At 42.2% G+C, this 72,089-nt stretch overlaps 1 protein-coding gene across 1 annotated transcript; it reads right to left on the bottom strand.

Annotated features, from left to right (window-relative positions):
- Window positions 1–28,293: 28,293 nt before the first annotated feature.
- On the bottom strand, window positions 28,294–68,983 carry EOGT (EGF domain specific O-linked N-acetylglucosamine transferase). Its single transcript, XM_004091775.3, has 18 exons — window positions 68,042–68,983; window positions 67,015–67,298; window positions 66,436–66,491; window positions 64,180–64,403; window positions 62,973–63,073; window positions 62,255–62,363; window positions 59,677–59,771; window positions 58,920–59,024; window positions 53,831–53,937; window positions 49,954–50,057; window positions 40,858–40,950; window positions 40,434–40,505; window positions 40,220–40,306; window positions 39,376–39,444; window positions 34,392–34,453; window positions 30,636–30,755; window positions 29,339–29,441; window positions 28,294–28,767 (listed from the first exon to the last, which is right to left on the bottom strand). Exons 4-18 carry the CDS (start codon window positions 64,387–64,389, stop codon window positions 28,621–28,623), a joined length of 1,584 nt encoding a protein of 527 aa, XP_004091823.2. The 5' UTR covers window positions 64,390–64,403; window positions 66,436–66,491; window positions 67,015–67,298; window positions 68,042–68,983; the 3' UTR covers window positions 28,294–28,620.
- Between the last annotated feature and the right edge of the window lie 3,106 nt (window positions 68,984–72,089).

Genomic DNA, 72,089 nt, shown 5'->3' with positions numbered 1-72,089 from the left:
CCATGTTGGCCAGGATGGTCTCAATTTCTTGAGCTCATGATCCACCCACCTCAGCCTCCCAAAGTGCTGGGATTACAGGTGTGAGCCATTGCACCAGGCCTTATTAGTTTTTGTAATGAGAGACTTTCTATAGCAATGTCTATACAAGTTTAACAACATACCTATGAATTCTATCACTTTTCTTCCTTATTTAGCTAATGAATATATATTTGTGTACATATATACAATATACATAAATATATATATATGTATTAGTCCATTCTCACACCGCTATAAAGAACTGCCTGAGACTGGGTAATTCATGAAGAAAAAGGGTTTAATTAACTCACAGTTCTGCAAGCTGTACAGGAAGCATGGCTGGAAGGCCTCAGGAAACTTAAAATCATGGTGGAAGATGAAGGTGAAGCAATTACCTCTTACCATGGCAGAGGAGGAAAGGGAGAGTGTGTGAAGGGGGAGGTGCTATACACTTTTAAACCAGATCTCTTGAGAACTCACTCACCATCATGAGAACAGCAAGGGGTAAATCTGCCCTCATGATTTAGACACCTCCCATCAGATCCCTCCCCCAACACTGGGAGGTACAAGAGGACATGAGATTTGGGTGAGGACATAGAGCCAAGCCATATCAATATACATATCTATATCTATATGTTATCTCTTTTATTAGAATTGTCTTGGTTGCAAATAACAGAAATTCAATGTTACTGGCTTAGAGACTCTCCCAAAAATAAGAGAATATTTACTGATTCACATATATGAAAACCCAGGGCAGTTTAGTTTCAAGCACAGCTATATCCTGTTACCCAAATAATACCATCACAAACTGGTCTCTCTTCAGGTTTTAATCTTTTTTTTTCTATGTGGTTAAAATGAGTTAACATACATAACATGCTTAGAATACTGCTTAACTCATAATAAGCACTATATAAATATTTGCTGCTATTATTTCATTTAATCCTCCTCACCATCCTATGAAGCATGTACTGTTATTATTCTATTTTTACAGATACAGAAACGGAGGTGATACAGTGATTCAATAATGAGCTGAGTCAGGCAGTCTGATTCAGAAGGCTTTTCTTGACCAGGCTGTTCTCCAACCGTCTCCTCCTTGGGCTAGAAAGGAAGGTTGAGCCTTGATTGGAAAGGGCTAGGAAACACAACCCCAAAAGGACAGATTCTTTAAAAAGAAAGCATTCGAGCAAGAAAGCCTGGGCCCTTTGCCCCCTGTAGGGTAGGTACCATCCTCTCAAATCTGTTTTTTTCTTTTTGAAAGTGAAAATAAGTTTCTACTTTTATAATTCATGCATGAATCCTATTAATCCTTCACAAAGGCAGTTTTACCCCCTCAAAAATTCCAGAGACAGGGCGGGGCATGGTGGCTCACACCTGTAATCCTTTGGGAGCCAAGGTGGGTGGATCACCTGAGGTCAAGAGTTCCAGACCAGACTGGCCAACATGGTGAAACCTCATCTCTACTAAAAATACAAAAATTAGCTGGGTGTGGTGGCAGGCACCTGTAATCCCAGCTACTCAGGAGGCTGAGGCAGGAGAATCACTTGAACCCAGGAGGCAGAGGTTGTAGTGAGCTGAGATTGTGCCATTGCACTCCAGCCTGGGTGACAGAGCAAAAACTCCGTCTCAAGGAAAAAAAAAAAAAAATCCAGAGACCGGAAGTAATTGGAATATGGGTCCTTGAACTGGTTATTCTTTGTTGACAACTCCATCTCCCAACTCTAATCTATTTTCTGCTCTTGCCTATGCTTCTGCTTGCCTCTGTGTCCCCTGGAACTGATGGACTGAACCTCTAGATTCCCTCACCTCTGGTTTCTAACTGGGTTTGGTCAATGAGGTGTCTTCTTTTGTGGCTTCAGGCCCACAGGTGGTGATAGTTTCCCATGAGTTCTAACCCCTGAGGGCTTCACAGCCCCTTCCTGTTTTTCTTCACTCAAGCCATGACTTTGCAAAGAGCCCCTTTGCATCATTCTCTTCCGCTAAAATCTTAGAGTTTGCCATCAGTTTCCAGGCCTACATCATGGCTGTTATGGGCCCTTGGTACTCCTACTTACATGACCTCCTTCCCCTACAAAAAAGCTATTGAAAATAAAAAATAAAAAAAAGGACTTTTTAAAGCTATTGAAAATTATATTTTATGATTGTGTTGATATAAAGACATGTCATCCAGACTGGATTATAATCTTTTTTTCCAATTTCAAAAGAAATTGAAATATTCCATGGGCCCTAGGCACCATGCCTACTGTGCCTAATGGAAAAGTTCGCTCCAGTTATTTTCTACAGGAGGCCACTCTAATGGATGCATCCTCTTCAACCCACAGGCCTAACTGACAGAAAATAAACAGGAGCTCCCTGGAAGGTGGGCTACTATCAAGTTAAAATCATGATCCTTGGATCAAATTTCCCAAACAGCCTGTTTCCATTACAGTGAGCTCAGCATCCTTGTCCCTAAGTAGATCCTATTTCCAAGTCACAGCTATGATGACAAGATAACAGAAAAAAATGGTGTATCTACTGTTGAATTAATGCCTAATTCATTTACTACTCACCACATTCCAGTGATGGGAGGCACAACAATCACACGGTTCATTAATAATTCTCCATTTCCTCTATGTAAATATATCACTCTATACCTGGGAAGGAGAGAACATTTTCCATATGTTCTCTGCTCAGAAAGGTCCTTTTTTTTTTTTTTTAAGAAAGATCACATTTTTGCTCCCAGTTGAAATTTGTTTTGTTTTTAAATGAGATCTGAGAAGTTTTTGAATGACGAATACTGCCTTTAATTGGCAATTTGTTAAGTATCGATGATACTGAAGGTTATATTTAAGATTCTATTTGTTCACCCGGCCCTCAGTCTGTGGCCATCTCATAGACTACGCAGAAAGTAATGGAAAATGTGAAATTACACTGGAAAGAAGACAAAGCTAGACAGAAGAAGTACTTTTAAATCTATAATCAGCAGTTATTGATTTTCTGTTGGAGGTAAACATCTCATACTCTATCCAAATGTGGGACTGATGCTACTTCAGATTGTTTCTTTGCCTTTTTAAAAACTTCATTTCTAATTGCAAGTTAATGCTGAATTTAAATCTCTAAGCCCCTGGATTTTTCTGCACTTCTTCCCAGTTGGTTCTCTGATTGACTGGAGGAATGAGGAGGTTCTGCAAAGGACAAGGGAAGCTGAGAGTTTGCCCCTCAGCACCCTAAATATCAACCATAAAACTAATGAACTGTGGCAACTGAATTGTCTAAGTTCATTCCAAATTATGTCTTAGTAAAGTTCATCTTTGTTTTCATTATCATCCTGAATCATAAATGTCGAATCCAGGGTGCAGCTTCTTAGCTCTTTGAGTCTTGTTTGCATTCTTCTTACTGTTAAGCCTATGCAGTGGGTATGTTGTGGCCCACTGCACTGGATACCCAAGGCAATGGGTACAAGTCCTCTTCTTCAAAATATCAACTTCTTTTTAAAGGAACAAATCTCAAACAGTCTCTGAAAAATATTGCCGTGATTCAATGAATCTGCATTTTTGACATGTCGCTAAGGATTGTGTTTTTAAGTATATCCTCTTTAACTATTCATAACCCAGTTATAAATCTTCTTTTCTTCATTCTCTTATGACTACATAACATTTACCCTCACAAGTTTATAAAGAATATTGAGGTTGATACTTGCTGGCCTTAGTAGAAATTAATCAAAATCCATCTGTTCCCTTCTCAGCCTGGACATGTTCATTACAACTAAACCAGGGATTAGAAGATTCTTACATCTTCTCTTTTTTCCCTACACAGTTCAGTTGATTTAGAAACAATGATTAAAGCTGCTTACTTTAAGGAAGATTGTTTCCAATCTTCCCTTCTTGCAAGGCAGAGAAAGATGAAAGCGTCTCGATCCTGAAATATTTATATCTAAGACTGGAAATCTGTATCAGAGGCATGACGAATGATTGCAACCAAAGACTTTTTTATTTTCAAGTCATATTTCTTATCTTTACACTTTCACTTTCCTTACAAGTTTGGGGAAATAAACGCCAAATTCATTCACTGCCCCCCACCTCAAGTAGATAGATTTTCTACCTTTATGTAATTCTAAGTCAAGTGTGACATAATAAAGAGACATGCAGAGAAAGATTACCTTTCTGACACTAACTATTTATAGGGATAAATATCAGTTATCCTTACGTGGCCTTAGAATGACTGCTTCCAAAGGAATGGAGAACACAAATTAGGGGGAATGAATGTAAGCCTCCCACAAGGGGATACCTTGATCTGGGATCGAAGAAATCTTAAGAATTAGAAGTGATTACTAGAGAGTAATTCTAGGTTTACCCAGCCAGAGACAGGTGCTCTAATTAACTATTCTCATTCTTCTTCTTTTTTTCTATCTAGTTTTCATGCTTTTTTCCCCTCTCATGCCCTTATAATTGAGGTAAAATGCTCGGATGAGCATTGACAAATGTATACACCCATGCAACAACACCCCAGTCAGGATCTAGAACATTCCGTACTCAATTCTGGGGGAGCTGTTTTTTAAAATGAGTATTATTACAGTCCTTGCTAGGAGGAACGAACTCCTCTCTAAATGCCGGAAAAAAAATAAAATAAAACCGAAGGACTGTGAGTTGGTCCCCTACGGAGCCAAATGCTGTTTGAAACCAGTCTGTGTCGTGGGCCTTTTAACAACATAACAAAAAGAGGAACTGATCTTGACCAGCAGGCAAAGGGGTTGGCGTCATGGCCCAAACATCAGATTAGAAACACAATGATTCCCTGGGACTGGACGCTAAATCCTGGCAGACAACGCAGCCTTTTATCTTCTGAAAATGGATAAATTGAATGAAGCAAGGCTAATTCTGGGCCAAGCTGTTGGATGAGATTTTTTTTAAAGTTCCTAACTGTTCTACATAGACATAAAAACGTCCATGACAGCAGACCTAGAAATTTGTCCTTCTGTCCTTGACATTTCCTCCTTCCTCACTGGTTCCTTTGTAACAGGAAGCCAGCTATTTGCCTTAGTTCCTAGCTCTCTGTTCACTGCACCTCAGGGGTGCTTCCTTTTACGGCAGGATCCCCCTAGATAAAAGGAAAATTATAAACACTCATCCTTAGAAATTTGGAAGGGAATATATATACAGCCTAAGGAGTGCAAAAGTCTCTGCACTTCATTCAGCTATCACTGTTCAGGGACTCTAAGTACAAAAATAAAGATGAACTGGCTGGAAAGTATAATAAAGGGAGCTGAATTACAGGGAGTTGTTTTTGTTTTTTAGCAAGAGTTCTGTACTGGAAAGTTTTATTGTCACCGTATTGTGATACCACAGTGGAGTGAAGGATCTCTGAAGCCAGGCTATTTGGGTTGAAGTCCTGACCCTGCCACACCTCTGATACATGACTTGGAACAAACTATTTATTTTTCTGTGCTTTTATTTTCACTTCTGTAATGTGGACAGTAATAATACCTAGCTCAAGGGTCAATGAACTTTTTCTGTAAAAGGCCAGACACGAAATACCTTAGGCTTTGTAGGCCATGGGCTCAGCGGCAACTGCTCAGCTCCATCTCATAGCATGAAGCAGCCACAGGCAATATGTAAGTCAATGGGTGTGGACATGTCCCAATCCAACTTGCCGAATAGACTCTGACATTTGAATCTCATATCATATTCACTTGTCAAGAAATATCCTTGTTTTGATCTTTTTTTCAACCACTTAAAAATGTAAACAACATTCTTAGCTCGCAGGCTGTACAAAAACAAGTAGTAGCCACATTTGGCCATTGGGCCATATCAAGCTGGTCAACTCCTGATGTACTCTGCAAGTTTGAGTATAACACATGTAAGGCTCTTAGATAAGTGCCTGATACAACACAAGCACTGCTTCCATGTTGTTACTTATTATTATTATCTAGTGGACCATATGAATGCTATGAATGCTACACTCTCCAGAGATCTGGTATCAGTATTATTTCCCAGAAAGTCAACCTTACGGGCTTCTAGTTTTGAGAAAAAGAGATGGAGGTCCTAAGACAGAAAATGATCTTAGTGTCTTCCTCCAATATCTAAGAAAGATATAGTGAACACTCTCCCCAGATACGGATCCAACATACAGAGTGTGCCATTGTATAGATCTCATTTGGGGAATGATTTTTTAAAGCCACTGCTGTCCATTTTTGCACGTTAAATCCCACAAAGAGATTTATTTACAACATTAAATCATTTCTTTGTGCTGCCTGGCTACATTTTTAACTATTAAAATATTCATCACACACTCTAAGAACCTAAGGCCAAGTGTTTTATGACCTTTTAAAGGATGGCTTCTTTAAAAAATCACCTTCAAACGTGGATGTCAGTTTCCAAGTGGGGCTAAGGAAGAGCAGCCTATTGTCAAATATCAAGGGGATAAACAAGAGATCATTGCCCATAAAAATACCACCAGAGATGGGCCGATCAAACAGAAATGTACGTAATGTGTAAAGCTGTGGATTAAAGAGGTAGGGATGGGAAGTGAGGAAGAGTTTGGGGCAAAATTTGTTTGCTCTTTAGAATGAGAAACACACTCGACAGTCCACAGCAATGGTTCTCAATAGAGGGCAATTTGGGGCCCTAGGAGATATTTGGCAATGTCTGTAGACATTTTTGATTGTCAGGGGTTACTGCTGGCATCTAGTGGGTAGAGGTCAGAGATGCTGCTAAACATCTTGCAATGCACAGCACAGCCTCCACAAGAGGGAATTGTCTGGCCCAAAATGGTCAATAGTGCCAAAGAAGAAAAATCTTACAGACTCAGGAACTACCGCGGCTGACCCCTGCCTCACACCTGACTTTATTTTGCTGTTACTTTGAATTTGCTATTACAGGCATGTGTCACACAACTAAAGATAAACACTAGAAAGCATCCCTGGCTATGTTCCTCTGAAGGATCACGATTCAATTTGAACTCTCCATCCACCCACTTTTTCAAAGGCATCGTGACGGAAAAATTGCAAGATTGGTGTTCATTTAAACTACACAAATTAATTCAATTACCCTGAAGAAAACTGGTACCAGATCACCAGATTGCTGAGCAACTGATGCTAATTTTGTAACTCAATTTACTAATGAGGTAATGTGAGAAATGTTTAAAAGCTAGTCATCTGTAGCTAGAACTAAGTCATCCAAGGAAGTTCGTACATGCTGTGTATTTGGATACAAATCCCCTTGTTCTTGACCAAAATGAATCTGTTCAATTTCCTTCAGTAAATAAAGCTCTTTAGATCAACACAAGGTGAAAGAAGAGGTGAAAATGAACTTCCATTCTTTTGCAAAGAATCAAAATACTAAATAAGCAGAAAAAACTAATGAAAAGCTTCTGAATCAATTTATGGAGAGTTAAAATAATTCTGATTAATCTCAACTTAAAATTATAAGTACTCTAATTAACATTGTATATTTAACACCGTTTTAAAACTTCGTCAGTTTAAAACTTTCGTTTTACAATGAAATTCTATTTATTCTATTTAAATTAAACTTAAATATTTAAACTTAAAATGTAGAGTGCTTTACAATTCTATTTAAATTCATCTATATTTGTAGAGTGCTTTATAATTTATGAAGTGCATTCACATATATTATCTCACTTGAGCCCTAAAATAATTCTGAGAAGCAGGGATGACACGTATTATTATCCTTGATTTACAGATGGAAACACGGGTTTGAATACATCATATAGGTCTTTTTGGCTTAACAGAGGGCCCTACTGATGCTATATTGTTTTACAAAATTGGATTACGAGGGAATATGGTACAAACAACTTTTCTCTTCTCTATTGCTGAGTAAACAACCCGACACTCAGTGATTTAAAACAACAAACATTTTGTTGTATTTCGCAACTTACTGGGGCATGAATTCAGGCAGACCTCCGATGAGCAATTCTTGTGCTCCATATGGCGACTGTTGACTGGGACCACAGGAATTGCTCTGTGGTGTTCAGCTGGTAGCTGGTTTGGAGGGTCAAGACAGCTTTACTCACACATCTGGTGCCCTAGTGAGACAGCTGGAAGGCTAGGCTCAGTTAGGGCTCTCTCTACATGGGTCCAAGGGCCACAAAGTCTCTCCAGCAGGGTAGTCAGATTTCTCAATGGTGTCTCGGGCACCAAGAGCAAATACTCCAAACAACAGGAATGGGAAGCTGCCAGTCTTTTGATGCCTGAGCCTGGGTACTGGCCCAGGGCCACTTCTGCCATATTGAATTGGTGAAAGCATCCATGGAACCCTACAAGAATTAAGAGGTGGGAGGGCAAGAAATACACTCCACCTGCAGATGGAAAGAATGTCAAGAAATCTATGGCTATCTTTAATCTGCCACTTGACCTTAAGAATCTCTTCCAACTCAAATATCGAATGATAGCTCGATGACACTGGTTTGTTCCCTGACCTTGGGAGTGATTCTTCTAAAAAAAAAAAAAAAAACTTATACCAGGGGAAACTCCAAACCAGAGAGGGCTGATATAAGCAGTGCTCAGCACCTGTGTGTTCACCTGTATTCTTTGTTAATTTACTGCTGTCTTTGATCCTATCCATTCCTGCAGCTTCAGCTACCATTTCTAGGCCCATGACATCCGTTCTCCTGAGCTCCAAGAATGAGTTCACCAGAAATATTCATTTGGATACCTCACAGGCACCTCAAATTCAGCACATCCCAAATGGAACTTGCCATCTTTCCTTCCAAACCTGCCTCTCTTTTGCCTTTGCTATCTCAGCAAGCTATGCAACCATCCACCATGTTTTCCAAACCTGTACCCTGACTAGCATCCTATCTCCTACTTCTCCCTCACCCTCTGCAGCCAACTGATAACAAAGGCCTATCAATTCTAACTGCTATTATCTACCATGTTATTCTGTCCTCGCTGTCACTCTTCTGCTTCATGGACTTCTACACTCTTCTCCTTAATATTTCTCCTACAGTCCAGAGTGAGCTTTCTAAAATCCAAATATGATTATGTTGCTTCCCATTTTAGTTGGAAGGCATACTGTTGAGGATAAAATCTAAACTCCTTAATGTGATTTATAAGTGTTGTTCTTGTGTGATTTGATTTAAAGACACCAAATGCCCTCCTGCCCCACACATTTCTCTCCCTAGCATTGCCAATAAAATGTCCATATTATCCATTCCTTCTAGTTAAGGCACCTGAAGTCCTTGTTAATTGCAAATGGTATCTGAGAGGCATAGCCCCAGTTAACCCGTTAGCAGCCATTAACTTCTTTATGCCATTCATGAAAGTATCCTCTGTGGTTATTCAGTCCTTTTGAAACTGGTCATAGGATAGACAAGTTTTCAAAAAAGGCAAGGGTTGTCTAAGCTAGTGTCTGGAGCCATTTCTGATATATTCAAATAAAAACAATTTGCTGGTGAACATAAAATATATAAGCATCTGGAAAGATTCTGTATTGTGAAATTATTCTGTATGCCGTTTTTTGATGAAGAATTAAAAAGTTATTGATACCAGTAAAAAAAAGAAAAAAGAAGAAGGAGGTGGCCAGTGGCCAGTGTAAACAGCCATTTAGGATCCAAAATTTCAAAATAACTTAGCCAGTTTCATTTGATCAGATTAGCATAATGGAGTACCCATTAAATCCCCCCAAAACTAAATTCCAAGGGATGACTTTAATATATCGGTCACATACAATTTGTGATATCAATCATTTCTGGAAATGAGAGATCCATCAGGCAAGACTTAAAAATTGTTTCCATATATAGCTCAACTTCTCCATTATAATAGTATTTATTACCATGATAGAATTTGACCTTTAATAGAATTTAACATTTGTGAAGCTCAAGTTCTGTCTCCTCCTTGTCAATCTTCCACTGATGTTTCACTTCCCCAAGTTCTTATCCTATTGCCTAGAAGCAGAGCACTGACAACTGACCACCACCATCAGACACTCACGTCCTTACTCTCCCCCATGCCTGAAAGTTGGCTGTCTGCGCTGATGCTCCTTCATCATGTATATCTTACTTCACCCATCTTTTTCAAATACATCTGCCACATTTTCCATCTTCATCTCTCCCAGCAGCTTCTTAAGCCCCCACATCTTTTTTTTTCGGGCTTGAAATTTTTGATATTTTGCCTTTTTTTTTTTTAATTTCAATAGTTCTTGAAGAACAAGTGACATTTGGTTGCATGGAAAAGTTCTTTAGTGGTGATTTCTGTGCTGTTGGTGCATCCGTCACCCAAGCAGTGTACACTGTACCTAAAGTGTAGTCTTTTATCCCTCACACCCCTCCTGCCCTTCCCCCTGAGTCCCCAAAGTCCGTTGTATCATTCTTATGCCTTTGCATCCTCATAGCTTAGCTCCTACTTGTAAGCAAGAACATACGATGTTTGGTTTTCCATTTCTGAGTTACTTCACTTAGAATAATGGTCTCCAACTCCAACCAGGTTTCTGCAAATGCCATTATGTTGTTCATTTTTATGGTTAAGCCCCTACATCTTATTTCTCTAGTTTTCAATGCTCCTGTGTCACTTACCTATAAAATCTGAATTCCAATGATGATAATGGCAATGATGATGATTTAGATTATTTACATATTTTCATCACTTTGATGTTATGTTATCTTGAACTATCTCCTGTAATCTTTGTATGACCACTATGATGTCTAAGTATCTCATTTACAGAACAGGAAACTGAGACTTAGAGAAGTCAAATGATTTTTCTGAGGTTCTATAATTAATCATGTTTTCCAAAGATATTCTGATAAGGCTGGATCAGAAAACAAAACTGGGAGCAATCTGTCAAAATCACCTTTTTATACACTGAAATATTTATGAATAAAATGATATGACATTGAGAATTTGCTTCAAAATAATCCAGTGCAGGAGGGAGTGGAGTATAGATAAAATAAGAGTGACCACATATTGATGACTTGTGAGGGAGTGATGGGTATGTGGGCGCCCATTGTACTATTCACTCTACTTTTGCGTATCTTGGAAGCTAACCATATAAAAAGGTTTTGGGATTTTTTTGTTTTGTTTTTTTTGTTTTGTTTTGAGACAGAATCTCGTTCTGTCACCCAGGCAGGAGTGCAGTGGTGCAATCATGGCTCAGTGCAGCCTTGACTTCTTGGGCCCGTGGATCCTCCCTGCTCAGCCTCCTGAGTAGCTTGGACTATAAGCATGCCAACATGCCTGGCTAATTTTTTCATATTTTTTGTAGAGATGGGGTTTTGCCACGTTTCCCAGGTGGTCTCGAACTCCTGGGCTCAAGCAATCTGCCCACTTTGGCCTCCCAAAGTGTTGGGATTACAAGTGCAATCCACTGTGCCTGGCCCCTAAAAAGGTTTTTTAATGTCATCTTTTTTATGCAATTACAAACAATCCAAGTTCACTGATCAGTATTGCTATTCAATGTTTGTAGATAACTTTGAAAATGTTTCATTTTGTGTCTAGGTTATAAATATCTAATACAAGAAGAGCACTCCAGCTCTAAATACAAAGGTCCCAATTTTGTCACACAAGTTTATTTTTTTTTTCTAAACCTCTGTAATATGCATTGCATACTTATCTTAGTGGAAGAAACAATTACCCAAGCACTGTGTCCAACTGCGTTGTGTTATCTTTTAATTAACCTGCGTAGCCTTTTTTACTTAACCTAGTTTGAGAAGTGACAGCCACTGAGCTGTCTAAACAATGTACGCCACTGCTCTTTTATTGGATCTATTCAATCAAAAACAATGGTTCCTGGTGTGTGGTCCAGCCCTCTAGAGCTAGATATACTTTCTATTCAGTCATGATCTTTGTCTTGTACATCAGCATTGAAACTTGCCTTGCTAACCAGGGTACTTACAATTGTTTCAATATAGGAAACCAGATTGATCCCATATGTGTAATCTTTTCCATATTTCACACAATATTTTGTGTAAAAGCTATTCTGCTACTTTGCATCCATCAACTTAGAATATCCAGTGACTAAGGGGGGTAATTGGATGCTCACGTATCTGCTGAGGGGTTAGATTAAAAGTGCCACATTGGCTGGGTGTAGTGGCTCATGCCTGTAATCCCAACACTTTGGGAGACCAAGGCGGGAGGAACACCTGACGTCAGGAGGTCGAGAGCAGTCTGACTGACATGGTGAAACCCCATCTCTACTAAAAATATAAAAATTAGCCAGGCATGGTGGTGCATGCCTGTAGTCCCAGCTACTCAGGGGGCTGAGGCAGGAGAATCACCTGGACCCGGGAAGTAGAGGTTGCAGTAAGCTGAGATCACACCACTGCACTCCAACCTAAGTGACAGAGTGAGACTCCATCTCCCCCCACAAAAAAAAAAAAAAGCCACATTTCTGGATGGAAGTTTAAATGTATCAATATGTGATCAAATCCCTAAGAATGTGCATGCCCTGGAACCCAGTAGTGCCATATCTAGGAATTTATCCTAAGGAAGAAACTGGACAGATGCACAAAGGTTTTTATGCAAGGATTTTGAAGGCAGTTGTTTTTTTAATAGTAAATAGAAAGAGTCTAACTTTCCAACAATATGGGATTGGCTTAATGAAATTATCCACAGAAATTTAAAATGTTGATGCAAATAATTATATGGTAGTGGAGAGGTATTCATTAAATCCTGTTAGTAAACAGGTTATCCACAAATATGCATTTAATGAATATATATAGTATACATATACACAAACACGCAACCACATATATATAGCCTCACATGAAAAAAATTACCTCTACATACATCTATGTGTGTAAAATTTGTGTAAATGTATGTGTTTAACGGAGTGTTGCAGAGGGGCGTCTGTGCACAGCTTAGGTCTGGACGGAGAAATACGGTATCCTTTAGGTGATTTTTTGTCTAGCAGTATTTTTATATATTTCTATAATGGAATACTACTACAAGTAGTAGCTACATAAGAAATAACAGATAAAACCTATTCTGTCTAAATGTGTTGCAAGTGTTCAGATAAAAGGCAAGCGAAACAACCTAGAGAAGATGTAAAAAACCTTTTGGGTGCATTGTTTCAATAAAGAAAAGCCTTTCCGTATTAATTATTGAGTAGAAATGATGGAAAAGGTAATGGGGAAAGAAGCAGAGAGGAGGGAAGAGTCACCCTGCCATTGGTGATAATTTCCCAAGTTGAGCCTGGGAGTTATAAGTGAGATGTGCTCCCCTCACCAACCAAACCAGGGAAATATTATAGCACATTTTTCTCTCCCTTTTTCGGAGTGCCAGAGTTTTTTGGAGTTCCTATAACAGGCCAGGTTTTATTTGCTGATCCTTAACAGAAACTATTTTACCGTAAGTCTTCCTAAACTATGGCCCAGGGAGTGGGGGGTTCAATGTCTTGCCCAAGGTCATATAGCAGGCAACCTGTGAGCTGAGATGCCCTTCACCAAGGGCATGCCCCGAGATATCATTCGGGCCTTTCCATTGCAAAGAGAAGAAGGATCCAGGAAAGTGCAAAGAAAGTCATTGTCACTGTTACAGTGACCAAGACAACACCTTGGTAATGTCTGGGTAGAATTCCCTGAAGAACGGGGACAAGCTGAGTTGTACAGGCAGCAACTGAGGGACATTTTTAGGAACCAGAAGTAAGCATTTGTGATTGTAAATTATTCAGGCTAGATGTTTACAATGAGCAATTTAGCTTCAGGCCAATATTAACTTCCGTTCCTATTACTATCAGATTAATTGCATTTTGTTGCTTTTTCTAAATACACTTCAAATCAGGAAACCTATAATTCAGCAGTTAGTCATTAAAGTAGCAGTGGATCTGCAACTGTGTAATCTGAAGCCCTTCTAAAAAATAAAATAAAAATCCAGGGCTTCTTTTTATGGTCTAACAAACAGAGCATTAATAATAAGCAAATAGGATATTCTTCCTAGGATGAAAAATGTGTACATTGAAAAAGTCTTCAGATAAAAGAAATCAAGGCAAATAGACAAAAGATGATTGAAAGAAGTTGGATAAATTTGCATCTTAAATAATGCATCTATAGAATCATAGAAAATACAGTTGCAAATTGTCATCTCAAGATTATACAAACCATTTTATACATTTTATATACATAGTAGGTACAAAAATAAGTTGGACTTAAAGTGGAGTTAGTATTATCTGACAGATTTCAAATACTTAAGTACGGAAGCATCATATTTCCTATGCATTACAGAAATTATATGAAATGTGTATATGTGTGTATGAGTGTATCTTTCTTCATTTTTCATTGTTCTTCATGATCTCATGCCTTTACATGCAGCTAATACCAAGTACGGTTTCACAGCAAATCAATGAAACACAGTTTACATCAAATGACCAGAGAGTTGTCAATTTTTAAAAATCTCAGCCTCTCTTGTGGATTGCTGACTTCAAAGACATGCATTAAGATTATTAAGCAAGTAATGATTGATTTATTACATAACATTAAGAAATGTTTTCTTTGAAGCACAAATTAAAAGGTCATGGATGCCCAGATTTTTCTTCAGGTTGATAGTTAAAAATGCAGAATAGATAATATTGCTGGCTGTGAAGGACACATGAAGGGGATTTGAAGTAACTCTCCTTTCTGGGCAATATTTTAATGAAATGCTTAATATTCTGCAGTGGATTAATGAGGCAGTTCTCTATTTTCAAACAATGGATGAACAATTAGGACCCAATCCTGAGAACACATTGGTGTCGCTGTTATTTTGTGATGGTATTCAAAATGACCATTGCTGTAGCAACAAGGTATGATTTAACAGGAACGAAAATAACCATTTACATCAAGCATTTCAGCAGAGATATTCTGGAAAAAAAAAAAATGTGGCAGCTGCTGTTCCTAGAAATAAAGCTGACATTTTCAGATGAAAGCAACCAGCTGAAACCTAAACATGCTTTGTGCCGTGTTCAGAAGTCACCCAAAATGCATGCCAACGTGCTAAACACTCCCCATAAAGCCAGCAAGCTGTGGAATTTCTCACCCTGGTCTCAAAACACTCAGGGGAGAAGTGACGGGTGCAGATCTTTGAAGAGGTCAGATTTGAGAACGAACAGAATTAATTAGCCACATAAGAGTAAGGAAACCATACATCAAGTGTGGGAAAAGTTATCTACATATGGAGATTAACTGGGAAAAATTGATCTTCCAACCAAACTCAAAGTCCAATCCAAGACTACTCTAAACACCTGCATGTCCTAAATAATCAGGAACTAAATATACTTCCTCAGCTAGCTTGCATAACAATGTAAACAGAATAATAAATTGTCTCTGATTTTTCCAGTGCATTGTTATAGAAAATGAGGATGAAAATTCTACAGGTGGCCAATGAGAATAAACTATGTTTTATGCCCAAGAGTCACATAAAAATCAGGGACTTTTCCCATACTTCTGTGAATTGTAATATAGATTTACCTCAGTGTCATCCCTGAGGAACATTCTTTCTAATTCTACTTCTCACACCTCTAGTCTTTTCTTCCCAGGTTGCAAAGTTATTTTGCTTGCTAGTTGAGATAAGTTCTATAATTTAGTTCCCCCCCCTTCCTCCCCCCAAAAAAGACTATAGGACCAAATTGATAGGATGAAATGATAGGTTTAAAGAATAATTCATTATACAATCAAGATCTTGGCATGCTGATAGCTGAAAAGACTATTTTGAGCTGTCAGTTTTAAAGCACATATTTTTTCATTGACTGACATGCCAAGTGCTTGATAGAATAATGAATTGTTCCCATTGACATCACCATCGCACGTAACTCTTGGGCTCCGTGCAGCATTTTTCAGGGGTGATGAGTAACTTCAATGTTCTTTCCATGGTGTGTAAAGCTAGGAGGATGAGGGCAGGCTCAGGGACTGCTGAAGAGGAGGATGGTGGTTTAGGGATGGAGGGAAGAATGGAGGCAAGGTCAGAGGTATCACTAAGGTCAGACATGACTGTGGTGCATGTGATAACACGTCATAATTAAAAACATATCATTCCAACTGGGCGCTGGTGGCTCATGCCTGTAATCCCAGCACTTTGGGAGACCAAAGCAGGTGGATCACTTGAGCTCAGGAGTTCAAGACTGGCCTGGGCTTTGGTGAAATCCCGTCTCTGCCAAAAATACAAAAAATTAGCTGCACATGGTGGCATGTGCCTGTTGTATTCCCAGCTGGTGAGGTGGAAGAATGGCTTCAGCCCGGGAGGCAGAGGTTGCAGCGAGCCAAGATCATGCCACTGCACTCCAGCCTGGGCAACAGAATGAGACCTCATCTTAAAAAAGAAAAACAAAAAAACATACAATTCCACATTCACATTTTGACATAATTGCAACAAAACACCATCCAAGCATTCTGCCTTTTTACTTGGGAAAGTTTGGGGCTTGATTTTTTTCTGGCTTGGAAGCTATTTGCTGCTACTGCATTCAACACAGGAGCGCAGCTCCCCTGGCTCAGAGATAAGAAAGACAAAAAGAAGGTACTCATATCAAAGCCATGGGGCCACTTCCCTTAGAATGGGTCATATACACACACCCAAGTTATACTCTGCTCCTAAAGCATGATCATCCTTCTCTGCATCTCCATGATAGGCCAAATCTGAACCATTGTAGCCAAGGGAATGTCTCCTGAAGGCTGTAAGACACACTGAGCAAACTTGTCAGGAGTAACATCAAGAGCTGGAGCTACAAAATGCTTAATACTGACAGAAGTCACAATCCACAGAGCTAGGCATTAATGCATTAGACACTTACCATTTGTGCAAATAACTTTTTTTCCTGCATTTAAAAGGCAGTCTTGGACCTTCATTAAGACTCTGGTTTCCTCTAGGCAATACCATTCAGGACATAGGCATAGGAAGGACTTCATGACTAAAACACCAAAAGCAATGGCAACAAAAGCCAAAATTGACAAATGGGATCTAATTAAACTAAAGAGTTTATGAAAAGCAAAAGAAACTACCATCAGAGTGAACAGGCAACCTACAGAATGGGAGAAAATGTTTGCAATCTACCCATCTGACAAAGGGCTAATATCCAGAATCTACAATGAACTCAAACAAATTTACAAGAAAAAATCAAACAACTTCATCAAAAAGTGGGCAAAGGATATGAACAGACATTTCTCAAAAAAAGACATTTATGCAGCCAAAAAACACATGAAAAAATGCTAATCATCACTGATCATCACAGAAATGCAAATCAAAACCACAATGAGATTCCATCTCACACCAGTTAGAATGGCCATCATTAAAAAGTCAGGAAACAACAGGTGCTGGAGAGGATGTGGAGAAATGGGAACTCTTTTACACTGTTGGTGGGAGTGTAAACTAGTTCAACCATTGTGGAAGTCAGTGTGGCGATTCCTCAGGGATCTAGAACTAGAAATACCATTTGACCCAGCCATCCCATTACTGGGTATATACCCAAAGGACTATAAATCATGCTGCTGTAAAGACACATGCACACGTATGTTTATTGTGGCACTATTCACAATAGCAAAGACTTGGAACCAACCCAAATGTCCATCAATGATAGACTGGATTAAGAAAATGTGGCACATATACGCTATGGAATACTATGCGGCCATAAAAAAGGATGAGTTCATGTCCTTTGCAGAGACATGGATGCAGCTGGACACCATCATTCTGAGCAAAGTATCACAAGGACAGAAAACCAAACACCACATGTTCTCACTCATAGGTGGGAATTGAACAATGAGAACACTTGGACACAGGGTGGGGAACATCACACACCGGGGCCTGTCATGGGGTGGGGGGCAGGGGGAGGGACAGCATTAGGAGAAATACCTAATGTAAATGACTAGTTAATGGGTGCAGCAAACCAACATGGCACATGGATACATATGTAACAAACCTGCACATTGAGCACATGTACCCTAGAACTTAAAATATAATTACAAAAAAAAAAAAAAAAAGACTCTGGTTTCCAGGTAGGGCCTTCTCTGGTTTCTAGGTAGGGGCTGTCTCTACCACATTCACCCGAGTAGTGAGTATCATAGTAGTAACACTTGCTTCAGGAGTTCCCCTCCCCCTCCACCAAACAGCAATTAATTCTCTTAATTTTGTTATTTCGAAAAAAAGAAAAGGGCAGCTGTCGTTTCCCCTCTCTTGGTAGTCATTTTTCTACTATAATTGAAAACACTGGATTATGTGAGTATTTCTTTCTGTCTCAGCCCATCTCTAAATCCAAGTAGATGAATAATCCCCCCACTAACACGGGGTGAAGAACACACGCATTTTGTATAAAGACTTTAGGATAAGGCACAGAAGAACCATTTTTCCGTCAGAGCCACGAAGTGGCTATTTTATATAACCTGAGTTCACATGTGTGTATATATTTGTAAATATCCACATTTAATTTGTCATTTCATCATGGACTTGATGAGCAAAAGTCTAGACAAGATAGTTAGAGCTCAGATAACATGTCCAAACTCCTCACTGAAAAGCTGAGAATGCTGAGGCCCAGGGAGGAAGGTTGGCAGACAGAGCCTTTTTAGTTAGTGAAGTTCTCAGATGGTGTTGATAAAACTACCACAAGGCAAAAGTTCCAGTCCCGCAGTCCTGGAGCATCTGCCAGTTTTCCCAGGGGGGCATCCTTTGCCATCTGGTCTCACCCTTCTCACTGAGGGTCTGCCTCTCAGACTGTCAACCCATCGCAGGGCCAAACATTCTGGGGTTGTAGACCTCAGTGGCCATTGGCATCATGGCATCTCAGATTAAAGTTTGGCACCTACACAAAGGTTTCTCTGGGGTACATGGGCACATGGCCTTGGCTTCCTATATGTCTGCATCTTCTTCCTGCTCTTCCTCCTCTCCCTGCCGCCTTGCTGTTTATTGAGGCCTTGCCAGGTGCCAGGCATTAAGCGTGCTTTCTTACATTTCCCTCGGAAGAAGCTCCCCTGACCGCTCTACCCCTCAGTCTAAAGCGTTTCTCTTGGTCAGGTACATTGTTGAGTTTAGCCTAGACGGGGCGTGATGGCTCACACCTGTAATCTCAGCACTTTGGGAGGCCGAGGCAGTCAGATGGCTTGAGTCCAAAAGTTCAAGACCAGCCTAGGCGACATGGTGAAACCACATCTCCACCAAAAACAGAAAATAAATTAGCCGGGCATGGTGGCACATGCCTGTAGTACCAGCTACTTGGGAGACTGAGATGGGAGATCAGGTGAGCCCAGGAGGTGGAGGCTTCAGTGAGCAGTGATCGTGCCACTGTACTCCAGCCTGGGTGACACAGGGAGACCCTGTCTCAAAAAAAAAGTTCAGTCTATAGCTGCCTTCTCATATATTTAAAGTTCGGCCGAAAGGTTTCTATGTACGTGGGAAACTGTATCCTAGATGGAGGTGTAAACAAATTGTAGCCTACTCTGGCGCCAATCACAGGGGCAATCGAAGGGGACCAACTGTTCAAACCATGTTAAAACAAGGCAAATGCCAGGCTGTAACTAATACGGCTGTTTCTTTACCTCACTTTGCTTTCTGTCTATCACTTTCCTTTTTCTGTCCATAAATCTTCCACCATGTGGCTGCGCTCGAGTCTCTCTGAGCCCACTCTGGCTCCGGAGACTGCCTGATTCCTGAATGTCCTTTGCTCAGTTAAACGCTGTTAAATTTAATGTGGCTAAGGTTTTCCTTTTAGCAACCTGTTCTTTCCCTTCAGGGTACTTCTCTCCCTTTATCCTTACATACCCTCACTTGTGTGATTATCTGACTACTATCAGCCTCCCCTATTCCTTACCACTGTGTTCTCAGCAGAGCGCCTCATACCTGGAATGAACAAACAGCTCCTCACAACCACCTGATGAGGTTGGGTCCTTTAATACCCTCCATTTACAGATGAGAAAGCTGAGGCTCAGTGAGCTTAAGTGGTTTGCCTTAGGTATACACGTAAGAAGAGGCAGCAGGGGGTGCATTGATGCCAGAGCCTATACTTTCACCTGTCTCCCACACTGCCGCTCCTCATGAGTCTGCAAAACCGCTCTAATTTCTGTCAAGATGTCATCTGCATGCACTTGTCAAACATCACTACCTTACAGAAGACTCTCGGTGGATGTCAAGATGTCTCAATGGGTGAAGTGGGTGTGTTATCTTCAGGCTAACTTGGATTCTCTTCCAAGGGTCCGACACAGATCCTAACAGAGTAAGTCCAAAATCTGCTACAATGTCTTACCACATGGGTCTTCACTTGGACAAGATGCTGTTACCTAAGAAGCAACCAGTCAAGTCATTTCTGCAGGATTCCTGGCTGGTGGGTGCTACCAAGTTCCAACAGGAAAGCAGACTTTTACACCACAGATTTTAAGTGCTATTAGAATTAAAAAGAAGGAGGAGAAAGAAAGGAAGAAGGAGGAGAAGAAAGACAAAGAGAAGGAGAGCATATTTCCCAGCTATGGCCCTTTTCACTGCTTTAAAAGCAAAACCATCAAAGAATGGGCACCTTTCTCTGGGTATGACTTTTATCCCCTTGTCCTCTAGATTTATTGCTTGCACCATGTAGCTTCCGCCATAAAACTCTTTTTTCCAATAGACTGCTATCTGAATTGCAAAAGCAAGACTCTCCAGTAATGTATAATCTAGCAAAAAGTAAGTATGATAGAATAACAAAGCGATTTCTGAAGGCGATTTATTTGAATAGAGATACCTGATAGGACAAACCAAAATTCCATCTCAGAATCTGGTAATGATGTACTATGAGATGCTGCATCATCACATCTTACTTTTAATTTTACAGAAAAGCAGTTGTAGCAACTGGGGGAAAACCTCTCAGTCTGATTTCTGCAAGGTGAACCATAAACACTTCTAAAAGCCTCATGTGTAAACTCTCTCTCAGCACATTGCTGAATATCACTTGAATATTTGAAAAATGATATGTAGATAAAGATATTTTTCTAGAGGATTTACATTTTTCCACCATTGTAGAATTGTCCTTGCTGTGAGTAAGTACTTGCTTTCTTTTCTCCCCATTTTCCACGTGCCTTAAGGGTTTGAAGCGTTGCTATGGATGCTGTTAACTTGTTTCCTTAGCTTTTCCATTTTCCTCCTCATCCTGCCTTATTTTAGCTGGCTTTCAAAGGTTAATCCTGGCCTTTCCCTGCCTCGCCTTAGGTCTGTTCAATGTGTCCCTAGTACTACTCTCATTTCACTAGTCACCTGCTTCACTAGTCACATGTCCATACCACTTTAACTTCGGGTTTTCTTCTGGGACTTGCAACAGTCACCTTTAACTTCATCCCCTACCTGCTGATTCCTCATCCAATGGCCTTATATCAAACTGGCCTGATTTTGCTGGCACCTTTACTTAATACTGTGCCCAACTTGGATTTCCACCCAAGACAGGAGACACTTCAACTGAATTGTGTCCTTGCCATTTACTCTCCAGATTTCTCTGGAAACTACAATTACTTTTTACCTACTCTTGTTCTGCTGATTGAATGACCTCAGCTTGAGAGGCAACAACACAGTGATGTAACTGGCTGGCATTCAACTCGGAGTAAGACAACAAAGGTCCAAATTCCTCACCCTCAGTTTGCTTGCATCTCCATGGCGTAGTATGGGGAGAATAATACCTGCAGTGTTGGCATTGCTGTAGCAGTGAAGTTCTTCCAGATTGTAAGGATGAGCTAATCCAATCCAAAACCTAAATGTACTGGTGGCTTCATGGATAACTGGAAAGTGACTCATAATTGTACTCCATAGAGGAGGAGCCCCAGTAGCTCAGATCTGGTGTCTTTGTCCCAGGAACTTTGGCATTCTCTTTGCACCTCACCTTCAAATGTCCCCAGCAGGATGGCTCTGGATGAGTCATTTATTTACCGTTTATCTCGCAGCCTCTTGATTGAACAGACTTTGGCTCAGCTGTTGATTCCTGGTCCAATTAACAAGAACCAGGTAGCACAGTTGATTTAACTCAACAAATAAGATGCAACTGACCAGAACAACTGCATGGTGAAGGCACTGCCTGATCCCCCTTTCCCCAGAAGGGGGCTTTAGCCATGGCAAATGCTTAGGGTAGACTGCCTGAAATGGGATTCTTGCAACACCAATCCTCATACCTCTTGAAGAAAACATTCCATGGTCAAATAAACTTGCATACAGTGCATATGACATCTTCCTGTTTAGAGATTCACAATGCACATACATCAAAGGTGCTGAGAAGTCCTGCAATAAACTTACTTTAAATTGACTTAAGGAAGCATTTATCAAATTACTATTTATTTATTTAGAGACGGAGCCTCGCTCTGTTGCCAGGCTGCAGTGCAGTGGCGCGATCTCGGCTCACTGCAACCTCTGCCTCCCAACTTCAAGCAATTTTCCTGCCTCAGCCTCCCAAGTGGTTGGGACTACAGGTGCATGCCACCATGCCCAGTTAATTTTTGTATTTTTAGTAGAGATGGGGTTTCACCATGTTGGCCAGGATGGTCTCGATCTCTTGACATCGTGATCAGCCTGCCTCAGCTTCCCAAAGTGCTGGGATTACAGGCACAAGCCACCACACCCAGCTGTAACCCATTTTTTGTGGAACATCTTATGGACACTCAGTGGAAGATAGTTTGGCAAATTCTGGCTTAGACCTCATGAACTGTCTACTGCCACCAGCTTCATCAGTGTCTCCAGAACAGCAGTTCCCAACCCCTGTACATCAGAACCACCTGGGGACATTTAACAAAATATAGTCAGCCAGACTGTGCCGCTACGTATTCTCATTTACTTGGTCTGAGGAGAGGTCTGGAGATCAGAATTTAAATGCTCCCCAGGTATTAGACCTTTAAATAATAACTCTATATGTTATAGTACAATAATAGCATTTACTAAACATGTTTTGTGCCAGGCACTAAATAAGTGTGACATTATTCTCTTATTTTATCCTTATATGAACCCTGCCTAATGTATATTACCACCAATCTACAAGTAAGAAAATATAACCTAGAAGACCAACATAAAGAAATTTGCTCTGAGGAAGAATTGAAGAGTTCATGTGCCAGCTATAGATCCTAAATAGAGCTAGAGTCTTCATCAAATTCTCTACCAAGACAGAAAGAATGCATTCCCCTAAGCAGCTTCTATCACTAGAAATCATCTTCCAGGGACCAAGCGCTCTTCCCACAAGATGATCAGGAGATACTATACAGGATCCTGCTATCGGCGGCAGCTAAGCAATTCCACAATTAAACCTGAAAACTGTCCGCGATCATTTTCCCACCTTCCCTCAAATCAGGAATAACAAAATCCATGACACTCAGAAGCAAGGCCTGACTCCTAACGCTCAGGTGCCTGGACTGTACGATGAGATTCAGACATTGGGCTTCAGACCACCCAAGAGGCCATTTGGAAGGGCTTGACTGCCACCTTGTGGTTCTGTGCACTACCAGCCAAGGCGAGGGCACACAGCCAGGGAGAAACAAACCGTGAACTGCTCTAACCCACTTCTTCTGTTTTGACAAGAATGGTTATAACATCTTTTGACATGCCCCAGTAAGCTGAAAGAGAACAAGGTATTATTCTGGCAACAGCCCTTGCTAGGGAATAGGTTATTTTAAACAACTGCTTTCTTCAGGGCAATCATACCTGAGTTGATTTGTGTATATGCTCCTAGTTTAGAAAAAGCAAGTATTTTCCATATTTTCTCTCTACTGACTAGGTTTCAAAAAAGAACTATTTTGGGCCAAGAGTGGTGGCTCACACCTGTAATCCAAGCATTTTGGGAGGCTGAGACCAGAGGATCTCTTAAGCTCAGAGTTTGAGACCAGCCTGGCAACATAGTGAGACCCCATCTCAACAAAATATGAAAAATTATCCAGGCCTGGTGGTGCATGCCTGTAGTCCCAGCTACTTAGGAAGCGGAGGCAGGAAGATCACTTGAGCCCAAGAGTTTGAGGCTACAGTGACCTATGATTGCACTGCTGCACTCCAACCTGGGTTACAGAGGGAGACCTGTCGGAAAACAAACTAAACAAAACAAAAGATTCGTTTTGTAACGGCAAGAAAAGGCCCAACTCCAGGACTGTTTTCTCCATAACCCCCAACTAATTTCTCCCTTCTCTTTCCCTTCCTTCTTCTCTCCCTCCCTTCCTTCCTTCCTCCATTTCTTCCTCCCTGACCTCTTTCCTTCCTACATTACATGTAAACATCCCTAACTTAAAATTCCTTCACCAAGAAAGCCCTATATCCAATCCTTCTGCTACTGGCTGTGTGACTTTGGGCAAGTTCCTTAACCTCTATTTAAACCTCTATTTAAACCTCTTCTTAAACATCTTAGAAGAATGGTTTTTACATTTTTAAAAGATTGCAGGAGGAGGGCAACAAATAATAATACACAACAGAGACCATACGTGGCCCACAAAGCCTAAAATACTCACTATCAGCCCTGTTCAATGTGCTAACCCCTCCCCTAGACTTCTACAATGTGAAGTACACAGTATCAACTATAAGTATTCTTTAAAAATAGACATTAAGTTTGAATATTAAGGAGACTTTAGATCCAACTTTCAGTTGACAGGAAGCAGGAGGGACAGTAAGACAAGCTATACGGCACCACCTCGGCACCACCTCACCTGCCAGTGAATGTGCCGCTGAGATCCCCTTCAGACTGAAGCCCTCAGTCCCCAGATTGCTTGAAATTTGGCTGCTGATGGGTCACAGCTGAGTTCCTCACCAGGCCTTGCCCTCAGCTGAAGGGAGTGGCCTTGCTAAGGCTCCACTCCCCTCGGGATGACCCCTATTTGAACTTATGTGCATTTCCTGCCTCATCTGGGGACCTCACTGAAAGACCACTCCAGCTCTACAGCACCCCACCGAGGCCTCACCTGGCATTGCCCCCCAACTTCTCCCTCTGCCCAAGCCTGGACCCCTTAATCCTCACAGGTGTTGATCGTGAGAACCTTCCCCCAAAAAACTATCTGCATTCAAATCTCCATCCCAGAATCTGTTTTCCTAAGACATCCCTCCACACCCTATACTCAGCATAACAGCTAGAGTTAGTGCGTTAGAGATAAGGCAGGTCTTTATTACTCAGATCCCTTCAATGGCTTCCATCTCATCAGAACCTTGACATCTACACACTTGTTGCATTATCTCTTGACTTTGCCTCCCACTCCTCTGCTCTTGATCACACCAGCCACACTGGCTTCCTTGCTGTTCCTCAAACATACCAGGCATGCTTCTGCCTTGGGGCCTTTGCACATGTTCTTCTAGCTTCCTGGAATGCTCCTTGTCCAGTTATCTGCATAACTCCATCCCTCACCTCCTTCTAGTCTTGAGTATTGACCCCCTACTTAAGTGTGCAGGACTCCACCCCACCCCAGACTCCACATCCCTTTCTTTGATTTTCTCCATAGCATGTATCAGGATCTGGCACGCTGTACATCTTATTGATGTTGTTTAATGTCTGTCTCCATCAGAACATAAGCTCCACGAGCGCAATTACTTTTATCTATTCTTTTCTTTGCTATATTCCCAGAAATTAGAATAGTAACTGATACCAAGTTGAGGCCCAATCAATATTTATTGAATGAACAAGTAAATAAATGGAAGACTGTGAACGTGGAAGCAGAAGGCTTGTGATCCTCATGGAAGTCCCGTAATATCCGTAGAGTAGAATGGAAGACTGCCCTAAACGAACGAAGACTGTGCATGTGGAATCAGAAGGCTTGTCATCTTTAGGGAAGCATTCTTCACATGATAAACAGGCACCATAATTCTTACGTCATTTTGGTAATGATTATACAATGTAATATCTATAGAAGCATCATGTAATAAACTGCTAAATAAAAGGTATTTTTGATCAAACTGAATTCTTTATCAGAGAGGTACTTAATTTTTATAATCTAAGAGCTACCAGATTGCCAGAAAGGAAGCACAGCAACATTGACACAGAACACCTTACAAATGGTTCTGATATTCACATAAAATATAAAATGATTTATTCCAAAGCCATACCCAAAACATACAATGATATACATCCCTGTTAAAGACTTAATAAAAAGAGCAATCTTTACATTTTACAATTTGAAGGCCTTCTGTTCCCACAAAGTCTCATAAAAGTTAATTCCATAAAGTGTCAAATGTATTTTCCTGTTTATAGAAAATGTATTCTCTCTTCAAATATAGCAGTTTCATTATGAAATTGTTCTCAATTTCTGAAATTCTCACTAGTCTAGAGCATCCCATTTTCACACGCTTCTTAAAATGAGGTAAGAGGACAAACGGTGAAACTTTTCTTTCAGATGTCAATGCCTTGCTGATGTAAAGTGCAACATGCTTTTGTCATTCCTTTCATCTGAAATATTTTCCCAGTGGTTACTCAGTATTTTGCACAAAAAAAAAAGTTGCAATACCTGTCATTTAAAAATCCGTAACATGCTTAAAGTATAATAAAATTAAAAAGGGGGGGAGGGGGGAGGGACAGCATTAGGAGATATACCTAATGTTAAATGACGAGTTAATGGGTGCAGCACACCAACATGGCACATGGATACATATGTAACAAATCTGCACATTGTGCACATGTACCCTAAAACTTAAAGTATAATTAAAAAGATAAAAAAAAAAGTAAACATAACAGGAAACCTTAAAAAAAAATCCGTAACATGTTGTAATTCTTTTTATATGATTTTAAGGTCTGAATCAAAGCTATTGCTACAGTGATTCACTGTTTTCTTTATAGGTATTTTAATAAATATTCCTCAATTCTAGAAGACTGTTCAAATCCTTTAAAGTGGGGGTCAGCAAGCATCTTCTATAAAGGTCCAGATATTTTGTTTTGTGTGTCATTTTTCTGATGCATATTTTTTACAACTGTAAAATGTTTTTAAAAATTATTTAGCTATTCTGTAATTTGCTACTCCATTATTTTAAAAATAGAAGTAACTCGTCTCTGAATTAGACTACTCAAGTGTTAATAAAATGTAAACTTCACATTGTGCAGTCAAATGAATCCATGGTTTCTGACTACTAAATTGAAAGTTCATAAGCAGTAGGAAGTGAATCCCATGCAAAGAGTGGGGCTACATTTCAGATATTCTTTTTAATCACTGACACTTTCTTATGGCTTCTTTTTCACTTTCATTGAATAAGTCACACGTCTTTTGTTTTTTCTTGGTCTTATTTTTCACAGGGAAAAATTCTCTTCATGAGGCTAATTTGAAGTTTTTGAAATTAAAGACTGGAATACTTTCATGCTGACAGAGGTAGATGCACACGTACTGGTATATGCAGTTACAAATACTCGCATAAAATGGAAACCATTATTTCATATATAAATTAATTAATCACAAATGCTCTCCATGGCTAAGAAGGAATCAGTGGAAACCAGATAGAAGGTATGCAAAACAGTCCTACGGAATGTTCTAATTTGCTTTCATCACATGTAGTTGCTACATTTTATGAAAACGTGATTTAATTATGAAACCTGTAAATATAAATTAATATAGTGGCATGATTTATTCAGGCTCTTGATGCATATAACCTGGAGGTGACTAAACTCTGATCTATAACATGGTCCTACAGCTTGGTACTGAGAATCACAACTCTGCGTGTGTGTGTGTGTGTGTGTGTTATGTTTTGTATGTTTTCCTTCCCTACCACAAACAGCGTTATAACCAGATTATGGCAAATAAAAGAGCAATTGTAAATTTACCCAAATATATCATAAACAAATTGGAACACTCTGGAATTACAGTCATATGATATTCTACAAAAATATTTACAAATTCTAAAGCTGAAAAAGTTGAAAACTTTGGTATCCCTAAAAAGAGAAAGTTCAGGGCCATCCGTGCTGGCTCACACCTGTAATCCCAGCACTTTGGGAGGCCAAGGTGGGAGGATTTCTTGAACCCACAGTTTGAGACCAGCCTGGCCAATATGGTGAAATCCCATCTCTATCAAAAATACAAAAATTAACTGGGTGTGGTGGTGCACGCCTGTAATCTCAGCTACTTGGGAGGCTGAGGCACAAGAATCACTTGAACCCAGAAGGCAGAGGTTGCAGTGAGCCCAGATCATGCTACTGCACTCCAGTGTGGGTGACAGAGTGAAACTGTGTCTCAACAAAGAAAAAAAAAAAAATTAGCCAGGCATGGTGGTGCAGGCTGTAATCCCAGCTACTCAGGTGGCTGAGGCAAAAGAAGGGCTTGAACCTGGGAGGCAGAAGTTGCATAAACTGAGATCATGCCTGGGTGACAGTGACACTCTGTCTCCAAAGAAAAAAAAAAAAGAAAGAAAGAAAACGAAGGAAGGAAGGAAGGGAAGAAAGAAAGAGAAAGAAAGAAAGAGAAAGAAAGAAAGAGAAAGAAAAGAAAGAAAGAAAAAGAAAGAAAGAGAAAGAAAGAAAGAAAGAAAGAAAGAAAGAAAGAAAGAAAGAAAGAAAGAAAGAAAGAAAGAAAGAAAGTAAGTTAAAGTATACCGGGAAGTCCATGCTCAATTTTTGAACTATAAAAAGTTTTCAGTGCAAAATTATTGCTATTGATAAATAGCAATGACACAAAAACCACAGGAAACACTTAACGTCTATAAAACACATAACAATATCCTGAAGGTATGTTTTGGCATAGCAAAGGTAATTCGGGGATAGGAAATAACAGGTTGCTTTACTGATTTAATTCTAAGTCTGGGTGTTGGAGTGCTGAAACACTCTCTTTTTGCAAACAGACTCAACATATTTATAGCTCATCATGTTTCTTCTTAAATGGCCACTTTGGGTGTTGCAATACGTGGTCTGCAGCCTGAAGGACAAGATACATAAATTCTTCTACATCGAAAGAGTAGTTGGTGAACTTCGGGTGCTCCCCCAGGGTTGGATGGTGGCCCTGTGAAAATAAACCAGAACACGAATCCATAACTCACAGAGGTCATGGTTTTCTCTACAGCAGGAAAATTATGTTACTTTGGCTAAGGCAACTTAATTTATGTTCCACATCAGAGACCAGCAAACTTTTCCCGATAAGGGCCAGATGATAAATATTTTCAGCTCTGCTGACTCTAGGGTCTCAGTCCCAGTTACTCCACTCTGTCACTGAAGGGCACAGACAACTAGAGACAGTGCATAAACAGACAGGCATGACTGTGCTTTCTTTACAAAAACAGGTCATGGGCTGGATTTGCCCACAGGGCTGTAGCTTGTTGATCCCCTCTCTCTATATAATCTAATAGATCTTTCTAAGCCCAAATTTCACGAAGCTGCCTTTATAACATTAAAGATATAGGTTGCTTAATTCCCCTTTTTCTCCTATTTGCAAATATAAAATAAAACAACTCAGTATTCCAGAGAACAGTTTATCTTTGCAGCACTCAAGTTCAATAACCATTTTTCGTATCAATAATTGGATACTTTAAACCAATTAAAAATGAAGCAAGGTAAGTTTTGTGATTGAACTTTACCTTATCCTGAGGAAAGACTTTGTTCTGCCGTCGCCAAGTGATGTAGTGAACGCCTCTCAGCCTGGCCAAGTCTAAGTAACAGCGTTCATCTTCACAGTTGTACCTAAGGACACAAGGGTGTCACAACATGAGGCTTTTGTCCAAGGTTTTTGCCAAATCAACAACTCTCTGTGAAAATAAAATGCAGCTCCCAAATATGTCCTTGTAAAAGGTTGTAAACAAGACTGAGGAAGAGAATGTAAAAATATTCTCTGAACTAAATGAACTTAACTTTTAAAAAACAAAATAGCGTCATGGAACGGAGAGAATCGACCTTATTCAATAGGGCCTGCTGCCTATGGATTTGACATCACCTTATAATACCTCTGTGTTTAAATGTATGAAAGTGGCAAGGGGGATAGGTAACACTTCCAAGGTCATATAACTAAATAGTGAAGGATGCAAAAGTAGAACCCAGGTCCATTAGACTCTAAGGCTTGAGTTTTCTCAGTTACATTTCTCTCCCTTCTTCCATCCTTCCTTCTCTCTCTATAGGAGAAATGATAGAGATAGAATCCATTATCTGGCTATTTCTCTACCTGTATCATATACATTTTTGAAATGTTTTGCAGGGCACTGGAAGTTCATGACAACTTTTTTCCTAAATAGCCTCCTATTTAAATACAGAGTCAAATCATTTTTAAAATGAAACCATAGAATCCAGATATTTAGACATAATGGGGGGAAACAGGTAACAGTAAGTGCTATTAGTGTCTCAAGAACTAAAATGGAGCACAGTGCCAATAGCAGAATTATTATGAGAGGGAAGGCCATGTCTCCACAAACCAACCACTGAGTTAAAAAGTATGCCCTGGGCAAATCATTAACACCCAAGGGCCTCGGTTTCCCTGTGTATGGGATCAGCAAGCACTAAGTGAAGCGGTTGGCTTGTATTTTGGAGCTATGTTGTGCATGAGACATAAATGCTTTAACACAATAACTACACTGTTTGCAAGAAGATGCTCAGACTTTGGGAGGTATGCAGGAACAAACTCAATAAGGAAACCACAGATTCACATCTTCCGCATCATGCTGGGGACTGGAAGATGAAGGGGTAGTTGGCTTACTAAGTGCAATGGCAGGCTGCAGACTTTGTATTTTTAGCTGCAGGCCTTTTTTCTTTCCAGATGTCTATATGATGTGACTTCTCTTTTTGAATGATTAAATATTAAGCCTTTTGATGCTCAGAATGAAAGCTTTAGCATGCATAAAAAGCATTATCAGTTGCTTCAGTGTAAAACTGCCTCCAAACACTTACAGTTCAAATACAGCAGCCCAGTCTGGAAGGAAAAGCAAATGGGTCAGACCAGCTCCATGCATTCCAATAAATATGTCCGTATTGTGTGTGATCCTTAGTTGATCTAAAAACCCAAGTTCTCTGTGAACATACAGAATAACATGAGACAGATGGGGAGAAGAGAGAAGTCTTAGGTTGAGTTAGTTAATGATTCACAGTAAGGATATTTATAAAAGTGTATTGCCCATTTTAAACTGCATTCCATTTTTAAGAAGCATTTCTGCCAACTTCAAGTGCACTGTAGTAATTAATAAATTTCTTAATAATTTAATATATTTTCTAAGTAAGCTCACCTATCCTTTTAGGTTTAAGTACATTTTTTAAAGGAAACTTTAATATCTGTCTTAAATGGAAAAGCAGTGACATATGACATCAACAAAATTGTAAAAATTGATATAATCAAACTAAGTAGTGTTCAAATTGAGGCGGATACTATTGCAAGACAAAGCTCAGAGCCTGAGGCCTCCTCTTTCTTCATGAAAAAGAGAAATTGGCAAGTGTTAAAGAGATGTTGTGACACACTAGCACTAAATTAAAAACTATTTCCTTAGGATAATAGAAGGACTTTTTAAAAAGAAACATTTCTCCTTGTGTGATTTAAGTTTTTTAATGCCATCTGGGTACATCCAAAACAATCTCAGATACCACCAGGGTATTATCCTACCTTTGGAACAGAAAAATCCACAATTTTAGGCATGTTAGGACTGTACAAGTGTTCTCTAAATCCAAGACACTAACCAGTGTGTAAACTTTGAACCAAAAATCAGTCCCCAAACAATTCACCGAGGTGAGGCTAGGGAGAAATGCTAGAATAAGGGTGACACTCTGATTAAACAGAAAGAAATGAGATCTCCCAGCCCCACTTTACCCAAAGTAAAGAAAAATAAATGATCAAGATTATTTTGGATCTAAGAAGGGAAGCTGAATTCCCTTTTACACCAGCTAACAACAAAAACTCCACACGGGAAAAGGAAGACAGCTCCAAGTGCATGCGTATCGCAATGAGAACGTGTGCCTCAGTTTCTCCAGGAATGTGAACTGATGCCAAGGGAAGGACGGCCATTCACCCAGGTGAACATACCCCTGCACTGCCAGTTGTGGAAACGCCTGTGGTCAGCACTCACCAATCCCCGTGCCAACATGTGACTAATACTTCCCTCAGACTGGCAAGGTACGAATTCGTTGTCATTCTTGCTTATCTGAGAAACCACAACATATCCTTAAAAGCCAGTCAATGATACAGCCTCAGAGATGCCCTGCCCAGTTCTTTCCATTTCTTCCCAGCCTCATCTCAGTGAATGGTTTTGGGACTGATGTGGGGGCCCCGTCTTGGCTCACTCATTTCTTCAAGCAACACTGACGCGACATTTCTTCAGCACAGCAGATTTTACATAATCTGTAAAATGGGACTAGCTGGGCCAACTCAGAAGACTGTTGAAAGCATGAGATGAGATAAAGCAAGTAAGCATAAAAGTACATTTTGATAAATAGTAGCTGTTTTTATGGTTGCTATTTATCTCTATTCAGTGTCTGAGATCCTCGAGACGAGGGCTCTGCCATCTGCCATAATGGGATTGCTACTGCTGAGACTGGTGACCAGCTCATGGGTCCCCAATAGAGATTTATTGCACAAATGAACTAATGTATGATGAATGAAGTGCAAAGCGCCTATGCTTACATTCTCTGAAATTAAGTGTATCTATATTAGATACCCACATGCTGAGATATGTGTACTTCTTTTAACTGGAAAGTGTTCATAGCGTTAGATTTGAGAAACACAGCTGTGATTGTAGGTGGACACGGAGACAAAAGTTTTCACTTTTCCTTTTGATCTTTTCTATACTGCTTGACTTTTTCAACCAGAAACATGTACTACTTTTACCAGGAAGATGTGATTCTAGCAATAGGAATTACCTAAACTGTGAATAATAGGCATATTCTGTCTTTCTAAGCCTTTTAGTTGTATTAAGAGTTTTAAAAGAAATGTAAATATTTGATAAGATTTTTTAAAATTTCATGTTATTCTGACCCTCAAATTATCCCCATATAAATAATTTTAAGTCAGATGTTGAAATCTGGCAGCAGGCAGGGCAAATTAGGTTTATAACATCTGTAAATTTTGAACTAGTTGCCGGAGTGTGACGTTCCCCTTCCTGTGTCCATGAGTTCTCATTGTTCAATTCCCACCTATGAGTGAGAACATGCGGTGTTTGGTTTTTTGTCCTTGCGATAGTTTACTGAGAATGATGTTTTCCAGTTTCATCCATGTCCCTACAAAGGACACGAACTCATCATTTTTTATGGCTGCATAGTATTCCATGGTGGATATGTGCCACATTTTCTTAATCCAGTCTATCGTTGTTGGACATTTGGGTTGGTTCCAACTCTTTGCCATTGTGAATAGTGTCGCAATAAACATACATGTGCATGTGTCTTTATAGCAGCATGATTTATAGTCCTTTGGGTACATACCCAATAATGGGATGGCTGGGTCAAATGGTATTTCTAGTTCTAGATCCCTGAGGAATCGCCACACTGACTTCCACAATGGTTGAACTAGTTGACAGTCCCACCAACAGTGTAAAAGTGTTCCTATTTGTCCACATCCTCTCCACCACATCACACTCTGGGGACTGTTGTGGGGTGGGGGGAGGGGGGAGGGATAGCATTAGGAGATACACCTAATGCTAAATGACAAGTTAATGGGTACAGGAAATCAACATGGCACATGGATACATATGTAACAAACCTGCACATTGTGCACATGTACCCTAAAACCTAAATTATAATTTAAAAAAAAAAATTTTGAACTAGTTGCCAATTTTTTTTTTTTTTGAGACAGAGCCTCGTACTGTCACACAGGCTGGAGTGCAATGGTGCGATGTCAGCTCCCTGCAACTTCCACCTCCCGGGTTCAAGCCATTCTCCTGCCTTAGCATCCTGAATACCTAGGACTACAGGCACACGCTGCCACACTCGGCTAATTTTTTGTATTTTTTAGTAGAGATGGGGTTGCACCACGTTGCCCAGGTTGGTCTTGAACTCCTGAGCCCAGGCAATCTGCCCATCTCACCCTCCCAAAGTGCTAGGATTACAGGCGTCAGCCATCACGGCCAGTCTGCCAATTTTTTAAAATTATGAAATTTTAGGCCAGGTGTGGTGGCTCCTGCCTGTAATCGCAGCACTTTGGGAGGCAGAGGCAGGCGGATCACTTGAGGTCAGGACTTCAAGACCAGCCTGGCCAACATGGTGAAACCTCGTCTCTACAAAAAATACAAAAATTAGCCAGATAAGGTGGCACATGCCTGTAGTCCCAGCTACTCGGGAGGCAGAGGCAAGAGAATCACTTGAACCCAGGAGGTGGAGATTGCAATGAGCCGAGATGGCACCACTGCACTCCAGCCTGGGTGACAGAGCAAGACTCTGTCTCAAAAACAAACAAACAAACAAAAAATTCTGAAATTTTAAATGAAAACCTGAATTCATCACTTCTTTTGAATAAGGAGATGGAGTCACAACATCAGGCCCCAGAAAGCCAAAGAGTAACTGCCCTTGTTCGCAGGGCCTTCACCTGCCCATTTCATTCATTTATAGTGTCTACTTGTCCCTTCTGGGCCTATAAATGCCAATGGCTCCCACTGGAAAAATGCTTTCTAGCCCCCTTGACCTCACCCAAGCAAAAGTTGACAGTGTCTGCTGAGATTGGCTATTACTTACCTATACTTGTAGTCAACAATCTGGACTTCAAATGTAGATACTGTTTTCAGTGCATTTACAAGCTGGGAAAAAAGAGAAACATTTAGCATTTCTTTTCCTTCTTTCACTTCTGTTTTTCCTTTATGAGTCCTAAAATTTCTTTTTTTTGCATATACTATTTCAGATATTAAATATCATTTGGTAACAACAACAACACATAAAAAGAAAATAAATAAATATCATTCAGGTCAATAGTTCTGAACTGTCATTAAGTTCAAATCCAGGCTCCACCTGTGAACACACGACTCTACCTCCCTCAGATACCAACGCACTGTGTTGTTGTGAGGCTGAAAGGAGAAGACAATTCATGGAGGCAAAGTGCTAGGCACAGAAACACACTAACCATTAACTGTTGTTATTACCATTTGCTTATTATTCCCTCAACTTTCAACACACATTTTTGGGCACCAGAATGCCCAAAATGTTCCAGACTTCACCTTAAAAGTTTTTGTCCCATCCATTATCTCATTTCAGACAAACCACTAGTGCTTTAAACCTCATCCTCTGAAAATACTAAAGTCTTGGCAGAGAAACATTTTCAGTACTTCTACATAGAAAAACAACTATTCTTCTAGCAAACAGAAAGTAACAAAGCATTGTTAATTTATTATCAAAAATATAGTCATAGTTCTCTGTCCCTCACAATTAGGCCACTGGGGATCACCATCATTCAGAAATGTCTGCACCTGTATCATGTTGCCTTGCGGCATGCACTGCACTGCAACAGCAACATCAACAGCTCCAAGTATTATTGACGGGGCATGTAAATGGTGCTGGCATTTCAAAGAGTGTCGTTAGGTTTACGTCACTTAATCCTCGTAAGAATCACACCAGTGGCCGGGCGCAGTGGCTCACGCCTGTAATCCCAGCACTTTGGGAGGCCGAGGTGGGTGGATTACCTGAGATCAGGAGTTCAAGACCAACCTGACCAACATGGTGAAACCCTGTCTCTACTAAAAATACAAAATTAGCTGGGTGTGGTGGCACATGCCTGTAATCCTAGCTACGTGGGAGGCTAAGAGAGGAGAATCGCTTGAACCCGAGAGATGGAGGCTGCAGTGAGCCGAGATCATTCCATTGCACTCCAGCCTGGGCAACAAGAGCAAAACTCTGTTTAAAAAAAAAAAAAACAAACAAAAAAATCATACCAAGTAAGTATTAGTACTATGCCCACTTTACAAATTAGACAAGATAGGCTCAGAGAAGTGAAATAACTTTCCCAGGATCTCACAGCTCCCAAATGCACAGCCAAAAATAAATCTAGGTCTTCTGACCCCAGAACCTGTGTTCTTAACCAGTACACTCTATTGTCCTGCTTACAGAAAGCAACAAGCAGTGACCAGGATTTAATCCCCTCCTGTGTCACACACACACACACACACACAAACACACACACAGAGTCATGACTGGAAATTTCTCTCTCCAGACAGCCCCTGAACTCTTATAAAGAGTTGAAGGGGTAAGAAGATTAGAATTCTGTTTTGCAGGAGAGATGGCAGATGGCATAAACCTTGGTCTTTTAATGAGATTGCCCACATAAAAGGAATCACATGGCCGGGCACGGTGGCTCACGCCTGTAATCCCAGCACTTTGGGAGGCTGAGGCGGGCGGATCACGAGGTCAGGAGATCAAGACCATCCTGGCTAACACGGTGAAACCCCGTCTCTATTAAAAATACAAAAAATTAGCGGGGCGAGGTAGCAGGCGAATGTAGTCCCAGCTACGCGGGAGGCTGAGGCAGGAGAAGGGAGTGAACCCTGGGGGGTGGAGCCTGCGGTGAGCTGAGATCGCGCCACTGCACTCCAGCCTGGGTGAAAGAGCGAGACTCCTTCTCAAAAAAAAAAAAAAAAGAAAAGAAAAGAATAAAAGGAATCACGTGTGCTGAGGGTCTCAGGGCAAGCATGCCCTTTTTCATGATTTCTAGTTGCACGAGAAAGGTGGCCCTATCCCTTCCAACAGCTATTCAAACCCTGAAGTTGGGCAGGATTCCACAAGCCAAGATTTAATGAGGCCATTTGGGTTGTATTATCTATTTATTAATCAAAGTATAGCCAAAGGTGCTTTCTTCCCTGCCCGGGAGCTGCCTTTCTAGTGACATCCAATCCTCAGGAGAGAAGCAGCCAGTTGGGTGCTCTTTGGCTTGGAGTTGGGGGCTGAATGATCAAATTTCACCTTTGGGCGCCATCATCTGGGCAATGTGCATGACTGGATCTGAAAACCTCACGCCTGCACTAAAGCATCTACCAGCACTATACCTTTCTACTGGACCTCCGCAGTGGCCTGATGCTGTTCCTCCGCCTGCCCCTTCCTGATATACTGGGGCCAGAGGTAGATTCTGCCTCCTCTGAAATCTATTTGCTGTTTTAGTAGTAGCACACTCTAAGAAAGCAGTTTCAGTCCCCGACTACGTTGACTTACGCCTCCGTTACTCTAATCACCAGCTGGGTGACCTTAGGCATGTTTTTTAACCACTGAGCCATAGAGGATAGTAATACCATACCTACCTCATGGGTTTGCTGGGAGGGTCGGGGGGCACAATGTACAAAAGGAGCACACAATAATATGCGTGACCCCCAACTGCACTCATTATGTGTGGTGTGTACCAATATATACTGTTGATCTGTTGGCTACTGAGGCTTCCCTTTGTGTACCCAACATTGCACTATTTGATACGTTCTTATTTCTAGGTCTTTAAACACACACATACAAACACACACACCCTCCACACACACACTGCTCATTTCTTCCATCCACAGAGCTTACAATTAACACTTCATTACGCCATATGTTCATGTCCTCTGTAATCCATATGGATCTCAGGAAGAGATGTTAATTACATAATTCTGATCAGCCTGTTAGGCAGCCAAATTAGTCTGTGTAAAATATTTTACCCATCAAAATATGACCCCCCCCCACCCCACTTCTCTCTCACTACGTATTTTCCAGTTTGTTTCTACTTACCTGCTCAAGTTAAAAGCCTCAAGTCACACTTGATCCTTGATATCTTTCCTGGCCTTCTCTAATGTGACTGTACTTTTACATTCCAAAAGTAAGTATCATAGGTCCTATCTCCAAAATATATCTTGAATCCATCTACCGTGTCATCTCTACTGTCATCACTTTGGCTAAACACTCTCCCCTGGGCCACAATAATGGCTTCTGATCAATCTCCTTGCTCTCACTCTTGCAGGCAGAATGACTTAAAAATAAATGTCAATTCATATCTCTCCCTCTGTTTTCTATTTGCTGCTGTAACAAACTGCCACAAATTCAGCAGCTTAACACAACACAATTTATCCCCTTACAGTTCTGCAGGATTGGAGCCTGACATGGGTCTCACTGGGCTAACATCAGGGTGTCAGCAGGGCTGGGTTCCTCCTGCAGGCTCCAGGGAAGAATCCCCTGCCTTACCTTTTCCAGCTTCTAGAAGCCCTCCACACTCCATGACTCACAGGCCTGCCCCCTCCATCTTCGAAGCCAGCAACGTGACATCTCTCTGGCCCCAGTTCCCTTATATCTCCCCCTCTGACTCTCTTTCCTGCCTCCCTCTCCCACTTTTAATGAAATGATGAACTCAGATCTGATCAGTGAGAAGACTCCAGTGAAGAAAACAGCTGTCCAGGCCGAGGCAAAAGTTTTCTAGTGGATGGAGTTTAAGGCCCATTTGTGATTATACTGGGCTCACGTGGACAATCCAGGATAAACCCCTTACTTTAAGGCCAGTTGGTTGGGGACCTTAATTCCATCTGCAACCTTACTTTCCCTATGCCACGTAGCCTAGCCTGTTGACAGGTTCCGGAGATTTGGATGTGGACATCCTTTGGGAGGAGGAGGAAGAGACATTATTCTGCCAACAACGCCCTGCTTGAAAACTTCACAGTGGTTTTCCCCTACACTGGAATAAAATCCCCCTCCCACCAAGGTCTAGGAGGCTGATATGATCTGTGGCCTCCCTGCACCATGCCTGACTTCTTGGATATCGCCCCACCTCTCTCAAGATGCTACAGTCATATTGGTATTCTCTGTTTCTAGAAAACTGAAAGCTCAGTCCACTAGAATACATGTGACTCTGCCCGGGAGGCTCTTTCTCTTGCTACATTCTTCTCTGATTAGGTCTCAGTCTAAGCAGTGTCTCTTTGAATGCCCTTGTGTGAGTACCAGCCCCCTTCCATCCACATCCCCAGTCTCTATGAATCACCCTGGTTCATCCTTCGAAGCATTTATCACTGCCTGACATCACCGTACTTATTGACGTTTTTACTTACTTCGTATCTGTCTCTCACCTCTACAGTGTAAGCTCCATGAGGTCAGGCACCTTCCCCCTCTTTGCTCTACTCTATCTCCAGGGCCTAGAACATGCCTGACGCATAGCAGGTGCTCAATTAACTACTGTAGAATAAATTCTTACGACTGAGAGGCTATCTTCAGGCCATGATGTTGTAGGTAGTGGCCTCGCATGGTGATCTCACTGAGGCTAAATATAATTTATGAGTTGGTGCTACTGAAATGAGTCAGGATGCCGAAAATGCAGTTTCTAAGACATGGTCATGTACAGAGATTCTTCCAACCGAATCTGCTGCTGAATACCACAGGATTAATGGCCTCAACCATCTTTTGCATCAACTGTGCAAAAGAAAGTCTTACATTACTGCTACTTGTTTGTCCGGATGCCCTCTACTGCAGTCAAGGCAAGATTCAGACAGCTTTTTCCATGTGGAGTTGATGCAGATGAACATTTACTATAAGGCAAAGCTAGGTTGTTCATGGGTGGTTTGCTGAATCTCACTAGAAATTCAAATGCAATAAATAAACTGGGCATAGGCCATCAAACTTTTCTCAAAACTAATAGTTTTAAACCAAAGCTTTTAATGTAATGTGAAAAAAAAACACAATTTGTTTTATGAATTCAATATGAAGGCATTAAAAATGCATACCAAAAACTAACCTCATTTTGGTTTAGGATTTTCCGGTATTCTGTGCTCCGTGCGAGAATGGTGACTCGAATTTTTCCATCCTGTAATCAAAATGAAACAGTAAAACAACACTGTATATGCCTGGGTGGATGAATGAACATCTGAACCTAAAATGTGATTTTCACAAAAAGATGAAACTCAACCAGGATACATTAATAGAACTATTCGTTTTTAGCCTGATTCCTTCACCACTCTCAGGGAATAAAAATGTATCCACTTCAACCACCGAAGGCAAAAAGCAGTTCATTACATTGTCCGTTTGGTTAGGTGGGTGAATTTTCTGGCAGGGGTTGTGTATGTTAGATTTGGGGAGGTGAGGGAGACACAGCCAATGAACGGGGAAAGGAGGGCAGGAGGATGCACATTCTTGTAATGTTCCTTAGTTTCTCTTTTATAGGTTTTTGACACCTGGTTTCAGATGACTCCAGGTCAGAAAATGTTTTTGGGTTTTGTTTTGGGACAGTCTTGCTCTGTCACCCAGGCGGGAGTGCAGTGGCATGATCCTGGCTCACTGCAGCCTCTGCCTCCCGGGTTCAAGCGATTCTTGTGCCCCAGCCTCCTGAGCAGCTGGGACTACAAGCACATGCCACCACATCTAGCTAATTTTTGTATTTTTTGCACAGATGGGGTTTTGCCATGTTGGCCAGGCTGGTCTTGAAATCCTGGACTCAAGTGATCCACCTGCCTTGGCCTCCCCAGAAAATGTTAACACAAAAACATGGTCTCCTGATCATTTCTGTTTCTGAAAAGGTGGTATCAATTTTTATTAGGGAAAAAAACTCAAGCCCACCTCAGAATCCACAGTGTATCCATTACCTTGGGTCCTTCTTGTGTGATGTTTAGTCTGTGTAGCACATGCTGGGAAAATGCCCTGAATAGTCCAGTATTTTGACAGCCAGATATCTAAAATAAAAACACCGGTTGATATCACAATGAATACTTCTGTATTGTAATTTAAGATACTGTCAAGTGATGTATAAATGTTAGCATGTCTGTAAATATGAATGCTAATGGTAGACAATGTGCTTACCAGAGGAGTATTATAGAACAGCCCATACCTCATGCGGGGGAGTAACGAAAAAACAGCTTCTTTAAAACATACCTAAGAACAAAGATACATTAAAAGATAAGACGATATAATTTGCACCCTTCACACCAAAATAGCACGTATAATTTTGAAAAATAGATTTTAATTAATCTCCATTTTGCATTGCTTGAATAAGACACCACTTCACTCAAAGAGAGCAGAATTCATATTTTTGGAAAGATTATAGAAAAAAGTTTTCGAAGGCTGCATGATTAACAACACTGAGGATTCTAATTATAATAAAAGAAATTCAGAAATTCAGAAATCAGTGGTAATGGCTAATAGGAACTCATAATAAATGTTTATTTTATGAGTGAGTCATTTGCACTCAAGAAATATTCAGACATTTCAGGAAAATTTCCAGTACCCTTTTGGAATCATAAGTTTTCAAATGTATAATGTCATAATCAGTAAATGCATTCCATGTGTCGGAGAATAGGTCACCATATCCGTAAGAACTCTGAAAGTAGAAACAAAACAAGGTTTTAGGGCAATAAAAGGATACAACATGACTTTTCAAAGATGCAACTAAATACCTGAATTTGCCTGTGTTAAAAACTAACAATCCTATGCAAGTTCATAAAATCCATATAAGCAAAATGGATCTTCATCTTGGGCCACAGCAAATGCCTAATTTGATGAAATATCATCAGAAATAATTATCACAGTTATACTCTTAGCCATTAATAGTGTTCCATTTTTCTACCTTAACTTCTTTTATTCTCACATCGTTGCAGTTCAGGGTTTTTTCCTGTGAACATCTTATCCAAATTATAGATACACACAACACACACATATGCCACCGTTTGTACACACTCTGTTATGCTCAGTGTGCAAAAACCATCACGGTGAATGAAAAATACTTTGGAAAAAAATTTCAGAGCAAGAAAATGGGTTCAAAGTTTTAACAGTGGCTGCGTGCAGTGGCTCACGGCTGTAATCCCAGCACTCTGGAAGGCCGAGGCAGGCAGATCACTTGAGGTCAGGAGTTCGAGACCAGCCTGACCAATAAGATGAAACCCCATCTCTACTAAAAATACAAAAATTAGCCAGGCATGGTGGCATGTGCTTGTAATCCCAGCTACTCGGGAGGCTGAGACAGGAGAATCACTTGAACCCGGGAGGTGGGGGTTGTAGTGAGCGGAGATCATGCCATTGCACTCCAGCCTGGGCAACAAGAGCAAAACTCCATCTCGAAAAAAAAAGAAAGTTTTAACATTAAAAATATAGGCTGGTCACAGTGGCTCATGCCTGTAATTTCAGTACTTTGGGAGGCAAAGGTAGGAGGATCACTTGAGCCTTGACGTTTAAGGCTGCAGTGCGCTATGATCATGCCATATACTCCAGCCTGGGCAACAGAGCAAGACCTTGTCTAAAATAACGTCACACAACATAACATAACATAATATAACATAACATAACATAACATAAATATATATAATATATGTAATTCTATGAAATGTCCCCCCACCCATTGACTAGTGAATAAAAAGTGGTAATTTCCCATGAATAATAATGGTGTCAATAACAACTCTATATAATAATAATAGCATCCTACACACTTCCTATGTTCCAGGCACTGCTTTTGGGCACTTGACATTATTAATGCACATTAAGCCACCCACAAGCCTAACGAGTTGATAATATCATTTTCCCTATTTTGCAGATGAGGAAACTGAGACACATTTTAAGTCATTTGCCTACATTGCAAAGCAGCTGAGTTATAGAGCTGGGATTCAATCCAGCCTGTGCCGTCAGTTCCATCTGACAGCTGCCTCTCAGCAGGAATTAGTTATTTCTAGTATAATTACCACATGCTTTTTTTTTTTTTTTGAGAGGGAGTCTCACCCTGTCACCCAGGCTAGAGTGCAATGTCATGATCTGGGCTCACTGCAACCTCCACCTCCCAAGTTCAAGCAATTCTCCTGCCCCAGCCTCCCGAGTAGCTGGGATTACAGGCGCACACCGCCACACCCAGCTAATTTTTGTATCTTTTGATAGAGACGGGGTTTCACCATATTGGCCAGGCTGGTTTCAAACTCCTGAGCTCAAGTGATCCACCCACCTCGGCCTCCTAAAGTGCTGAGATTACAGAAACCACACCCAGTCTCATTTATTTTTTGAAAAGTAGTTAATTATGAGCTCCATTAGCTAAGAAGAAGATCAATTAATTTTTAAACGGTTTCACTTAGATTGAAAAATTCAGCCAATAGAAATCAGAAATATGCACTATAGCATTACATTCAAGCTCTATAGTTACACATTAAGTTCATGTCTTTTTATCTTTATAGCATTCTTTTCTCAGATTTTGAAAATTTTATGTTGCACATATTACAGTTATTTCAAAGTTATTGATATCTGTTAGATGTGAAAATAAAAAAAAAAAAAAGCCTTCTTTCCATGTTCCTCCAATGCCATTCTAATAAAGGCCCTTCTCAACACCATCTAAAATGAAATGTCCCTGTTCTGGCTCAATAATAAATAAAGGGCAAATAAAAGAAGTGATTCTAGATGGTTTCCTGAGATAAAATACCTCAGATAAAATAAAATACGTTTGAAAGGAAATTTTAATAATAAAATACAATAATCCTGACTGATCCTTCCTCAGGGAAGTCATACATTATTGAATAAGAACCACCTCCAGAAGCTTCTTTTCCATGTTTCCCAAGTCCAAATTATCCACCATTTGGGAAGGAGGGGCTTCTTCCTACACTCATGTTGAAGAATATTTGGATAGTCTTCAAGGTGACATAAAATTTCCTTTAGTGTGTCTCAAATTTAAACACGCACATAATCTATGACTTAGAAATTCCACTTAAAGGAATCTGTCCTACAGAAATGCTAGGATAAGCATGTGAAGATATAGGTATATTGAAAGGACGTTATGTGTTTACAGTGACATTTCAGTAAATAGCACAGAACTGGAAACAAAACTAAATGTGATGGGGGGTGGGGTGGGAAATGAATACATGCACTGATGCATGCCTCCAACTTCCAAAACATCCATTAAACAGAATACCATGTAATACCTAAAGGATAGCCCTAAAGGTACTGACTTAAAAAGAAATTCCAGAGATAACACTAAGGTGGCAATATGAGACAGAGAGTATATTTTCCATAAGAATATAAACATATTGGCCAGGCATGGTGGCTCATGGCTGTAATCCCAGTGCTTTGGGAGGCTGAGGTGAGAGGATCACTTGACGCCAGGAGTTCAAGACTGTATTAGCCAGTTTTCACACTGCTGATAAAGACATACCTGAGACTGGGAAGAAAAAGAACTTTAACTGGACTTACAATTCCACATGGCTGGGGAGGCCTCAGAACCATGGCAGGAGGTGAAAGACACTTCTTACATGGCAGCGGCAAGAGGAAATGAGGAAGAAGCAAAAGCGGAAAACCCTGATAAACCCATCACATCTCATGAGACTTACTCACTATCACGAGAATAGCATGGGAAAGACTGGCCCTCATGATTCAATTACCTCCCCCTGGGTCCCTCCTATAACACGTGGAAATTCTGGGAGATATAACTCAACTTGACATTTGGTGGGGACATAGCCAAACCATATCATTCTGCCCCGGGGCCCTCTAAATCTCGTGTCCTCATATTTCAAAACAAACCATGCCTTCCCAACAGTCCCCCAAAGTCTTAACTCATTTCAGCATTAACCCAAAAGTCCACAGTCCAAAGTCTCATCTGAGACAAGGCAAGTCCCTTCCACCTACGAGTCTGTAAAACCAAAACAAGCTAGTTACTTCCTAGATACGATAGGGATACAGGTATTGGGTAATTACAGCCGTTCCAAATGGGAGAAATTGGCCAAAACAAAGGGGTTACAGGGCCCACGCAAGTCCGAAATCCAGCATGGCAGTCAAACTTTAAAGCTCCAAAATGATCTCCTTTGACTCCACGTCTCACATCCAGGTTACGCTGAAGCATGAGGTGGGTTCCCACAGTCTTTGGCAGCTCTGCTCCTGTGGTTTTGCAGGGTACAGCCTCCCTTCTGGCTGCTTTCATGGGCTGCTGTTGATTGTCTGTGGCTTTTCCAGATGCACAGTTCAAGCTGTCAGTGGATCTGCCATTCTGGGATCTGGAGGATGGTGGCCCTCTTCTCACAGCTCCACTAGGCAGCACTCCACTAAGGACTCTGTGTGGGGGCTCCAACCCCACATTTCCCTTCCACACTGCCTTAGCAGAGGTTCTCCATGAGGGCCCCACCCCTGCAGCAAACTTCCGCCTGGGCATCTAGGTGTTTCCACACATCTTCTGAAATCTAGGTGGAGGTTCCCAAACCTCAATTCTTGACTTCTGTGCACCGCAGGCTCAACACCACATGGAAGCTGCCACAGCTTGGGGCTTCCACCCTCTGAAGCGACAGCCTGAGCTGTACATTGGCCCCTTTCAGCCATGGCTGGAGCGGCTAGGACACAAGGCACCAAGTCCCTAGGCTGCAAAGAGCATGGGGACCCTGGGCCCAGCCCACGAAACCACTTTTTCCTCCTGGGCCTCCAGGCCTGTGATGGGAGCAGCTGCCATGAAGGTTTCTTATATGGCTTGAAGACATTTTCCTCATGGTCTTGGGAATTAACATTAGGCTCCTTGCTATTTATGCAAATTTCTGCAGCCAACTTGAAATTCTCCCCAGAAAGTGGGTTATTTTCTATTACACAATCAGGCTGCAAATTTTCTGAACTTAGATGCTCTGTTTCCCTTTTAAAACTGAGTGTCTTTAACAGCACCAAAGTCAACTTTTGAAAGCTTTCCTGCTTAGAAATTTCTTCTGCCAAATACCCTAAATCATCTCTCTCAAGTTCAAAGTTCCACACATCTCTAGGGCAGGGCAAAATGCTGCCATTCTCTTTGCTAAAACATATCAAGAGTCACCTTTGTTCCAGTTCCCAACAGGTTCCTCATCTCCATCTGAGACCACCTCAGCCTGGATTTTATTGTCCATATCACTATCAGCATTTTGGACAAAGCTATTAAACAAGTCTCTAGGAAGTTGCAAACTTTCCCACATCTTCCTGTCTTCTTCTGAGCCCTTCAAACTGTTCCCGTCGCTGCCTGTCACCCAGTTTCAAAGTCACCTCCACATTTTCGGGTATCTTTTCAGCAACACCCCACTCTACTGGTACCAATGTACTGTATTAGTCCGTTTTCAGTCTGCTGATAAAGACACACCCGAGACTGGGAAGAAAAAGAGGTTTAATTGCACTTACAGTTTCACATGGCTGGGGAAGCCTCAGAATCATGGTGGGAGGTAAAAGGCACTTCTTACATGGTGGCAGCAAGGGAAAATGAGGAAGAAGCAAAAGTGGAAACCGCTGATAAACCCATCAGATCTCATGAGACTTATTCACTATCACAAGAATAGCACAGGAAACACCAGCCCCCAGGATTCAATTACCTCCCCCTGGGTCCCTCCCACAACATGTGGGAATTCTGGGAGATACAATTCAAGCTGAGATTTGGTGGGGACACAGCCAAACCGTATCAAGGACCAATCTGGGTACCATAACGAGATCTTGTCTCTACAGAAAATAAATTTAAAAATTAGCCAGATGTCAAATCAGAAGACAGTAATATATATATACACACACACACGTTATGACTATATATACTGTCACAACACATACATAACATATATATAGAAAAGAATAGCCAGGTATGGTGGCATGCACATGTAGTCCTAGCTACTTGGGAGGCTGAGGCAGGAAGATCAACTGAGCCCAGGAGAGCAAGGCTGCAGTGAGCCAGGATCATATTCCTGGACTTTAGCCTGGGTGACATATTTGCACTTATTAAAATAAAGAGAGTCCTGCAAGGGACTCACACACGTTAACTGTAGTTACCCTTGGGGGGAACAGGAAATTGGAGAGGAAGAAGGAGACTTTTTAAAAAACTTGACATACTTCTGTGTTGTTTGAACTCATTATAATCAGGTATTACTTTCATAATTAAAAAAGTAATCATGGCTGGACACAGTGGCTCACATCTGTAATCCCAGCACTTTGAGAGGCCGAGGCAGGTGGATCACCTATGGTCAGGAGTTCAAAACCAGCCTGGTTAACATGGTGAAACCCTGTCTCTACTAAAAATATAAAAATTAGCCAGGTGTGGTGGCACACACTGTCATCCCAGGTACTGGGGAAGCCGAGGCAGGAGAATCGCTTGAACCTCAGAGGCGGAGGTTGCGGTGAGCCAAGATTGCGACACTGCACTTGAGCCTGGGCGACAGGGCAAGACTCTGTCTCAAAAACAAACAAAAAAAAGTAATCATAAAGCTGTTCTACTTTTCAGCACAAGCAAATGTGGAAAGCCTGCAGTAATTTCTCCTTTTATTCATTCTGTTTAATAAAAGCAACCCTGCTGTGCTCAGAGAGGCATCTGAAGATGGGTCCCTCTATGCATGTTTGCAGGTTGGTGGCCTTGCCCATCCCACTGAGGATGCCACATGCTGAAGGGAGTAAACTGCAGAGCTTTTCAAGGAGGAGAGGGAAGGCCCCATAGGCTTCCTTGTGATGACAGTTTGGAAAATATCACCAAGATGTGGACTGCAGTCACAGCTACCTCCCTGCTCTTCCCTGGGCAAACTGCTCAACCAAGACCATCAGGACTCTGGCAACACCATCCGCTGTGAGGCATTCATGTCATAGTCGGCCTGCAGATCACAGTGCTGCTTAATTTAAGGCCTTACCAACAAAAGGAAAACAGCAGCCACACAAACCCTTACTTAGTGCCATCCCCATCCAACCTACCCTGTGGGCCTGAATTCTGGAGCGATCTGGCAGAGTTGCCTGTCCTGAGAACCTGGCTTAGTAAATGGCCTCTCTGACTAAGAGTGCGGGTTTAAAATGGATGCACATGGGGTGGCAAAGGAAGGGGGTAACATCGGGCATCCACCCTGCTGGGCTACACCCATCCTGCTTATCTGTGCCAGAGCTGAGGTCAAACTGCCCTCATGTCTCATGCTCGGCAGACTGAGTAACCTGGGGTCTTCACGGTGGCCGTGCATCCTACTCCAGCAGCCACAGAGAAGGGGAGGGTTGTAGGAGCTGGCTCACTTATAGTGAGCTAATGTGACTAAGTTATACTTAGCCCATTTGAGGAAGATGTGGAAATGCATGCAACAGGTACAAGGAAGCTTCTGGAAGGCATCTGATAAGTTTCTGTCAACTTAGTTTGGCAACTTACGTAGAGTCCTCTTCAGAAGACTTGAAGAAGACGACAGAGCACTGCCGTGTCTGAGCACAGGTCTGGGGTCAGGCTGCCTGGATGGAAACTTTGGTTCTGCCCTTGCTGACTGCATTATCTTAGAACACTCACCTGCTACTCAGGCCTCGGAGTCTTGTCTGTAAAATAAGCTAATGAAAACTCAAGTCCACGGGGGGTCATAAGCATGAAATCAAGTAACATAATTCATGTTAATTACAAAATTTAAAAATAGTTTTGTTTAAAAAGGGCAAAACAACCCTGAGTTAATAATTTAGGGCTTGTAATGGCTGGTGAGTGTAGCCTGACTTCACTGATACAAAAAAAAGAAAGGGACTGTCGTTCCCTTTGCTCACAAAACATTTCCAAGAAATGAAACTGCGGTGGCAGCAAAATTGAAATACAAGAGGAAAATGTAAATGCATATAGATGGAAAATAAAAGAAAGCATTAACGTGCCAACAATTATAGTCTCAGCAGACTTCAAATCTAACTCAAAGTCTAGGGAGCAGTGATCCCAAAAACCTTTTTACACAGCTCTACTACAAGCCTCTTATGAGTGAAAAAAGGGTCAGCAAAACTGTCTCTCCTTCTGCATGAGAATTTGACCTCCTGTTAACTAGCTAAGTCAGCTCTCTGCACATGACGACAGCTTGTGTCACCTGTGTGCCTAGGCAACACTGCTTCTGATCTAAAAAGATGCTTGATGGGTAAACTGCATCTGGACTGGGAAAGCCATGTTTCGGATTCCCTAAGTACACTGACTCCTGGAACCAGGCATGTCTCTTTCAGGGATCCTGGGGACTCTGCCAACACAATTGTGTCAGGAGATGTTGGCCCCTACAGGATATGAGGCTCTTAAGCCAAGGCATTGCCTGTACCTGCCCCAGGTGAATCTTGTCTCCTTGCATCTGAGCTGTGCTGTGTGAACTGCTAGCACTCCCTCCGGAAGAAACATCTGAGGCTGCCCTGCCAGCAAGCTGTGGTTCCCCTGCCACATCATCCTGAATAGACTCATACCAAGAGCCAAGCATATGAGTGTCGTGAGTCAGAATGTTGAGCGGAACCTTACATGACCCCTTGGTGGGTGTTCCAACTTCCCAGTTTAGGCAGCCTCTCTCATATACACTACAAACCATTTATTCTCCTTATTGTAATTGCCACAGTTAACATTCAGAGCACAAGTACTGCTTACCAGGCATGGTGACTGTTCACACATTATATGGTTCATTCTCAAAATGACACCTAGGTAAGTGTCATCATCTCATTTCAGAGCTGAAGATTCTGGGACACGCTTGGGGTTTCCTCAGCAGGTAGAGGGGCCAGATATGGGAAGAAGCAGGGAAAAGACAGGCAAAGAGAGAGAAGGAAAAAAAGACTGCACTAAAAACAAATAAATAGCAGGTGTCACTCAACACATGTATTCATGTGCATGCCTAAGACCTGCCCTATATAGTGAACTGAAACACACAGCATAATTCAGCACAAAGGACATAGTAACGAGGAAGCTGCTATTAAGCAAAGGCAGATGGTAAATGCAAAATGCCAAACAGTAAACAGAGGCAAGCACTTCCAACATAGGTTATACAGGTTGAGTGAATGACAGCTTTTTTTTTTTTTTTTTTTGAGGCAGAGTCTTGCTCTGTCACCCAGATTGCAGTGCAGTGGCACACTCTCGGCTCAATGCAACCTCCACCTCCCAGGTTCAAGTGATCTCCGACCACAGCCTCCTGAGTAGCTGGGACTACATGTGTGTGCCACCTCATCTGGCTAATTTTTGTATTTTTAGCAGAAACAAGATTTCACCATGTTGGCCAGGCTAGTCTCGAACTCCTGGCCTCAAGTGATCCACCTGCCTCGGCCTCCCAAAGTGCTGTGATTATAGGCGTGAGCCACCACGCCCAACTGAATGGCAGTCTTTCATATCTGTATCCCAGAGGAACACTGAGCCAAAGTCACTGAATCTCTGGCCTTTGGGGCTCCACCCACCCAGAAAGGGAAAGAAACCTTCCCCACTGCCTCATTCTAAAATTCAAAGAACGAAGGTACACACATACATACCTATCTGCCTATACGTATATGCACATGTCAACAAATACATGTACGGATACATTCACACCCATCCGCATAAGTGCGGGTGTGCATGTTGAAACGTATGTGTCTTTGAAAATTCTGTTTCACAACATCAGAGTCACACACTGATACAAGGGAAAGACAGTACTGAAGCGGAGAGCACATTCTTACTTACGGTGTCCCACATCACGATGTACACGTCAGTACTGAATGAGTTATTAACGTGCTGGGTAATATAAAGATTGATGAAATCACAGAAGTGGTGATACATGTTAACACCTAGTGTTGGAAAATGAAACTACATTAATTAACACCAAAGAGCACATGATCAAGCAAGTTTTATTCTATCCCATCTATTTACAGTTTAAGAGAATTTTAGTTTAAATAAATGGGGAAAAAAAATAACTGTTTTGTTTTCCCAAACATGAAATGATCTAGATACATAGGTAGTCCTCAATTTATGGACTGATAGGGTTTCAAAAGTCACTCTAAAATTGGTTATTTAAAATCAGGAATGCATTTTCCCATACATCCCAAGTAACAAGTGATCATTAAGTTCCCAGAAAAAAACAAGGTAGGTCTATTTAACTCAAAACTGAGTAGAACTACAGGGCCATGAAGTCAACTCATTATTTCTTCTGACTTTATTTATTTATTTATTTATTTTTTTGAGACGGAGTCTCGCTCTGTCGCCCAGGCTGGAGTGCAGTGGCGCCATCTCGGCTCACTGCAAGCTCCGCCTCCCGGGTTCACGCCATTCTCCTGCCTCAGCCTCTGAGTAGCTGGGACTACAGGCGCCCGCCACCACGCCCGGCTAATTTTTTGTATTTTTAGTAGAGATGGGGTTTCACCGTGGTCTCGATCTCCTGACCTCGTGATCCGCCCACCTCGGCCTCCCAAAGTGCTGGGATTACAAGCATGAGCCACCGCGCCCGGCCCTGACTTTATTTTTTTTAATCAGGGGTGGGGTCTTGCTATGGTGGCATGTGCCACCATGCCTAGCTTGATCATTTATTTTTTTAAGTCAATTAACGGGCCAGGCACAGTGGCTTACACCGGTAATCACAGCACTTTGGGAGGCTGAGGCAGGCCAATCACTTGAGGTCAGGAGCTCGAGAACAGCCTGGCCAACATAGTGAAATCCTGTCTCTACTACAAATACAAAAATTAGGCAGGCGTGGTTAGCCACTCAGGAGGCTGAGGCAGGAGAATTTGCTTGAACCTGGGAGGCAGAGGTTGCAGTGAACCAAGATCACACCACTGCACTCCAGCCTGAGTGACAGAGTGAGACTCCGTCTCAAAAAAAAAAAAAAAAAAATCAGTTAAGCAACATCTGTTCATCATGGAAGTACTGGCAATGATGGCAACTAACATTTTGGTAATTTTCATTCCTGTCTCTTTTTTCCCTATTTAATCATTACATACATCATTCCTGGAAAAATATTAACCAACTTTCATATAAAAGAGGTGAATGTCTTGTGTTCTGATTGAAAGAGAAGCAATTCTGGAGTAAGAAGTTGAATTCCAGCACAGCCATGCATGTGCAACATTCTTAGATGAGTTCATAAAGTCCCTAAGCTTTAGCTTCTCTATAGAAATGGGAAATAGTTACCTATGTGCCAGCTTTATTATGAGAAACCCAAACATAATACATCTTAAAGTACCCATCCCAGTGCCAGGCACATAGGAAGACCTGAATGAAGACTAGCTGGATCCCACCAGGTCAGATTGAGTGTAGAGGGCTGTGGGTGCCACTATTTGTAAGTTCACATGCCATTCATTAAAAAGAAACAGAACGTGCACCCTCTCCACTTAGGTATGCAGGACCCAATATTCATCCTGGAAATGTACAAATCTAAATGGGATGAAATTCCAAGAACTGACACTTAGAGCATGCATTTTAAAGGTGGGAAAATGCTGAGTAAAAAAAAAACAGGGACTCTCAAACGCAGAAATCATAAAATATTCTGACTTCATTCCCACAGTGAATAAAAACATTGTGTGCCAGAAATAACAGTATAAAAATGCTCTGTTTTTTTCAGCCTGGTATCTTAGATGATTGTTTGGAAGGGCTAATTTTTTCACCCAGAAAAATCTTGGCAAAGAATATATTTTCAACTTAAGAAAAATAAAGTTCTATCAGAATCCATCCTCTTTTCCCAGGTTAGCCACAGAGCACACATGAGCTCTTTCACATAACATTTAGTGAGTTCCTAACAGTTGCTGAGGAATGCAGCAGGCACAAATCACTGCTTGGGGCTGCAAGAATTTATAAACAGAGAAGAAAACATAAGCTCCATCCTTGAGAAATGTGCCCCCTAATGAATCCTGTCTGTAGAATGCCCATTTCCCTAAGGTACAAGTTAACATGAAAAGCAAAACTGAACCAGGCACAGTTACTCACACCTGTAATCCCAGAACTTTGGGAGGCCAAGGCAGGAGGATCACTTGAGCCCAGGAGTTCAAGACCAGCCTGAGCAACCCATCTCTACAAAATGTATTTTAAAAACTAGCCAGGCATGGTGGTGCATACGCCTGTGGTCCCAGCTACTTGGGAGGCCAAGGTGGGAGGATCACTTGAGCCCAGGAGGTTGAGGCTGCAGTGAGCTGTGATCATGCCACTGTACTGCAGCCTGGGCAATACAGCAAGACCTGTCTCTAAAGAAAGAAAAGTAAAATTGGAAGACAGCATAAATTAGAAGAAAAAAGCAGAGTTATGAATATAGGAAAGAAATAAGACATGTCTACTCTAGCCTATTATTCTCACTTTATATACTTTATTGTATAAGTATCTGCATACATTTAATAGCTCACACATATTTGCCACTTTTACAGGTGGATCAGTGTTTTCTTTGCCCCTTTTTAATTTGCATATTTTAAAAACGAGTCAAAACCTGGAAAACAGCATTTTTACTTGCTCTTATTTCAAAAACCTAAACTTGTCTGATTTCTGAATTTAACACTTTGTAATATAAGAATTATGACTTCAGAAGGCAGAGCACATTAAAACCATGATCAATAAATTATAGTAATTCTGAAATATTTGTGACAGAGGCTGTCTGTATTTCACTGTAAACCTAACCTCTCCTGAATTTTGATATGATCTAGCACAGTAATCCCTGTCTGTCATAATGAGAGAGATAAAATGGTACAATCTGTGTTTCTCCTCTCCAGTGTAACTAGTTCACAAAGTTAAACCTCTGCTTGCAAGCTGAGAAAGAGGCTATAAGTATAAATGATAAAATAATTTTAATTTTATTTCAAGAATAAATTACACTGGTAATTTCCAGAAGAATTTTAAGTTCACTTTAGTCATGGAAACGATACAGAAAGTTTGCCAGCACAGGGACACTTCTTTCCCATCCATACTATACAAACGGCTTTTGATTTTTTTTAATTGTTTTTAAATTTTTCATGTTTTTTAAGACAGAGTCTTGCTCTGTCACCAGGCAGTGGCACGATCTTGGCTCACTGCAACCTCCGCCTCCTGGGTTTAAGCGATTCCCCTGCTTCAACCTCCTGAGTAGCTGGGACTACAGGCACCTGCCACCAAGACCAGCTAACTTTTTGTATTTTTTTAGTAGAGATGGGGTTTCACCATGTTGGCCAGGATGGTCTTGATCTCCTGACCTCGTGATCTGCCTGCCTCGGCCTCGGCCTCAAAGTGCTGAGATTACAGGTGTGAGTCACCGCGCCCAGCCTGGCTTTTGATTTTAAACATCTTTTAATGAAAGACAACCTAAACCAAGTGATTAGAGAAACCAGATGGGGTAAATTTCATTACAAAAGGCATAAATATACCTTCATCTCTCGTCCTTTGATTTTGGTTCAGTCCTTTGATATAAATGTGAAAATTTCTTCTAAAATGCCAAAGGTATAAAATAATGGGAAGTGCAAACTAGCTCATCTACTTCTTCAGAGAAGAAAGCAAAAAAACAAGTTTACTGTTTGTCATACTGCTTCCAAAAAATTCATAGAGAATTACTACATCCAAAAAAAGGAATAATATCTCATTAACAAATACACAAATAACAGACAAAGTAACTTCTCACCTGCATCTAATTTCATGAAATATGTTGGTTTTTCAATGACAATGTCACATTTAGCATCTTCTATAGGTCTGAAGTTGAGCTGAGTATAGCTTTGTAGCTCAGCAAACCTGAAATTATGAATTGGGACATGACTTCAAACTGATTCTCCCAAACTTCCTATTACAACATTGTAACTTAGGATCTGTTCATTAGGCAGATTTTACCTCTAACTGGTAGAGACACGCCTATGGACACCTGTAACTTCTAAAACTTACTGACATTTATATAGGTTGTTATCAATTTTAATGTTAAGACAAGGAACAGGCTGGGCGCGGTGGCTCACACCTGTAATCCCAGCACTTTGGGAGGCAGTCAGATCACGAGGTCAGGAGATCAAGACCATCCTGGCCAACATGGTGAAACCCCATCTCTACTAAAAATACAAAAATTAGCTGGGCATAGTGGTGCGCACCTGTAGTCCCAGCTATACTCAGGAGGCTGAAGCAGGAGAATCGCTTGAACCTGGGAGGCAGAGGTTGCAGTGAGCCGAGATCACGCCACTACGCTCCAGCCTGGGGACAGAGCAAGACTCTCTCTCAAGAAAAAAAAATGACAAGGAACAAAAATGATTTTAAAATTCAGTCTTATGTGCAAGATAGTTAGATTGGGAACTTACCACACAAAGAAGATATTAATATATTGGGTTGGCTAAATAACCTACCAGTAAAATGAGAAGACTCAAAAGATTTCCTAAGGAGGCTCAATAAGAATAATGAGCCAGAGAAACTCTTGACAGACTTCTTGGATTCTGAGAGACAGCATTCCAAGAATCACCCGGTGCCTCAGAAAGACAGCAGAGACAGCTAAGTGTCCCAGAAGAAAGCAAATTTATCTCTTGGAAAACATCTTTGGAAGCCACATAGCACAATTTTCTTCCAAACAAAAGAAGACAATACCAAGCATGTGACAATTGTGGAATATTTAGAGTCAACACAAAGATCGTCTGTACCTCTTCCTTAAGATCATACCTCATGTAAAACAAATATCAATAGATCTTTTTGAAACACAATGCCATATAAGTACCGCGCGCTAACCAATTGCGCCACTGGAGCACCCAATACCTAATGCTAAATGACGAGTTAATGGGTGCAGGAAATCAACATGGCACATGGATACATATGTAACAAACCTTCCCAGACGTTTGTTACATATGTATCCATGTGCCATGTTGATTTCCTGCACCCATTAACTCGTCATTTAGCATTAGGTATCGTCTGGGAAGTGAGGAGCGCCTCTGCCCGGCCACCCATCGTCTGGGAGGAAGTGACGAGCGCCTCTGCCCGGCCGCCCCGTCCGGGAAGAAGTGAGGAGCGCGCCTCTGCCCGGCCACCCATCGTCTGGGAAGTGAGGAGCGCCTCTGCCCGGCCACCTATCGTCTGGGAGGTGAGGAGCGCCTCTGCCCGGCCGCCCCGTCTGGGAGGAAGTGAGGAGCGCCTCTGCCCGGCCGCCCCGTCCGGGAGGAAGTGAGGAGCGCCTCTGCCCGGCCGCCCCGTCCGGGAAGAAGTGAGGAGCGCCTCTGCCCGGCCGCCCCATCTGGGAAGTGAGGAGCGCCTCTGCCCGGCCACCCATCGTCTGGGAAGTGAGGAGCGCCTCTGCCCGGCCGCCCCATCTGGGAAATGAGGAGAGCCTCTGCCCGGCCACCCATCGTCTGGGAAGTGAAGAGCGCCTCGGCCCGGCCGCCCCGTCTGGGAAGTGAGGAGCGCCTCTGCCCAGCCGCCCCGTCTGGGAAGTGAGGAGCGCCTCTGCCCGGCCACCCATCGTCTGGGAAGTGAGGAGCGCCTCTGCCCGGCTACCCATCGTCTGGGAAGTGAGGAGCGCCTCTGCCCGGCCGCCCCGTGTCTGGGAAGAAGTGAGGAGCGCCTCTGCCCAACCGCCCCGTCTGGGAGGTCTGCCGCGGAGGCCGGAAGCAATGTGGGGGCTGGACGTGGTGGCTCACGCCTGTGGTCCCGGCACTTTGGGGGGCGAGGCGGGTTGATCACTTCGGGCTAGGAGTTCGAGACCAGTCTGGCCAACTTGGCGAAACATGAAAAATACAACAGACAAACCAACCAACCAACTCAGTGACAACAAAACAGGTCTACCCTGGAGTCATACTCTAATTTTTTCTATTTTCCTCCCTTTCTGATCCTTTATCCCACTTTCTTTTTCTTCCTCTTCCTTCTCCCTCTTCTTTGTCAAATAGAGGATTGAGTTATTATCACTGATCCATATAAAGTCCCTCTCATTTATTTTAACTCCCACCCCCCATTTCTATTCCCCGACTTCCCATGTGTAACCTTCCTAATATGTTTGATACACATCTTTTTGTTTGTATGTATTTTTAGAAAATGTTTATTTTGTGTGCAAAAAAAATTAATAAAAAAAACATATGCAACAAACCTGCACATTGTGCACATGTACCCTAAAACCTAAAGTATAAAAAAAAAAAAAAAAAAAAAAAAAAACTAAGAGAAAAAAATAAAAAATAAAATAAAATCTTACTTGGAAAAAAATATATATATAAAAAAAATAAAATATAAAAAATAAAACACAATGCCAAAATAGTGTGGTGGTTTCAAACACAGGTCTACAAACTCTTTAATACCTCCCCCTTCAAGAGGAGAAAGCTAATTCCCTCCCTTTAAGAGTGGGCTGGACTTAGTGACTCAATCCTTACGGGCAGAATACAGCAGAGCTGACGGTAGGTCACTTCTGGGATTAAGCTATACAGTACTGTGGCTTCCATCTCAGAGCATGCTCTCCCTCAGACCATGTGCTCCTGGGAAAGCCAGGAGCCACGCTGTGGGCAGCACTAGGGAGAGGCCCGTATGATCAACACTGAAGTCCCTGGCCAAGAGGAGCCGAGGCTTACAACAACCTGAGTGAGTTGAGCAGCAGATTCCCCAAGCCCAGGTTGAGTCTAGAGATGGCTACAGCCCTGGCCAACTCAGCCAAGCTGCTCCCAAACCCTGACCCTCAGAAGTATTGTGAGATAATAAATGTTTGTATTTTAAGCTGCTAAATTTTAGAGTGATTCGTTATACAACAATAGCTAATAAACACAAATATACCCTAGGGTACACTTTGGAATAACCTGTCACACAGCAATAAGTAACTAATACAATTATGCCCTGAGCAACTACCATGTGGAATCAAAGATCAGAAAGTACCAGGAATCAAAAAGCCCACCTGAATATAGAAACTACCTCTTGTAAAAGTCTGCTAAGTGACTCGAGAGACTGCATTGCAGACCGCAAAATGCCAGATAAATGTGTGGTAGATTTATTATCCTGAATGATCTGCAGCCAGGCAGTGAGGCCTCTTTAAGGAAAAAAAAAAAAAAAAAAGATTTGCTCAGCATGAATTTTTTTTTTTTTTGAGACAGGGTCTTGCTCCATCGCCCAGGCTAGAGCGCAGTGGTGCAATCACAGCTCACTGCAGCCTCGACCTCCTGAGCTCAAGCAATCCTCCCGCCTCAGCCTCCCAAGTAGCTACGATTACAGGGGCATGCCACCTCGCCCAGCTAATTTATTTTTATTTTTTAGAGATGAGGTCTCATCATGTTGCTCAGGCTGGTCTTGAACTTCTGGCCTCAAGTAATACTTCTGCCTTGGCCTCCCAAAGTGCTGCGATTATAGGCATGAGCCACCATTCCCGGCCTTGGTATGGACATTTGACCTTACAAATTAACATTATGTAAGTAACCTATGTGACTATACAGGAGTAGCAGGAGAGTTTCTTTGGGATGATGGAACAATTCTGCATCCTGATTGTGGTGGTCCCACTCCCCATCCTCTTCCCCCTCCCTCTCCCTACCTACATACCCGCACCTACACATGTGATAAAATTTTAATGAGTGCAGGTAATTGCTAGCGAAACCTGCACAAGTTAATTCTACCGTACCAATGTCAATTTCATGGTTGTGATCATTGTGCCACGGTTATATGAGATATTATCATTAGAGGAAGCTCAGGGAATTAGACAACGTACAAGTTCTCCTTGTAGTATGATATGGTTTGGCTGTGTCTCTACCCAGATCTCATCTTGAATTGTAGCTCCCATCATGGCAGGGACCCGGTGGGAGGTAACTGAATCATGGGGGTGGGTTTTTCCTGCGCTGTTCTCAAGATCTGATGGTTTTATAAAGGGCAGTTCCCTCTGCACACGCTCTCTTGTCTGCTGCCATATAAGACATGCCTTTGTTCCTCCTTTGCCTTCTACCATGATGGTGAAGCCTCCCCAGCCATGTGGAACCATGAGTCCATTAAACCTCTTTCCTTTATAAGTTACTCAGTCTTGGGTATAATATATACTATTTTTAAACTTCTATGAGTCTAAAATTATTTTAAAATACAAACTTTTTAAATTCAAAAAGCTGGCCAATGATGTTAACAGTCAGAGTAGCATTTACCTTTGGAGAGGGGGATGGGGGTAGAGCCTGGGAGGGAGACTGAGGTGCTGACAATGTTCTATTTTTGGACCTGGGTAAAAGTTACATGGGTGGGTTCACTTTTTCACAATCCAAACTGTACCTTTTTCTATATGCTTTTACATACTTTAATATCTGTGTATTGTTTTTTAAATGTGTTCCCCAAAACACATTTTTATTTTTTAGATTTGAGGTCTCATCATGTTGCCCAGACTGGCCTTGAACTCCTGGGCTCAAGTAATACCTCTACCTTGGCCTTCCAGAGTGCTGGGATTATAGGCATGAGCCACCATTCCTGGCCTTGGCATGGACGTTTGACCTCAAAAATTAACATTATGTAAGTAACCTATGTGACTTTGTTAAGTGAATAAAACTTGGCAATTGTGAGTTAATAAAAATGGATTTTTGAGCTGATTTTTTTCTTTCATTAGCAAACAGTAAGTACTATATCTACTATTAGAAACACATATTTAATTCAGATGCAACTGAGGGATTCACTCAGTTGCTGTCACTTCCCAGAAGCTCATGCCAAATGATGTACAAATGAAGTAACATTTTCCATTTGAGAGTCCCCATTAATATCTGCAAGTGCCATAAATAAAGGCAAATATTTCTGAAACAGATACGTTAAAAATATCTTACCATGATTGCAGAGGGCTTTTGCGCTGACCTTCAGACATCAATGTACGGATGTCAAGTTTACAGTGCCCTCCAATTTCACCACTCTGGAAAAAGTCCTCCTTAAATCTGGTGTAAAACAAAACATTAAGTTGAGTTCAGAAAACTTCTTCATGACCCAAGCACGTGGGTTGTAACTAAAGTGGATTACCAATTTCCAAACTCAATTTTTTAAAAGAATTTAACTATTTATAATAGAAAATTTCAAGTGTATATGAAAGTAACAGAATCATATCAGGACCCTAATGTATCCACAACCCAACTTTGCAATGCGATTAACTCGTGGCCTGTCTGAGTCATCCATCCCCCACCCATTCCCCAACCCCTCTGCCATATCATCAAAAACAAATTCAAGATATATCCCTTCAGTGAGGCTTGGTGGCTCACACCTATAATCCCAGCACTTTGGGAGGTTGAGATGAGAGGATCACTTGAACTCAGGAGTTTGAGACCCGCCTGGGAAACGTTGGAAGACCCCATCTCCTCAAAAATTAAAAAATTAGCCAAGCCTGGTGGTGCACTTCTGTATCCTAGCTACTTGAGAGGCTCAAGTGGGAGAATCACTTGGGTTTGGGAAGTCACAGCTGCAGTGAGCCATGATTACACCACTGCACTCCAGCCTGGGCAACAGAGCAAGACCCTGTCTCAAAAAAAAAAAAATTCCTGGATCTGAAAATATTTCCGAATTTATACTAGATGTTAACATTAACCACTTAAGTACCTGTCATGATTTCTCTTGATGTTTCTTAAATCAAGGTAGAGATGGGCTGCTCTGCAGTACTGAAGAAAACGGGAACACACCAGACTTGAGTCACTCTGAAGGTTGGGCAAAAGAAAAGAATGACTCTGAGTATTAACACAGCAAAGACTCATCCTGACTTGCTAGACATGGTGACAGCATGGATACCCTCACGTTCAAACCACATGACGTGGTAAGGAAAGCTCTCCAAAGACTGCATCTGCTGAAGGATATTTTCTCCTTCCCAGCAGACCCTGGCCAAGCATACTTTTGCCAGTTTCCCACTTTTAAGTTACCACGGAGAACTCCCAAACGATCTGTCAGCTCAAATTTTAAAGCCAAGAACTGTATATGTGGCTCAGTTCAGTCCCCTTTAAAAGAAAAAAAAAAAGCACCCAGAACCAGTACTACTACCCCCACAGCTATATGAAAAAGCAGCTTCCAAAAGCCAAGAGAAATAAGGAAAAACGCACACGTAAGAGACATTAAAAGCAGGGAGGGAAGTTTGCCAGTTTTAATAAGAGGTACTTTCTGCAAACCGTAAAACTTGTGGGAGCCTCTGTCTCAACAGCAACATGAGGGCAATATTTTCTAAATAATTGAAGAAAGGAGTTGAAGAGTCAGCTACCAGAGCCTGATTCTATTTCAACCAATCTGGGTTATGCTGAGAACTTGAAAAACTTTTATCTGCTCTGGGTTTTATTTATAGATTTAAATGCCATTTTAACTGTTTTTCCCACAACTCCCAATGAACACAAAGCCTTAATCTTGACCTGCATGGTGTTTTGGAGTCTGTAGTTGGTAAAAGACTGCAATGGACGAATGTCTGTGTCTCTGCCAAATTCATATGTTGAAATTCTAACCCCCAATGTGATGATACTGTTTAGAAGCTACCCAGTCTATGGTATTTTGTTATAACAGCCCAAACAACTAAGACAAGGATCACACTCTGTTAGCACAAAGCAAATCAAGGTAAATCTTAGTCAAAAGAACATTCTACAAGCCACCTTGAAAGAGGAGTGCAAGATAGGGGTTGTCATTATTCTCTTGCCCTTTCCATGTGAACAGCTAGACTTGAGCCAAATGTGCAAGACAGAACAGAACTCTGTTAAAGACACCCTGCAGCCGTGCAGTTTAATGACATGCCTCACAACCTCGGGCCTCATTCACCTTGCTAGAAGGCTCAAAGCTCTATTACGTGACACCCTCCAATAGCTCTATAAAGTATATACTCAGTTTTTGAATGTGAGTAAATTAAAAAATTTTTTTAGTTCTCCAGGGTGGTTGGAGATCGGAGGCCCCTGAGATGTCAGAGAGTCAGGGTTCAGGATCATTGAACAGTGTACCTTAATCGTAGGTGCTTACAACTTCATCAACCTTTAAAAAATAATGCTGAGCCCTTTGCTGGGAACCAGGCCCTGCTGCACTGAGCATTTTTATCTGCAGAACCTCATTTCTTCCTTACCATATGCTACATAATGGGCATGGCTTTAAGGCAGAGGAAATTGAAACAAGGAAAGCCTAAGTACCTTGTCTAAGACTCAGGATCTGAACTGTAGTTGAGAGCCTGCTCTTGTATTTACTACCCCAAATCACCTCCTGACAACGTGTTTATCTGATCTACCGAGGTACGATATGGTATGGTTGAAAGCAAACTGGAAAAAAATCTGCATTTTAATCCAAGAAGTATAATTAATTCTAAAAGGTAGCTGTGCAGTCTCGGAGAAGTTGCTTAACTCCTCTGAAGACCCTGTTTTCCATACTGATAAAGTGGCATCAGTAGTATCTGCTATAACGCTGATGAGCATCAAACCAGGTAACACACAGAAAAGCTTTCTGCAAACTGTAAAGCTCTGGGCAAATATAGAGCAGTATGGTGGTGTTATATCATCTGTCCCAAACTATCTGAGAATGAATTTGTAAAGATGCAATTTATCAATTTCTCTTCTTTAGCACACGTTTGGGGGAAAGATTCTAAACCTAAAAATATTTCGACTGTCTTAAAATATGACTATCTGATAAATGTGGGATAAGGAGGACAGGGTTTCCAAAGGAAAGAGAACAACCTATTTGGAGAAGTTACATAAAATTCTACGCCAGTAACTAAGTGAGAGTGAGGAATTCCTTTCACAGTGCCGTCTATCTTGTTATTACATTACAATCTAAATGATAAACATTAAAAATCAATAATCAATAAGTAATAAAAATAAAATAGCTTAGTTGGGCACAGCGGCTCACACCTGTAATCCCAGCACTTTGGGAGGCTGAGGTGGGTGGATCCCTTGAGGTCAGGAGTTCGAGATCAGCCTGGCAACATGGCGAAACCCCATCTTTACTAAAAATATAAAAATTAGCCGGGAGGGGTGGCACGCGCCTGTAATCCCAGCTACTCAGGAGGCTGAAGCAGGAGAATTCCTTGAACTCCGGAGGCAGAGGTTGCAGTGAGCCGGGATCACGCCACTGCACTCCAGCCAGGGCAACAGACAGAAACTCCGTCTCAAAAATAAATAAAATTAAAATTAAATAAACAAGCTTATTTAGTAAGGAGCAAAACACCCACCGTTTCCTTAGGCTGACAGAGCACATGCATCTCCTCCAGCCTCTCTCTGGCATATCCAAAGTCAGCTTGTTTCCAAAATATGTCCTCAGCTGACTCAAGAGTGTCCGTCCTATTTGCAAATAAAAATATTCTGTGTTTTTTTTTCTTTTTACTTTTTTTGGACCTTGAATTTTCATTCTAAAGGTTAAAATGCTAGAGGTTCCTTATTACTTTAACTTTGTTACAGTATACTATCACAGTTTTTCCAAAACTACGCCTTACTACATGGAGTTACGAAACCAAGTTATTCACAGAATTATTCCTTTATCATAAAATATGTAACAGACAGGTATGAAGTTATCACCTGAAACTGAAGACAATGATGCATTCTTAATTACTATATTTTCTTTACCTCATTAACACTGCATGTATTGGAAGTACTAATTATACTTAATTCTCCCAGGAATAATCAAGAGGAAACCATCCATTTATCTTCTTAGTATACACTGGGGGAAAAAATTATCTATGGTCCTGGCTGTTTCTCCCTCTGGCAGAGGAAATGGCAGATATTCCTATCCCAGTGTGAAATAGTCAAGTTGAATTCATGACTGTGTAAGCAAATTCATATCTAAATGAATTACTATCTAAAACCAAAAGAATCTAGCTGGAAATTAGGGCATCAACATACACTGTACAGAAAGAGGAAGACTTGAAGAGGGTATTCCATATGGAAACTTACCATCCCATGTCGACATAGCTGCAAACTGGGTAACCAAACCTGAACTCTGGTTTGCAGGATTTCTCATAACCCCAGCAGTACTTTAGCTTTTCTAGGTGTTTCTAGAACATAAAACTTACACTGATTTCCCTTCCTCTGACATTTAGAGAAGACGCTTAGATTTTTCCATTAAGAAAACAAATCATTATATAGCATTCACATTTACATTTATAATACGTATTCTTATAGAATAAATTTAAAACTCACAGTCAATTCTAAAAAGAGCAGCCTCAAGGTTCTTAACAATCCTCCTTACTCATCACCCCCACCATATCGGTCCCCTAACCGAAAGTCTGGGCTTTACCTAGACGCTCAAAGACCACTTGAATTTGAATTTCTTGAAGTAGCTTAAGAAACCACCTTTCTCAGTGAGCAAGCGGATTCTAAAATCAGTCCCTAAAAGACATATAAACTGGAATTTGTGCTACCAAAGGAATCACAGCTAAAGTGCATCAATCAGCAACCTCTCTCAGCAATCAAGATCAGCAGAGACCCCACAACACATGGACAACTCTGCCACCCTTGGGAACCACCCAGCTGCTGCTGGCCAAGGAGCTCAGAATGCTCTTCTGCAAGGCCCCAGGAGCAATGCTGGTCTGATTCCCAGGTCTGCTTTTCCATATGCTTCCTGTGCCAGCACCATGGGAAAGGAAGTGTCTCACAATGCCCAGCTTTGATCTCTGGGGCCCTCTGAGATGTCTTAATGGGCTCCTATTTGAGGCCTTTCCAACTCCTCTAAAACAGAAAGAAAGCCACAGAAACTGGCTTAATTATGTGGAGACAGAGGCTGAGGTGCTATTACTGAAATTAAGTGCTAAGTGATCCTCTTATGTGCGGTTTAAGAAGAGGTGTGAAATTCTTTAGTTACTTTAACAAGATGTTCTTTCCTGCATAAAATCTAATTGCTTCTTTAGAGTTTACAAACAGTATTGGCTACTTAGTTGTTTCAGAAGTGATTTCGATTTTAAATTTCTCTCTTATGAATGGGACATAATTTTAAGCAGTTTAGTCACTTAGAAGTATTATATGAAATTGAAACAATGATTAACTTATACAGTGACAACCGAAAATTAGAATTCTGCCTTCAGTTTCAGGTTATAAAGCGGAACCTGTAAGCCAGCTGAAATTGCATCCTCACAAACATAAGGAGAGAAGAAATAATATCTACCTTATATGGACAAAGAGAGTCTTTCTTACAGACAGTGGCAATATGCCTATTGTTGTGCAAAAAGAAGGGAATGTGCTCCTCTGGCAGGCGGATGCTGGCATAGTCATACAGAGGTTCGCCCGGAATGCCGTGAGTATCAGGAGGAGCTTCATTCTGACCACTCAGTGAGACTTCATGAAGTAAGACTCCAAAGACAAACAACATTAACATAGCAACCTGCAAACCTGGAGATCAAAATGAAGACAACTTTGTTAACAAATCTCCTTTAAAAGTCAAAACAACAACAACAACAACAAAACAAACGGTCAAGGGCTAAGTATAATTACAAAGCACTTTGCTATCCCACTGAATAATGTTCCTTTATTCCATTTTTTCTGAGCACTTGCTTGGTGCCAGGCACCACGTTAGCAAATGGGTATACAGAGGTGAACAAAACAAGAAAGAGCCTTGCTCTCATGGTGCCTTAAACCTAGTACAACTGGCATAAACAAGCAATCAAATAAACAACTTCAGCTGATGACTGGGCCTGTGAATCAAACCAACTAGGGACCAGCAAACTTTTCCAGTAAAGGCGAAGCAGTAAATATTTTTGGCTGTGCCAGACCTAAGATCTCTGTGGCAACTACAAAACAATGCCTCTGTCCAGAAAGTAGCCGTGGTCTATTATAAAAGAATGGATGAGGCTGTGTTCCAATAAAACTTTTTAACTTACAAAAATTATGGAAGGGCTTGATAGGATCAAGTTTAGTGATACCTGAAATAAAGTAAAGTAATATGACAGACAACATAGCATGGTGAACATTTAAAGGTTAACCACCTGGATTTGAATTGCAAATCTGCAACTTCCCAGCTGTAAGACCTTGAACAAGTTACTGAACCTTTCTGCACCTAAGCTTTCCCATCTGTAAAATGGAAATAATAATAAACCTTCATCATAGAGCTGTCGTGAGTTAAATGAGTTAATTATTGGTAAAGTGTTTAGAAAACTACCTGGCACACACTAAATGCTATGGAAGTGTTTATTAAATAAATGTTTAAAGCCATGTGGGGCAGAGAAGGGGCCCAAATAACATTTAAGCTGAGATCTGAATGATGAGGAGGGGAAAAGTATCCACGAGAGAGTAAAGGGAGTGGGATGGCTCTGAGCAAGTGTGTGTCTGCTGAATAAAAAATTACAATCACAATCAAGGTGTGAGCACAGACAATGTTCCAGGAGCGCTTCCGTACACAGGATGCCCTTGTGAAGCTTACATGCTAGTAGGTATAATAATCAGCTATAATAGCTAAGACTTAGAAACTCCAGAACTGACATTAAGCAGTCTGCCTCAAAGACTGTGCCCTTAAGCTCTCCCGTCATGCCTTTACATTGTGAACAGTGATAATGGTCACAAACCTCACTGCACTTCTAACTCACCCAATAAGTGTTAAATCTCTTGGACCAGATTTCTCCTATATATCCCAGACAATGATCCTGCCATTCTCAGGTCACTTTAGTGGGATCTTTGTTTTTTTGTTGTTGTTTTTTTTTTAAGTGCTCTTTCCGCTGGATGACAGAGTCTTAATATACATTGGATGTTCATCAGCTAGGACTGCTGTTTTCCTGGGTCATACCGGAAAACCCATCTTTGGAAATCAGTCTTCATTGATTATGGGCTATGAAGATGGAGCCTTTAGAAACAGACTGCAGGCCTGTAATAGTAGCACTTTGGGAGACCGAGACTGGCAGATTGCTTGAGTCCCTGAGTTCGACACCAGCCTGGGTAATGTGATGAAACCCGGTCTCTGCTAAGAATACAAAAAATCAGCTGTAGTCCCAGCTGAAGTGGGAGGATCACTTTAGACTGGGGAGTCAAGGCTGCAGTGAGTCCTGATCTCGCCACTGCACTCCAGCCAGGGCAATGCGAGGGAGACTCTGTCTCAAAAAAAAAAGAAAGAAAGAAAAGAAAGAAAAGGAAATTGACTGCTATGTTCCATCAAACCTCAAGTTCCAAGGCCATGGAATTCTAAGTGAACAGCGGGGACATCAAAAAGAAATCCTTTTTCCCCCATTTTTCCCCCCTGGAATAGTTAAGTATTGTGGTTTTTCACTTTGGCAGCCCTCAAGAGTATGGTGTTATCTGCTGTAAATCTGATCTGAATTATAATAACATTTTCACTTGGAGCTTTTATCCAAGAATGAGTTGACAACAGTTTCATAAAAATTTAAAAACACGTATTAATAGTAACAATGACTCTACTTGTAACAAAAATATATACCTCTTCAATCTTCAGAACCACTCAGAAGCTTCTGTGATGTTTCCGGTCTCTAAAACCTGTCAGAAATGAAACATGTTACCTTAAAAGGATGCCAAAGTAAACCTGATCATTCAGGTGATGTTGTGAATTAAAGGAAATATTAAGAAAGAAAATAATGTAACGGGATAACCCTCAGCCAGAAGGCCTGGCCGGTGGTGCGCTTTCTTTTCCTTAATGAATACCACACTGCTATACGCGAGTTCATGGGCACCACCCCCAACACAGCAACTGGGACCAGATTCCAATGGGGAACAGGAGGAGGTGGCCCACTTTCTACAAGCATCCACTGGAACTGACCAACAGGATACATAGTGGATCAAACATTCCCAGAAGCAAACAACTTTCCCATTCTCACAGCAGTAATCCCGCTGGCTGAATCACAGGGCTACCCACCTAGAGTGGTGAGCCTGAGGGTTCCCAGGCCTTCCTATTTTTTGACTTGTCCTTCCTGGTAATAAAGTCATTGTTATGACCAAGCCCTGACCTTTGGTTATCCAAGTCCACTGTCCTCCAGCGAGCTCTGGCCATCACTAAACTCACCGATCAGTGGAGAAGTAACGCTTAGGCGAGGGAAAACATCTAAAGACGCAGATCAGAAAGCTGGCGTCTGGCGAGGGCATGTACCCACTTGCATAACGCGGCTGGGGGTGGCTACTGGGCCTGGCACAAAGCCTTCCTGGTGTCCGTCCTCCTGCAAGGCCCGCGGGGATGGGTGGTGCACTCCTCCGGCACAGGGACGCTTTAGTGGCCAGGTTACTTTTCCTTCAGATCAAAGCAGCTGGACTCACTCCACTCCAGAAACCCTTGATTCGATTTCCACAGGCCTAATGAGGAAGGAAAAAAGGGAAACATCTGAAAGATGATGGATAGGAGGCAAAACCTGGGGTTGACACAGCGGGCGAAATGGGGCGATGTCGCAGAGCGAGAGAGCTTGGAAAAGTTTAAAGAAGACAGTGGGCAAATGGAAAGTTCAACCCGTGAGTCTCCGAATGACTCCTCAACGGCTGGCCCCTACTTGTACCAAAAAGTCTCTCGGCGCGTGCCAGGCAGGGCTCAGGAAGTGCTCGGCTGCCCGAGAACCCAGCTGTCCCCATGAACGTCAGTCCCGGCCCAGAGCTGAGGGGTCAGTGGCGAGCGCCCCGCCGCGGCTGAGACGCCGCGCTGGGGTTCTGGACCCGGGGCGCCGCCAGGGACTGCTTCGGGGTCGGAGATCTCCCGGGGCCGCCCGCCACCGTGCACCGCGGCGCCCCGGGTCCCCAGCGCGCCTGGGAGGGGCCCCGGGGAGCGGCTCCGCCCCGGCTGGAATCTTGGTCAACGCGGCTAGGGCCCGGGGCCCGCCTGCGCTCCGGGCGCTGGGAAGGGGCCAGGGAGGACCAGGATCGGCTTCCGACGCCCGCCTCCCGGCCCGCAGGGAATGGGAAGGCGCGGGCGGAGTGCGTGCGTAGGCTATACCCCTCCGGGAAGCCGCGCCGGGAGCGGGCACCACCCGGGGCAAGAGCGGCGCAGAGCGCGGCCGCGGCTGGAAGGAAAGCGGGGGAAGGCTCCGCAGATTGCGGGGGAGTCCCACCTGGAGCCGGGGCAGCGGTGATTACCGAGGAGGAGGCGGAGGAGACGGCGGCTGTTCCAGAGGAGGGAGTCGTCATAACCGGCTACTGCCGCTCACCGGAAACCTCGGGCGCGGGAGCTGGGCCAGGGGGCGCCAAGGAGCAGCTGGGACACCTTGGCCAGCCGGCGACGTGGGCGGGCTCGGGCCCCGCAGAGGCAGGACCGGGACTACACCCGGGAGGGCCAGGGCGCCGGGCCCCACGCGCGGAGAGGTTTCAGCCCTGAGAGTAGCCTCGACCCTGCGAGTAGCCTCGACCCGGCGAGCGCGGCAGGGAGGGGCTCAGAGTGGGGGAACCATCTGCCGTTCCTGGCGCTCTCCCGCGAAGGTTCGCGCAAGTCCGCCAGCTCCCTCACCGGCGCCGGAAAGACAGACGGCACGTGCCGGAGCCGGACGCCCACCCCCGTCGCAGCAGCCCGCGCCTCCTTGAGCGACAGCGTTAAAGCGCTCAGAGGATATTAGGACGGAGTGGGTAGAAAACCTGACTCTTCGTGTCTTCTGCGTTGCACTGAGGCGGATTTTTACTTTTATCTTATTTCACGCAGAAGTTGCCGCCCTAACTTCCAAATTTAGGGACTGAACATCGTTCACCGAATACACTTTGTGATGGTGAGGATACTTTGGAGTCCACACACATTTTAAAAGCGAGATAGTTTTACCTATCTGTAAACTCATCAAGTTCAAATGCTACTCTGTGGAGTTTAATTTTTATGGTTTTGTTAATTTACTTTATTACTGCTTATAATTATTTGAACTCCCATCCCCCATTGTCTTTTCCTCTAAGCTCCCCCAGGCCTAGTATTCCATCTACAGCATAGCAGAGTTGATCATTAAATAGTGACTACAGTTGAACTGATTATATGAAGGTGATGCTGAGAGGCAACAGCATGCTGGCAGTCCTCACAGCCCTCGCTCGCTCTGGGCGCCTCCTCTGCCTGGGCTCCCACTTTGGCGGCACTTGAGGAGCCCTTCAGCCCACCACTGCACTGTGGGAGCCCCTTTCTGGACTGGCCAAGGCAGGAGTCAGCTCCCTCAGCTTGCAGGGAGGTGTGGAGGGAGAGGCAAGAGCAGGAACCGGGGCTGCGTGCGGCGCTTGCGGGCCAGCTGGCGTTCCAGGTGGGTGTGGGCTTGGCGGGCCCCGCACTCAGAGCAGCCAGCCGGCCCTGCCGGCCCCAGGCAATGAGGGGCATAGCACCCGGGCCAGCAGCTGCGGAGGGTGTACTTGGTCCCCCAGCAGTGCCAGCCCACCTGCGCTGCACTTGATTTCTTGCCAGGCCTTAGCTGCCTTCCCGCGGGGCAGGCCTCGGGACTGCAGCCTGCCACACCTGAGCCTCCCCCACCTCCGTGGGCTCCTGTGCAGCCCGATCCTCCCCGACGGGCGCCACCCCCTGCTCCACGGCGCCCAGTCCCATCGACCACCCAAGGGCTCAGGAGTGTGGGCACAAGGCATGGGACTGGCAGGCAGCTCCACCTGCAGCCCTGGTTTAGGATCCACTGGGTGAAGCCAGCTGGGCTCCTGAGTCTGGTGGAGATGTGGAGAACCTTTATGTCTAGCTCAGGGATTGTAAATACACCAATCGGCACTCTGTATCTAGCTCAAGGTTTGTAAACACACCAATCAGCACCCTGTGTCTAGCTCAGGGTTTGTGAATGCACCAGTCGACACTCTGTATCTACCTGCTCTGATGGGGCCTTGGAGAACCTTTGTGTCAATACTCTGTATCTAACTGATCTGATGGGGATGTGGAGAACCTTTATGTCTAGCTCAGGGATTGTAAACGCACCAATCAGCACCCTGTCAAAACAGACCACAGGGCTCTACCAATCAGCAGGATGTGGGTGGGGCCAGATAAGAATAAAAGCAGGCTGCCCAAGCCAGCAGTGGCAACGCGCTGGGGTCCCCTTCCACACTGTGGAAGCTTTGTTCTTTTGCTCTTTGCAATAAATCTTGCTACTGCTCACTCTTTGGGTCCACACTGCTTTTATGAGCTGTAACACTCACCACAAAGGTCTGCAGCTTCACTCCTGAAGCCAGCGAGACCATGAGCCCACCAGGAGGAACGAACAACTCCAGACACGCCTCCTTAAGAGCTGTAACACTCACCTCGAAGGTCTGCAGCTTCACTCCTGAGCCAGCGAGACCACGAACCCACCAGAAGGAAGAAATTCCAAACCCATCTGAACATCAGAAGGAACGAATAACTCCAGACGCGCCACCTTAAGAGCTGTAACACTCACCGCGAGGGTCTGTGGCTTCATTCTTGAAGTCAGTGAGACCAAGAACCCACCAATTCCGGACACAATGCCTTCAAAATAAACATGCTCAAATGCATCAAGTCTAGAAGTTAAATAATATCATCATAAGGAAACAAGTTTGTTTCCAAAGGCTTACATGCTTTTTAAGTAATTTTTAAAAGCAATGTTGTTTAAGAATTGTTACAAGTTCTATTAGTGACCTGCTAAATTAGGAATCTTATCTGGAATTTTTTTCAGATAACAGCAACAACATATGTGGTGTTTAACATGTGCCAAACATTGTTCTAAAGCACTTTACAGTATTAATTTATGTATTCTTTTTATAAAAAAGATTTTGCCTCTAAGGGAACTGTCAGAGGCGTGTGAACCACAGCAACTCCATCTTAAATGGGAGCTGAGTAAAATGAGGCTGAAACCTACTGGGCTGCGTTCCCAGACGGTTAAGGCATTCTAAGTCACAGGATGAGATAGGAGGTCGGCACAAGAGACAGGTCATAAAGACCTTGTTGATAAAACAGGCTGCAGTAAATAAGCCGGCTAAATCCCACCAAAACCAAGATGGCCATGAAAGAGACCTCTGTTAGTCCTTACTACTATACTCCCATCAGCGCCATGACAGTTTACGAATGCCATGGCAATGTCAGGAAGTTACCCTATATGGTCTTAAAAGGGGAGGCATGAATAATCCACCCGTTGAGCATATCATCAAGAAATAACCATAAAAATGGGCAACCAGCAGCCCTCAGGGCTGCTTTGTCTACGGAGTAGCCATTCTTTTATTCCTTTACTTTCTTTTTTTTTCCCTTTACTTTCTTAATAAACTTGCTTTCACTTTGCCCTGAATTCTTTCTTGCTCGAGATCGGAGAACCCTCTCTTGGGGTCTGGATTGGGACCCCTTTCCTATAACAGAATTACTGCTCTATTATTTTATACTTTGCATACTTCATCCCACACTAATGACCGTAATTTTTTAAAATGCTTCCTCAAGCCAGGCACTGTGGCTCACGCCAGCAGTCCCAGCTACTCAGGAGGATCGCTTGAGCCCAGTGAGGTTGAGGCTGCAGTGAGCCATGATTGAGACACTGCACTCTAGCCTGGGCCACAGTCAGACCCTGTCTCATAAAAAAAAAAAAAAAAAAAAAAAAAAAGGCTTCCTCAGCCTACTTGCTGCCATCCGATTTTTGTCACATACAAAAAGGTTCAAATCAGTATGACATGTGCATGGTACTATTTTATTATTTTTTTTGTAGAACCAGGTTCTTGCTACGTTCCCAGCCCTTGTTTCCAACTCCTGGCCTCAAGTGATCTTCCAGCCTCGGCCTCCTAAAGTGCTGGGATTACAGGTGTGAGCCACCACGCCTGGCTATGTGGTGCTATTTTAAACAGCTACATAATGAGTGGTCATTCAGACTTACAGGAAACCAGATATGATAAACTTGAACATGAGATTGAGTCTCTCTTACTGCAACAGCCATTCTCAAATAGAATTTCTCTCCAAAATATCAATGTTAGAATTTAAATTTTCTTTGAGTTGATGTAAAACTCAAATGTCTACTGATAGAAGGCTGGTTGAATAAACTGTGGTTTATCCACACAATGTAAAACTATGCATGCATAAAAAGGAATTGAGAAATATCTCTGTACACTACAGGATATTGAGTGGGAAAAGGATATGTAATATGTAAATACCATTTTTCTAAGAGGAATATGTATGTATACATGTGTATACACATATATATTTACTAATTATTATTT

Source organism: Nomascus leucogenys, chromosome 21 (genome assembly GCF_006542625.1).
Source record: "Nomascus leucogenys isolate Asia chromosome 21, Asia_NLE_v1, whole genome shotgun sequence".
In the NCBI taxonomy this organism is placed as follows: domain Eukaryota; kingdom Metazoa; phylum Chordata; class Mammalia; order Primates; family Hylobatidae; genus Nomascus; species Nomascus leucogenys.
This window is presented reverse-complemented; position numbering and strand designations above follow the sequence as displayed.

Bases quoted from the DNA above. Each gene is read 5' to 3' on its own strand.
- EOGT (XM_004091775.3), bottom strand. From the start codon at position 64,389: ATGTTAATGTTGTTTGTCTTTGGAGTCTTACTTCATGAAGTCTCACTG. The intron at 30,756-34,391 runs GTAAGTAATAGC...GTATGTTCACAG, and splicing joins ATTGTTGACTACAAGTATAG to AGAACTTGGGTTTTTAGATC. The intron at 28,768-29,338 runs GTAAAGTTCAAT...TTATTTTCACAG, and splicing joins AAGTCTTTCCTCAGGATAAG to GGCCACCATCCAACCCTGGG.